Raw genomic sequence first — 51,861 nt, 5'->3', positions numbered from 1 at the left:
TATCTCAACCCGTGATATAACAAGGGCAAGGAGAAGCACAGGCTTTAAATAGTTGTTTCGCCATAATATCCAATATAAAGAGAGACAGACAACAATAAAAAGACAGACAGTTTTGACACAGAGCGCTGTGCTGAGGCACAAAATCTAACGCGAGTAACGCACCGGATGTGCTTATATCCTTTCCTGGTCATGACGTCACCCGCCTGTGGCGTTCATTCATTCCATTGACTAGTTGACATACGTGCTTCAGAGGTAATCACGCAAAGGCGTTCCCAAAGCATCATCGACGCATCGCGAGTTCCCTCGTAAGGGAACCGCCTTTCTGCGACGAGAGACGGAGTTCAGTCGTTGGGTGACTGCTAATAAGATTCTTAAGGTAAGTTCTACTTGAAGTCATTTTTACTTGTATTTATGTGCGAAAACTTCATTTTCTGCTGCTGATATATGTGTATACTAGGTTTAGTTTGGTTTCTAAGCGAACTGTTAAGGGCAAGGCACGGTCAGGTATTTGCAAAACTTCGCGGACAAAAATGTTAATTGGCAATAACGTTAACTGTCCATAGTCAATAGCGTTACACAAAGCACACATAATAAAAATGTTAGAATAAGTAGTTTTCTGAAGAATTTCTATTAAAATGTCTGGATTATTTTGCAAACAAAGTTAAACCATGCAAGATTAGGTTAACATGGGACCGCGCTTTTCGCCCTTATTTTCTCAATATTAGCTTTAGACGTCGCCAATGAAAAGTGAAATTGTACCAGTAATGACAAAATAAAACAGTGTAATTTTTGTTTACTTGGTATTGGTTAAGTGTAGCTATTTGCATTCGATATGAAAATAGACGTTAACGGCTATGTGGAAATGTGTTGCCGCCATTTTAGCTGCAGGCTGGTAACTTAGCCTAAATGTTAACTTAAATGTATTGCAAAATAATTCTACACAATTATAATGCCGCGAAAATTCAAATGATTGCTTGTGCTGGGGCTCACGGCCTCTCTCAACTGTCAGAACAGCTCCATGTAGCCTACGCCTGGCCCAAAATATAGCTTATATGGCCTTGATATTGTGTTAGAAAAAAAGAAAGGGAAAAAATGGATCCGAGAAAAGGTAGTTCAGATTTGTAAGGATGCTGGTGTATGAATGTGTTGCTGCAGGCTTATTAACTAACTTAAATTGTGATGAGAAATGAATTTAGCTATGGTATCAGCTAATTCTATGTGTAAATGTTGTAAAAATCAGTAAATAAAATATGTATTATACTGTATTATGTCTAAATGTATATATTATTTTTATTACACAGCAAATGGACCCATCTGAAGATGATCCTGGGCCAGTGACTCCTGGGTCTTTAGTCACTGGACAACGGACCAAAGCTGTACTTGTTTGTATCTATAAAGACAATACAGAAACATACAAAAAGATTTTTCACATCTGTGATGCTTCACAACTTTTGGAAAATTGTTATTCAGAATTCCCCCATCCTGTTCAGTTAGAACGGTTTCTGAAATTTAACAAAGATTTCAATGACTACATTGATTGTGACATCACCCCAACTGTGCAAGAATATGACAAATTTCAAGTTCATGTTGCCACTGTGGTCACCTTACAAGTCATCCCCATTCAGCCTCCGATTGAAAACATTCAGGTAAGCACTGCAGTAAAACTCTCACTAAATCATTTATTCCTACTAAATCAAAAACTCTTAACAACTTTTGATCTGTCAATTTGATTAGATGGAAGACTCTCCACCATTACAGTCCTTACTGACCAAGAAGGCATCTGATATAATGGCTGAATATCATCGCACAGGCATGCTATCTACAAGGGAAAGAAAAAAGATCATCACTATCAGTGATCTTGTTGCAAAAAGTGGATTGTAAGTTTATGTTTTAAGGACAGATTTTAATCATTACTATGTAAAGTGACATAAAGGTGGGGGGGATATTGATACATCATAGCATCACAATCTTTTGTTTAGCATTGCCAAGTAATGATTTTTTGGGGAGTGAATTTCGGTTCATGCTGATGTAAACGAAACAATGTTATTTAGCTGATTGACATATCTGATGCGTGCACAAATACGCCTCAGACAATGCACCATCCCAATATATACACATACACAGAATTACATTATTTCAAAATATCTATTTTGGCGAGTATTCATGCAAACATTATCTGTTATGTCTTAAGTGAATGTTAGGGAAAAAAATATTTGTAACATTATATTAAGTGATGACCCCTGGCCCCAGAGTCAGGATTGACTCAAGCACAGGAAACGACTCTCGGTGTCGAATGTTGCTGTGTCTGAAATCGCTCGCTTGTTTACTGATTCTCAAATCCAAACCCTATATAGTGCATGGCGGTTGAGTGCAGTAAAAGCATGGAGTGAACGAAGAGATGCAAGGAATTTGGAGACTGACGAATCCCATTGCAGAACTTTTTACATATACATTTATTACTTACTTTAGAAATAGATAACAGTCATAGTGACTTTAGTTTGTAATTATCCCATGCCCGCTTTAGTATTGATGGTAGCTTATATTAAAGGAGTAGTTCACTTTAAAATGAAAATTAGCCCATGATTTACTCTCCCTCAAGTCATTCTAGGTGTATATGACTTTTATATTAATAAGTTATTTTAATAAACACCCTGATGCTAAGTGACCTACTCCTTTAATGCAATAAATATAGATTTGATTTTCCATGGTTATCTTTGTGTTCATAATCATTAAACTAACCATAATAAAAAAAACTCACATCAAATAAGTGTGCATTATATATTTTTGTATGTATTGTATAATTGTGAGTATCTTGAACTCTCCTGTCCAAGCACTTTTAAGAGAACGATCATGTGCGTTTAGCACCATCACCCAACAATTATAATTAGATGAATTCATTAAAGAATCCTTTCTTTCTCGTTTACTTAATTCAGACATAAGATTTGACTATGGATGTTTTTCATGACTTAAAATAAATAATATGTAGTTTGTATAAAGTTATTCAGCTCTAAATTGATGCAAAAGTAGTAGGCTACACATTATTTAACTGCGTGTTATTAAATTGTAACTTTGTATAGTAATTTCTTGCATGTGTATCATGTTTTTGTCTCAAACAGTTACCCCTGTACTGCTGACAAGTTGAATTTAGCGAAATCTTTGATTGCAGTGTTCCCCTCTCTAAGTCTCAGCCTTGCTGGAGAGAATGAAGGATATTTAAGTATTAAAATTTAATCTAGCATAATTGAGCTCATAGTTCTGCTGAAATGTGTATTTTATTGGCAAAAGTGTGTTGTTTACAAACTTTCAATAAAATGTGTTAGTAGGAGCATCTATATGACCCTGTGTCCCATAAAGGATTCATCGAAATGAAGCTTCGAAATATGAGGCGGCATCTTGAAGAGGGACAGCGACGCTATCGGAGAAAACGTAAAGCTCCGAGCAGTGTGTCAGCGGGAGCCTCAGTAACATTATCTATCGATGAAGACATAAATGAATGGTTGACTGTCATCAAGAGAATGAAGCCATCATCTGAAAACATCGCCTCCATCAGAACTGCAATGGGAAAAGACATTCAATCATCGTAGGAACTGGATCAGTATGCAGTCACCAACAGTTGGCTGATCAGATCTACATCAATCCCAGATACAAAGTATTGACATGATATAATTGTTATCTGCCTTATCAATTTGTGAAACTGTCCTATGCTGGACATATTTTTTACTGCTTGAAACAGTATCATTATAGTCTGAGTTCTATGAATGTAATTGATATTTTTCATGACAATAAATGTTTTGAACTCATTAATGGTTGTCATTGGTCATTATTTTATATAACTGATATTAGGCCAAAAATGCCACTTTTTTTCTATAGGGTTTTACTGTAGGTGCATTTCCTGCAAATTTTGTGTAGCCACAGACAACACATACTGTGTTAAAATCTTTATGTTAACCTTTCCTGACACATTACTGTGTTAAAATCATTTACACAGTGAATGAGTTAAAATTAATACAAAACTAGTGGTCCTGGAGCTCACCCACGAATGTGTCAAAATTTAACACAGGTTGTGTCATTTTTGACACATTCTTTCTAAGAGTGTACTGTGCGAAAAGCAGTACTTGCAAATGTAATTTCATAGAAAAATCTCTAAATACAGACTTGTAGGCAACTAAAAGATTGTGATTTATTTATTTTTTTTATTCCAGTGTGAGGATAACATGAAGACATTATATACTGTTCATTACATTTATGCATTTTTCATCAGCTCACCCTATTTTCAAGTAGATTAGTCCGAGACAGTGGAAAATGCGAAATATCCAGCGCCGTGCTTTTCGGCTCATTATGGTCCTGGTTCGTTTTCACTAAATGGTAACGAGAAGTTCAGAAACTGAACTTGCACAGTGAGTAGCCAGTCTGTTAGTAACTAAAGTCAATCTGAAGCAAATTTTCAGCAAGTATAATTTTTCCCAGGACATGTGATCCCTCCGTCCACTCACTGTTCAGGGTGCATTGTGGCGCAGGTAGAAGAGATGTGCCGCTGTTAGTCTCGTCGGCCTGTTGCGCAGACTGTGTATATCTGGGCGTGTTCTGAGGAACTTTTGAGACCACCGCTGAATTTCATGTACATTACTGGATCTGTTTTTTTTTTCTTGATAAAATGGTTAGTTATAGGCTACAAGCTACAGTTAGAAAGAAAAAAAAAAAACTTTTGAAATCAATCCATTGTTACAAATGGTTTAATAATAAATGTAATTGAACAATAATAAACATAACATGCCATGTTACTTATGCCATTTTGTCATAAGAAACAGATCATTAGTTTTTAGGATGCAACATCTTCACTTCACTGTTACAGGAGAAACTGGTGTTTGGCATGTATTGATCATTGAAGTTGACAGTTAAGTCTGTTTCTCAAACTAGAGACTCTAATTTACTTACATTTACATTTATGCATTTGGCAGACGCTTTTATCCAAAGTGACTTACAGTGCACTTATTACAGGGATAATCCCCCCCGGAGCAACCTGGAGTTAAGTGCCTTGCTCAAGGGCCCAACAGTGGCATCTTGGTGGTGCTGGGGCTTGAACCCCTGACCTTCTGGTCAGTAACCCTGAGCCTCAACCACTGAGCCACCACTGCCCCTACCACTTGTCTTCTTGTTGTACTTCTGGGACATCTCTCTGCTGGTCCAGTGTGATTACTTAGTGCAGTAGTGCATGGAATTGCATTCATCTTAAAAAATTTTAAAAAAAACACAACAGATTGATGATTAATTTATTTAATTTATTTAAGATACTGTAGATACATTTTCTTCTTTTTGGTAATTTTTTAAGCCAAAATATGACTTGCACGAGTAAAGTGATTTGCTGGAAATGCAAGTGTACTCAATATTTCAGCAACTGGAACAATACAAAAATTGTGATGTCCATATAGCCTACTTCTTTAATTAGTCAAGTCATATTTATTTGTATAGCGCTTTTCACAACACACCATTTCAAAGCAGCTGTACAGAAAGACATGCTTTAACAGAAAATGAAACTGTATAATATCTAAAAATAATTCATTTGATCACTGTGCAGTTTGATAAAAATATAATTGTAAATTGTTTGTACAAATAAATAATAAGTGTATTTAGCACTCCAGTGAGCAAGCCAAAGGCAACTGTAGCAAGGAACACAAAACTCCATAATATGTTGGTTAATGGAGAAAAATAACCTTGGGAGAAACCAGGCTCACTGTGGGGGCCAGCTCCTTCTCTGGCTAAACAGAGCAAGTATTAAATGTCAATATTATTTATTTGTGTTCAGTGCGATTCATGGTTTAATTAAGTAAACTAAGTAAGTGTTAAGGGCCAGTGTTTAAACATTGATTTTGTATGAACTGTAAGATTGATGACTAATGTCTTTGAAGTCCATCCTATATTAACTGCAGCAGTTCACATAGATGCATTGTCCTATGTTAGTTGGCTGATGAAGGCTTTGTTGGCAATTAATTGATAGTCTATGTATTCCATTTTAAGAGTGCAGTCCATTATTAGACTAAGGTGATGCAGGCAGAGATCAATGAGGTGTATCGCAGTTCAACTGGCAGCTCATTTGGTTGAGGTTCTGTGGGGTTCATCCTAAATCCAAGGTTCAGGCAGTGGCATATGAATTATCCGATGTCTTACGAACTGTAAGTTGGCATCAGTTCATCCTCTGAAGTCCATCGTTATAGACTGAAGTGATATCTGTCTGGCACCGGCTGCAGTTAGGTGACACATAGCAGTGGAGTCCGACACCAAGCAGGAATGGAACTGGATCTGGCCGGCTCTGGTAACCTTGAGATATGAATCCCAACGTTGAGACAGGGAAAAAATGGAATAATATTAGCATAGATGTCATTCAATTTATTGCAGATTTATAGATTATGAGAAGTGTTTCCAGTTCAGTTAGACCCAACTAAAGCTACTTTATTATGAATTGATGGATAATTTAGGCGTATGTCTAGGTAAATAGATGAGTCTTTAGACTAGACTTAGGGCTTTCACACTTGGTTCGATTGCCTGTTCCGAACCCGAGTTCGATTGCTCCCCCCTGCCCCCGATGGACTGTGTTCACATTATATATTTGTATCCGAACCGCGGTACGCTTGCGTCATCAAGCTGCAGCTGGTGCATAATCGTGTTGCTTGATAACCGCGAAATGAAAAGGCGTCAAAATTCAATGAATAGACTTGCTCAGTTCACATTTGTTCTTCTTTTTTTTAACATTTGGTTTTGTTTTCAACATCAAGATACAGAAACACACTTGCGTCTGTCTGCCGCAAAAATACTGAAATCGCTCAAAAGACAGCGGGCTGTCCGCCGAAGACAATTTTTGCGAAGGCAAGCAGAAATCATCTCTGCTTGCAGTGCGTGTGCGTCAGTCCCGCTTTTCGTCAAGGTAAGTGTATACACACACACACACGCGCACACACGCACGAAAGTAAACCCTTTCCGCTCATTTTGAAAGTGACGCGTGTGAGACTGACGACCACATTATACGTCATCAATAGCGGTTCACTTCCACGGTTTGGTTCGATTGCGTTCATATCAGCAGCGAACCGTACTGGAGTTCACATGAACCGTACCCCAGACCACCTTTTTAAGCGGACTCGAGTAAGGTTCGCGGGTGCGCACCCGAGTTCGGAAGACAGCGTTCACATCATCCAAACGAACCCAACTCTGACGTCATTCGAACCGGGGTGCGCACCAAAAGTGCTAGTGTGAAAGCCCCCTTAAACTGTGTCTGAGTCCTGAACAGTGTTAGGAAGACTATTCCATAGCTTAGGAGCCAAAAAGAAAAAGGAACTACCTCCTTTTGTGGATTTTGATATTATAGGCCAGAATTTTGCGAGCATAATGAACATGATGGAATATAGCATAATAAAACGTCACTTAAGTACTTTGGGGCTAGATCATTCAAATCTTTGAACGTAATTAATAGAATTTTCAAATTAATATGAAATTTAACAGGTAGCCAATGAAACGATGATAAAATGGGGCTAATATGATCATATTTCTTGGTTCTAGTCAGCAGTCTGGCTGCTGCATTTTGAAACAATTGAAGTTTATTTATTGCAGGACATCCTCCAAGTAATGCATTTCAATGATCTAGTCTTGAGGTCATGAACACATTAATTAGTTTTTCGGCATCAGCAATAGAGGGCATTTTTCGTAACTTTATATATTTTTGAGGTGGAAGAATTCTGTTCCATAAACATTGGAAATGTCATTTTCAATGGACAGATTGGTATAAAAAACACCAAAAGTTTTCACTGTAGATTATGATGGAAAAGTACATATACCGAGAGTCAAATTATAGTTTAGCAGATTATTTTTAGACATTTTTGGTCCAATAATTAGTACCACTGTTTTGTCGGAATTGAGTAGGAGGACATTTCTGTCCATCTAATCTTTGATTTCATCGATGCACTATGCTAATTTGGAGAATTTTGAAGTTTTGTTGGGTTTCGAAGAAATATATAGTTAGGTATCATAGGCATAACAGTGGAAACTTATTTCATGATTCTTGATAATATCTCCCAGGGGAAGCATATATAAGGAGAAAAGCAGAGGCCCTAAAACTGATCCCTGTCACATTCCATACTTAACTTTTGTTTGATCTGACAATTCCTCATTTACAAAGACAAAATGGTAGCGGTCTGATAAATAGGACCTTAACCATGCCAATGTCCACAAATGCCAACATAATTCTCAAACCTATTCAAAAGCATGTAGAGATCTATGGTGTTGAACGCAACACTGAGATCTAAAAGCACAAGAAGAGAAATGCAGCCGCGATCAGATGATAAGTGCAAGTCATTTGTAACTCCGATAAGTGCAGTCTCTATACTGTGATTGGGCCTAAATCCTGACTGAAAAAGTTCATTTATACAATTTCTCTGCAGAAATTAATATAATTGGACACTAATTTTCTTGTATGTTTGACATAAACGGGAGATTTGAAATTGGTCTGTAATCAGCCAGTTCTCCAGGATCAAGCTGTGGCTTCTTATTAAGTGGTTTGATAAATGCCATTTTATAATTTCTTGGGAAATGTCCTAAGGATAGCGAGGAGTTAATAATATTAAGAGGAGGTTCTGAGATTACAGGGAACACCTTTAAGCTTTAATATCTTGTATTGTAGGAACTTTGACTCATTGATCGATATAATTTAATAGAAGTAAATGTTTTTCACTAACTTTGTACATCTTTGGATGCCGACATGTTTGTGTGGCGTCACACACCTGTATCTTGGCGAAAAAAATTGAAGTCACATTACAAATCCCTTAAGACGCACAATGGACAAAGCGGTGCCCAAAGGAATACATTTTCATGGTTTGTGATTATGGATGGTGTGATAGACATTGTCCTGCTGTTAGTAGAGAGACCACTCGTGACACTGTGGCAGTTGTGAGTTGTGAACATTAACTTATCTTGCTATCTAACTAACATTTACATACAATATAAACTTGATATTGTAAATAACTAGATAACATGCATATTTGGTTTAGCTTGAAAAATGGGCGGGGTGTGTGTCATTTGCACCAGGGCAGGGTATTAAGGGTGGGTTTTAGGGCAACACTGAGGGGCTGTTGGCCTGATGGTGGGAATGGTCTCGCGGATCGAGGTCCGTGGCTATTATGACCCTGGCTCGCACTGGCCCGATGGTGGAAAAGCGGCTAATGGTAGCTGGAGTTTTTATTTCCACATTCCTTACAATAGAATCCCCTAAAAAAAAAATATTTATCAAAATTATTCTTAGTGGGTGGAGAGAATCGATTGGAAACCCTAACAGAAATGGGAAAGTTGTGTCGCTTTGCTAAGCGAGTATGCCACTGAGACGTCACCAAAATGCCCTGCTGCGGGTGCTCTACAGCCAGGACCAAAGTGTGTGTGTGTTGCTCGCTGGACTACCTACATCCGAAACTGTATCTACCAGCTTCTCTTTCTCACTGACTTCCACTAGCGTATGGATGCGTGCCTCTAACTCATTCAACTTCTCCATCAGCATGAATAATTCCTTACATTTATCACATGTAAATCCCTCACTGCTGATGGATGAAGCGATCATAAACATGTGACATGTAGTGCAAGTAGTGATAATGTGTTGATGCCATACCAGTGGTGGACGAAGTACACATACCATGTACTTGAGTTAAAGTAAGAATACTCAAGGTAAAATATTACTCAAGTAAAAGTAGAAGTGCTGCCTTTAAACATTCACTTGAGTAAAAGTACAAAAGTATTTGCCTTCAAATGTACTTAAGTATCCAAGTACTATGATTTTTTATGGCCATAATGTCCTATTATAATTTGTCACAAGACTCTTGCTTAACTCAGTCTACATGAAGACTAATGTCACTCTTGGCACACCAATCTATTAATAAAATGACATGAATTAGTCAGATGTATATCTATATATATATTTGAAATGAATACATTTTTTGTGTGTTTAATTTTGGAGAGAAGGGGACTGTTCCCATAAGATATAATACATTTACTGTATTTACTGTATATATTTTTCTCGAGTGTCTATGGTCATAATTATTAACATCCTAATGTTATGATACATTCACATAAACCTGCACAACGCCATTAAACATATATATATACATACATACACACACACGCACACATATATATATATATACACACACACACACACATACATAGAATATATATATATATATATATATATATATATATATATATATATATATATATATATATATATATATATATATATGTATATATATATATATATATATATATATATATATATATATATATATATATATATATATATATATATATATATTCTATGTTATGGGAGCAGCCAATTTCCCTCCAAAATTAAACACAAAAACGTATTAATGCAGTGTTTCTGCTACTCCCCAGAAAAAAAATGCTGTTATATGCAAGTCATTTTAGTGTCAACATAATAAGCAATGTACATTATGCGTCAATATTTACTGATAATTGCTGCAATAATAGCTGCTGCTCTCTGTCCCGCTTAAAATAATTGACAACGCAATTTGTTTGGGAGAGCTACACAAATCACGTGACCGCGCGGCGGCGAGATCACTGTTGCAACCGTCTATGTTCGCAACTCTCATATTTAACGGCTCTGGGGTGCGTTTCCCGTACAACGACGTAACTTGCTGCTCCACTACCGTAGTACGATGCACTGTTGAAGAAATCAACTTGCTAGTCACGACTGTTTCCCCAAACCGTATTGTCGCAAATTGGTTGTTCAACCACGTTGGTTAATGATGTCACACATGTGGTGAAGTAAAAACTACTTTTAATGAATCTGTTTGCAATCGAATTAATACTAGATGTTTTGCTATAAATTACGGACATGTCATCTGAGGACTATCTCATATTTTTCTCAGTTATTTGCTTTATTTCCAGATTCAATCATAGGCTTGTTCTTACGCACTAGAGCATGTTCACAAATGCGCACTCTTCAAAAACGGTGCTTTAAATCTATTGACAAACTAAAAGATATAAAAGGACATTTGTATGTCTTCTAAATAAAAGATACTGATTGTACTGAATGTCATCTTGCTTCTTTGGCTCAAGATAATAATTTATTAAGCCCACATGTTATAATAACAAGAAACTCTGCTTCTAACCACAGGTCAAGAGCTGTCGTTCCAACCACACAACTCTGCGATGCTGTTTGCGAATGTTCGTTGGAACGATGGTTTCGGGAAACACCAACTCGTTGAACTATGATGATAACGACGGAACTTGTGACCATAGTTGGCTAACGATGCTTTTGGGAAACGCACCCCTGGTTCACGCTTATTAGATGCCGCCAAGACAAGTTCAAAATAAAGCACGCGTGCTGTACTGTGATTGGTGGCTCGTTTGACCAGTTACGTTTTTATCCACTCATAAATACAAAGGAACGACTGATTTTGAAAATGTAGTAGAGTAAAAAGTAAGATATTTGACTTTGAAATGTAGTGGAGTTAAAGTAAAAGTCTCCCCAAATTTAAATACTTCAGTAAAGTACAGATACATAAAAAGCTACTTAAGTACAGTAACGAATTACATTTACTTCGTTACTGTCCACCACTGTGCCATACCTTACTAAATTAATAAATTCTTTGCTGTTGTGGTGGTGGTTCCTGATCAGCAGAGATTTGAGATTGATGCAATAATCTGTGTAACACGGTGGAAAAAACGAATGCATGCAGTCGAATCATGAGATGTAGACAAGCGGAAAAAATAAAAAACAGATGCACGTGGTAAAATACATGCAATTGACAAAGTAGAAAAGTGGAAAAAACGAATTGCGCAAAGATTAAAGATCAAACGATGAGCTCAGAAGAATAAGCAATGCTAAGCAGGCTAGCAAGCTACAAACACAGACTTGAGCAGTGTGCCGTCAGCAACCAGAACATTTACAACTGCTGTACCTGTACAAATTTAGTACATTAGTATTAGAACAAATAATTACAGAGGGAAAAATTCCAAACTTTTTAAGGATAGTGTTTTTCAGTTAAAGCTTCTTGGTTTCAACCAGGCAGATGTCTGAATTATTTTGATGTTAGAAATGTAAGCTATTAAAACTGGAGGTTTGCAGTTGATTGCAAGTACTTCAGTAATGCTATTGATTTTTGAAAATGTATGAGTGTCAAATTCCTGCCCCTCCTCCCTTCAAAATGTCACATTATAACAACTTTTAATGAAGATAAAAATGTTTATGCTTTAATGAACAATATTTTAGTTCATTATCTTCATTAGGTGTAGCTTCATGTATTTAAATTTATTTTGCAATTACTCCCCCTACTGGCATCATCAGTTAAATGGAGACACTTACACCTGACACAAGTGCAAGAAGATTTCTAATGGACAAAGCGCATTGTTGAAAATTACCCTAACAACTTAACTGTGTATTAAAAGGAGTTTTTTTCTTTCTTTACCCCCTTTGTGCCAGATTTTCCCCACAATTAGACCCTTTTCAGCAATTTTCAGCATTTTGCTACACTTTCAAACAATATTACTTTTCACAGAGGAATAGCAAAGATGAAATGGTAATAAAAATAAAAATAAACTTATTTGGCCTGAAATGAATAGGAATATTCTGGGTTCAATACAAGTTAAGCTCATTCAACAGCAATTAATTACTGTACAGAAATTCATTTCGATTTGACCCTCTTTTTCTTAAAAAAATTAAAATAAATCCCATTTGACAACCTTTCCCAATCCTATTCCCACTCTTCTCCCTCTCATTTCCTGTCAACTCTCTACTTTCCTTAAAGAAAAAAGAAAAGGAGGGACGAGCCGCCGCCTCGGATAAAAACATTAGGTTTATGGTTCTAACTTTGCAGCACATGGGATTCGGAATGAATATAGTATGTATATTTTTAAAATGGCAAAAAAGACTAGTGTTTTCTATTTCACAACACAGGTCAGTGGGTTTGCATTGCTGTTGTGACTATGTTGCAATAAATGACTGAACAGCAATGTGGTATGAGAGAAAACTGCGGGGTTTAGTGAAGACACTTCTTGGAGTGGACAGTGGTTGTTGCTCTATACACACTGAGTTAATGTGTTCTTACCACCGATCTATATAGATCAATGGTTCTTACTCTTTTTTTTTTTTTTCTTTCTTTTTTTATTCGAGGCAGTGCGGCTGTAGGAGAAATATGTAATTTGATATCATGCTTGATGCTGAAATAAGTAAAGTGCTCCATTGATTTATTCAATGGTACTTGAGTGATACTATACAGGATCTTTCGCAGGATAGGCCTAATGACTTTCAAAAAAATCTTTGTTAAGATATTGTAACACACGAGGGCTGGTAAAATTAGTTTTCCGTGACATACTTCTGAAAAAAAATAAAATGACACGTTGGCAGAAGAATGGTTCCGATCCTTCGACCTCTGGGTTATGGGCTCAGCACGCTTCCGCTGCGCCACTCTGCTGACAGAACGATTCTAAAGCTTCCAATCTACTATGAAATAACATTGAATGAGTATTCATGATGCGAAGAAATCAACCTCAGAGCTTTATATGGCATATACGGGATAAATGCACTAGCACTCAGTTTTAATTTGAATGTCATTATTTTACTAGCACTATAAATGCCTAGGAGGCTTTATAATACTAGTCAAATAATGACATTCAAATTAAAACTGAGTTGAGAGTACTACAAGTTTCAATGGCTGCTGCAAGTATGATCAATGTATAATGGTGAATGGGATACAGTGTAAAGCGCTTTGGTAACCGCTAAGGTTAAAAAAGGCGCTATAAGTGCAAACCATTTACCATTTATAAAAATATAAAATAAACAACACACAAAGGGGTGGAAGATGTGTGGAAACATATGAATTGTGGGTGTCCCAAATCTGTGGAGTTTTCTGCAGAATTCTTCACACGCAAATTCCGAATGGGCCTGATACTATGTAAAGAAAGAAAGGCAAATGTACAATTAATTTACAGTTCAAATTTACATAAACAAATTACATGTGTAATAATGTTCTTTCAACTGTTTTGTTCAGGAATGTCACCATGCTGCAGAGACACAGTGGTTGTGGAGCAAAGCTGATATTATTAATCTTGTGTTTCAGACCAAATGTGTTGATGAAAGTCATATAAAGGGATCATGAAATTCTATTTTATATTTAAATAATTTTAGTATCTTCCCCACTGTTAATGTCAGTAAAGTTTTTTTGCACCAAAACTGTCAGTTTAATTATAAATGATAATTTTCCACCCTGTCTCTGGCCCTCTGTCTCAAACACTCAGGTTTGTCTTCAGCCTTTCTTTTATACTTCAATGTAAACGCTCACTGTTCTGATTGGCTAACATTGCGCAGCCCCTCAAATTGAGCCATATTTTAAACTCAATCGGAAGAGAATAATCAAGCTCCACAACATTCTAAAACAAAATTTCAGGGTTTACACACAATGCACATCCGCCACATCGCATAGGAATATATTCAACTGTTCATTTAAGCCAGTGTTTCCCAACCTTTTTTCTGCGTTGGCACACTTTTTACATTTAAACAAATCCCATGGCAGACCTCTATCTCACTGTCCCACATAATCATCCTTGATGGTTTTCCTTTTCAAGAGCTTCCATGTTGTCTGTCCATTTTAGTTGCGTTTACTCGTAATGTTTGAAATTCGGCTATGAAAAAAAGCAAGTCACGTTGGTACGTGCGGGGCTGGACTGGTAATCTGGCATACCGGGCATTTTCCCAGTGGGCCGACGCATTTTGTGGCCGATCAGGGGTGGACTGGCCATTGGGAGAACGGAGCGGGCCGCGAAATGGGTCGCAATATGCTAAAAAAGAGCCGCCGCATAATGCAAAACAGACCACAAAACAGCGCCGCGATATGCAGAACAGGACAGCGAATACCCCACTCTACATTTGGGCCAGTAGCTATGTAAAATCCCAGGCTGATTTCGCTTCCCAGTCCAGCCCTGGTACGGTGTATAATGAGATCACAGGTGGCAAGAGTGCTAATTGGGTAATGAATAAAACAACAAATTTGCATCTTTTTTTATTTTTAGATTTGTTCTAGCAAAATAATTCTTGCAATGCCACAGCAAATAATTTTTTATTTATCTACATGTCCAGACTAACATTTAGGAATCATAGCACCGGTGTTAAATTCCACAAATGGTTACACCAGCAATTGAGTTGTTTGCACCGGTCCAACTGAAAGAAAAGGTGTTTTCTTTCACAGTTTCTATCTTTTATCAGGATCTTGATGATTAAAATTCAGTCATCTGAAGACAAACAAAGCCTTTTTCTACAATCATAGGGCATTAGAAAAGATTTTACACAGAAGGAATGTTCCATTGTATCCATAGTTTAAACTGTGGCATGTGCAGTAAGATCATAGTAACCAAAGGTATAAGTAAAACCATGATTAGCAGTAGGCTAACCATAAAACAAAGTATGGAATTTTTCATAAGAAAAACACATCCAGAAATTAAATTGTATTCTCTCACTATTATATTGATATAAATTCATGGTATCTATATTTTTTAATCTGTGATGTGTGGATTGAAACCTTACGATTTCTGTCTTTTTATTGTGCAGATTTCTTCTTTATTTTTATTCAGTGCTGTTTAGAATGTTGGTGCTGTTTAATAAAATTTTAATCTGGTTTAACCATCAACACATATTGGGTTTTCATAGAGGTTTTAAACAAATAATCAATACCGAATTCGTGACTCAGCCCGTGCTTCTCGCAGTTCAGTTTATGATGATCTGCGCCGCTGAGGGTTCGAGACCGGTCCATGTGTAAATGCACGTCTCTGCGCTGATCTGTCCTTTGAGCAGCGCTGACAGATCTGGGTAAAGCTGTTTACTTTCGCTTTTGGAACATTTGCCGTTTGATATTTCTCATACGGAACAAAAAAGGACAGAGCACAATCAGAGAGTCAGCCAACTTTGTAGTCACACCAGTGCGACCTCTTGCAAAGTTTAATAATTTTCCACGGCACACCTGACAATCTTTCATGGCACACTAGTGTGCTGCAGCACAGTGGTTGTGAAACACTGATTTAAGTATCATAAACTATCAAACATTCATGACATTTGAAATATTCATGAATTAAACTGTTTACTCATGGTTTTGTTGTCAAATCCAAGTGTTTTTAACTACTCCATTCTTCAATGACAGTTTATTTGCAAAGCTTGAATCATATTATGAATGGTTTCCAAGCAGTCCATGCTGATATTTTTTTTACTTTCTATATATATATATATATATATATATATATATATATATATATATATACATATAAAGAAACGGAGCTAACAGGGGAGGGGCTATGAAGAACCCACCCCCAACACAGAATGAGCTACTGGTTACATCCAGCCGGTAGTAACGTACAAAAATATGGGGAGAAGCCCAGCTGGCAGCAGAACAGATGTCCTGCAATGAAACTCCCCTGAACAGAGCCCAAGAGGCGGCCATGCCCCTTGTGGAGTGGGCTCTGATGCCTTCTGAAGGCAGCACTCCCCTAGATTCATAAGCCAAAATTATAGCTTCCACAAGCCAATGTGAGAGGCGTTGCTTAGAAATGGGATTCCCCGAGTGAGGGGGGGTCCCAAGAGATAAAGAGCTGATTACTCTTCCGAAAAGCACTGGTCCTATCCAAGTAAGCCCGCAGGGCATGGACCGGACACAGACCATTCAGCCTCTGATCCTCCGCAGATGAAAAAGGACGAGGGTGAAAAGCGGAAAGCTCCATTACCTCACACGAGAATGCTGGGAAGCATTTTGGCATAAAGGCCGGGTTAGGCTTAAGGAAAACCTTACCTCCACTAAGAGAGAATTTAGTGCACGAGGAATGAACAGAGAGTGTATGCAGGTCACTGACACGTTTAGCTGATGCTAAGGCCAGGAGCAACACTGTCTTGAAAGACAGTTTTAGGGAAATGCTTCCCAGGGGCTCAAAAGGTGGCTGACATAAAGCATCCAGCATCATGGACAGGTCCCACTCAGGGACAGTTCTCCTAGTAACGGCCCTGCCGTTGAGCCGTCAAACCCAAAATGACAAGCGGAAATAGCCACCAGGTAGACGTTAATAGTGGAAAAAGACCTGCCTTTATCCATAAGGTTTTGTAAAAAACACAAAATATCAGAGACTGAACACTGATATGATGTGGAACCATGCCCATCACACCACCCTTCAAACACTTGCCACTTACAGTCATATAGGGACCTTGTGGAGGAGGCCCTAGTGTTCTGTATAGTGGCAACCACCTGTGGGGGAAGCCCCATCGAGCTTAAATTTGGCCAAGCCCAAAGAGCCACCCTGTCCGGGTGTGGGTGATATATCTCCCCGTTCACCTGAGACAACAGGTCTGTGTGTAGAGGGAGGGGCCACGGTTGGGCATGCAGAAGAGGAATTATCTCTGCCAGCCATGGTGCCTTGGGCCACCTGGGTGCTATCAAAATGAGGGACAGGCCCTGCTCTCTCACCCTGGCCAGGGTAGGTATTAACAGGCACAGTGCAGGAAATGCGTAGAACAGCACTTTGGGCCATGGGTGGGCTAGTGCGTCCATGCCGAGGGGCGCGTCCTCGTCCTTTAGCAAGAAGAATATAGGACAATGGGAGTTTTAGCATGAGGCGAAGAGATCTACGTTCGCCTATCCGAATCTTTCCCACAACATGCCCACTATCTGGAGGTGGAGTCGCCAGTCTCCGTAGAGCGGGTTCCCCCTCAACAGAAGATCCGCGCCCCTGTTCAAAATGCCTGGAACGTGGGTCGTGCGTAACGACAGGAAGTGCAGCCTGCTCCACACTAAAAGCCTGTGAGCTAGGGCATGAAGCTTGAGTGAGTGCATGCCACCCTGGCGATTGATGTGTGCCACTGCTGTGGTATTGTCGCAGCGCACAAGCACATGATGCCCCGAGAGGGGTCCCATGTGCGTAAATGTCTGCGCTCCTCCAGTGTCGCAAGGCTGCTGTGCATGAGCGCGTCACTGTGACAGAGCGGCAGAGGTCGCGTAATGGGCTGAAGTGGAGGGATAAAACGCACTTCATGAATGCCCTCATTCGCAGAAGGCCCAAAGGCAAAACCTGAATAGCTGATGCCATCTGAGACATGTGTGATATGGCACTTTCGTCCCTTCCTTGAATTGTAATAGACAATTCATTAGAGAGCGAACGCGTTCTTGTGAAAGGCGCGCGCGCATGGAGATTGAATTCAGCTCCAGACCCAGGAATATAACACTCTGGGCAGGTGTAAAATTGCTCTTGTTCACATTCACTCTGAACCCAAGTGATGTAATGTGCGTGAGCACACTGCGAGTGTCTTGCACCACTTTCTCCCTGGAATTGGCTATGATTAACCAATCGTCTATGTATGTTAGGATCCTTAGACCCATTATTCTCAGCAGCGCTAAGCCCGCCTCCGCACATAGACAGAACACCCTCGGACTCAGGGAGAGGCCGAAAGGGAGGACTGTGAATTCGTAGCATATGACCTGATTGGCAAAACGAAGGAATTTCCTGTGCGAGGGTTAGATACTGATATGGAAAAATGCATCTTTCAGATCGACTGATGTGAACCAGTCGTTCTGATGAATTGAGCAAGTGAGTGTGCCGTGTGTTAACATTCTGAAATTGTATTCCCTCAAATGTTTGTTTAACACTCTGAGATCCATAATAGGATGGAGAGAGCCGTCCTTCTTTGGAACTAGGAAATAACGGGAGTAAAACCCCTGATTGCATTGATTTAGGGGTACTACGTGAATCGGCCCTTTCGCGAGGAGGGAGGAGATTTCTTCTTTCAGAATGTGAGCAGCGCTCTTCTCTGTGTGAGAAAAGATAACGCCACCGAAAGGCGGGGGTTTCCTGGTAAACTGGAGTCTGTACCCTTTCATTATGGTTCGAATCACCCACTCGGGAGCCGACTTAGCCTGCCAAGCTGTTGTGTGGCTCGCAAGTGACGCCACCTGAGCCGGGGAAGCGCTTATTGCTGCGATTTGCTCATTTGAAATGCAATGGCGCCATCTAGTGGACAACCTAGGGGCGACATAAGGGGTTGCTGAGAGATGTTCTCTCTCTGTAATGGATTTATTAGATTTATTTGTGTTTTTGTGAAACACTGGGGCCGAAGCCTTTATTGAATGCGTGGGAGAGATGTAATAGGGGCTGTGTGGTGACACTGCTCTCATACTTTTTCCCACTGTAAACACTTCCAGCACGGGGAGGTTCCCCGACATGACCTGGACAGGGGAACACACATTGTTCTGAACTGAACACACAGGGTGGGCACCCACTGGTGGGGGGGGGGGGCTGACCCCACCGAGTAAAAACCTCCTTTTTTTGTCAACTAGGAGGGTAGAATAAGAGTCCGGGGGGCTGGTGGCCCGAGAACGTGGACTCAAAGCCCCCTGAGGCCATGCATCAGGCCGGCCACTTACGTTTAGAGTCGGAGGGGGTAGAGTTGGGGGGTTTCTTGGCCGCAGCCACGGTGAAAGACATTCTACCCCAGGGCTTAGCAGAGGATGGATTACTCTGCTAAGTAGGTGGCTTATTGCATGGCTTTGCCTTACCGGGGTGTTGGAAAGGACGCCCCGAGGCAGGGGGGTTGGGTGGGGCCAAAGAGAGCCTGGCCAGGCTCTACAGGGGCACCTGCAATGTGCTGCTTCTAACTGTCAGGGAGGCCCGACAGATTAAGCCAAAGCGCACGTTCCACTAAGAAAGCCATAGAGCGCCCGCAGGCTTGGACGGCCTGATGGGCATTATGGAGAACAAGGTCATTGACTGTGACAATCTCCTTCCACAGAGAGGGTGTGGGGGTCCCTTTCTCTAGTTGCTGCCCCATGTCGACCAGGAGTTCAGCCTGGTATGCAGAGAGAAGGGAGGAGACGTTGAGGGCCCTGACAGCCAAGGCAGAGGCTTTGAACGAGGCCTGGTGTATGGAGGCCAAAAATTGGTCCATTTTGTTGGGGAGAACAGGCTTGGGGGGCAAGTAGGCCACCTTGAGAGGGATTAAGGTGTCTGGCGATAGAGGGCTCGATGACGGGGGGGGGTCAACCATGCCAATGGCCATCATATCCTTCACTTCGAGGCCCGCAAGACCGTGTTTGAGGTCAAGCGGGTCCCACCAAAAATACCTCATATGCTTTGTGCATGCAGGGAGGATGGGGAGAAGTTGTTTTCTAGGGCCGGGAGGGGGTCCCAGGAGTTTCCCATCGTACACGTCCCTCTCTTGGTCAGTGGCACTTTGTAGGGCTGGCCATTCGATATTGAGGCAAGCGGCCGCTCGCTCACAAACCTCGATGAGGACGGACTGGGGGAGGGCCGCGGGGGAGTCATAGAAGACAGGATGGTATCCTCGTCCTCCAAACCCTCGAGAAGGCCCACATCGTCTTCGTCACCAGAACCAGCCGGCTCATTGGTGAGAGAATGACCTCAGGGAATGCCGGGTTATTTTGATCGGCCCAGCTAAGACAGGCTGCGCCCCAGGAGGGACCCAGGAGCGCGTCGTCATCACCGTTTCCCCCATTGGAGTCGGAGAGTTCAAGGTCGGTGCACTGGGTAGCGTTTTGGTGCACTGTGTAGTGTTTGAGACACATGCACACGACACAGAAAGGATGAGGGTCTCTGGCTGCGATGAGGGCACCGTATGCGGTTAGGCTGACCCCGGAGGAAGCCGTAGGTTTTGAAAATGCCATATTTAGGGCGAAACTCTGTAAAATCCTTTGGTGAGAGAGAAAGGCGGGCAGCCTGGAGGTAGTTTAAGCGAGCGTGGGTGGCTTGCAATAAACAAGAAACAGCTAACCTGGCTAAACAAGACAGTCACGACTGGCGGAGGCTGATCTGAGCGATGTGTCCTCCTGTAGACAAATTAGTAAAAGTCCAAATCCAACCGAGCTGAGAGAACAGAGGTCCCAAGAAGCGAATGTCAGCTGAGGAGCAGCAGCGCGTGCAGGTTGTTATATGCTCTTAGGTAAGGGGGTGGGTCCTTACCAAGCATAGGTCACACGCTTCTGTCTGTCTAGCCAGACCTGGTGCAATTGGATGCTTCTGCAGAAGTCAGGTACGGATGCCCTTCCCATAGGTGGATCTCGAACACGAGATGATGAAAGAGAACTTCAAATAGTCCAGATGGGTCCCCTTTAGTATTAAAGAATAGTTGGCAACACTAGGCCTGTCTCTCTCCCTCTCTGTTATGATGCAAACTGAACGCCAGTGGGCAGGTCTAATGGCAATGTCACGTGTTGTGGGGCATGTAAATACAACTGAGCAATTTCTCGTGACATCACAAACTCACTTTCAAAACCTGATGTTTGAAACAGGTGGAAGCTAAATGCTAATTTTAAACTGGGGAGGAAGTTCTCAAATTTACAGTATGTTTTTATAGTAGTTACCTCTTATAGATTATGTCTAAATATAAGGAAAATTTGATTACCATAACCCCTTTCATAACCCCTTTAAAAAGAATCCTTTTTGTAGGAGAAACTGTTTCTGCAACATTTCACAGTTCTTCTCAGACGCGAGAACAGATTATTACCTGCGCCTTTCCCACATGGAGATGAAAATGAAATCAGGCAGGTCATGTGCAGACTACAGCTGCAAGAGCCTGCGAGGTCAAAAAGGAAAGTGATCTTGTGGAAATCCACAGTAGCCTCAGCAAACACCTACAATGCCATTACAAATCACTGCACCATTAAGAACCATATTCTGCTTTGTTGATTTTGATGGCTGGTCCACCCAATAAATGCTGCCAAAACACACACACACACAAAATCTAAGGTAGAAACTGAAATCATAGCTCAAACACATTAGTTGCATCTTATTTGTTTTGTGTATACTGTTTGCTCTGTGCTCGCCCGAGAGTCACAAATGGTGTAGTCTAAATGTCTCATTGTCCAGCGGATAAGAATATTCATGGTCTGTGCTACACAATTTTGTTGCACTTTTAAGTGAACATAATAATGGAACATATATCGCAGTTGGACAGTAGATATGTTATGATCTACATATTTAATTATCTTTTTTCACAGGAAGAGTTGTTGGTTTTGCATATTTGGCTGGAAACGATGCCTGCAGAGATGTTTGCAAGAGCACACCAGTAGTCTGCAGTGCATCCACAGATGGCGCACTCAAAGCATGGGACATTCAGAAGGTATTACAGACAAGAATGTTCATGAATAATTAGAACTTTTGTATTGTTACAATATTTTTACCCTAAATTCTCATTACTGTACTGTGCAAAAATCCATCCTCATTAATGGTTTACGGCAGAGGTCAGCAACCTTTTTGAAATGGAGTGACATTTGATTATTTTTATTTTCTACAGTTAATATCACAAGTTTCCTTCTTTGATTAGTGATCATGAAATAGTGTGGAATCTTAAATATTTCTTATTTTATGTCATAAATGTTTAAAAATCATGCAGAGGGGTAATCACTAGCAACAGTTAGAGAGCAGGCTGTTTTATTTATATTAAGTCCCTTGCACCTGCATGCTGATCTTTATCTTGATGTAATCCTTCCTCATGATCACCCAGCATGTGTTCATGTGCTGAATGTGAAGCTAAACACTATTAAAGGGTGGGTATAGCTGCAGTATACCAAACAGAATGGCACAGCACTTTGCACACCAAGAGTCGACCAATTCAGGCAGTTCTTCACTTTAGATGAATTGCGTGGGTAAACATTCCCACAAAATCCAAAAACTTTATTTCCAGGTTTAATTTGCATTTTAAATTAGACTCAGATTTTTGAACAACACGATGTGTTTATGTTTACTCTTTTAATGTATTTCTGAGAGTGACGTGTCATTGTGGTGTAAGGGTGTATGTTGAAAATAGTGGTGAAAATAGCGGCGTCAGCTTGTTTTCATCATTTATTATTCTTAAAGCAAAAAGAAACAAATAAAACACAAAATGTAGGCTGTCATCTGCTCAAGTGTTTACTCGCGAGATTCACCAAAACTGAAGTGCTGCCTGAACTAGTCTGCGCGAATAGACCTTATTCACACTAATGCCAGCTTTGATTTTGAATGGGAATGATGAGGCTGTGAGGGAGAGACTTACAGTCTCTTCAATGGCATGAACAGTATAAAGCTGTTTAAAGCTCCTACATCACATCTGATTTTCCACAACCATTGTTGTCTTGAGATCTTTATTAACTGAAAGTTCTTGGACAGATATTTTATCAATGTTTTGTCCACGGAATGATCCAAAAACACTTTAAACTGTACAGCCAATTGAAGATACTGCAAGTCTATCTCACTGTCATTTCCATTAAAAATAAACAATGGCGCTTGTGTGAATAAGATGTACAGCTTGTGTGCGCTGTGCAATTTTGTTAGGTATGCTGCCGTCTCCTCACACTTTTTGGTTAGCTTCCCTTACAGCTCTAGAAAATGCAGGATGTTCATGAGAAAGGATTACATCAGGATGTAGATTGTAATGTAGATTGTAGGGACTTTATATAACTACTGCTCCTCTCTAGCTGTTACTTGCATACCAGGGATTACCTCTTCACGTGCATACGTTGGCATGAGTGCCGTACCTTACCGACTCAGATACAGTAATGGAAATCATCCTTTTCCGTTTGGATAAAAAAATTAATTCAGCATTTACCATAATGTTTATAGGGATGCACCAGTATTAACATTTGTGGCTGATACCAATTTTAACAAAATGTTTTAGGCTGATACCGATATTTTGCCACTTACTCACCATATTTGTAATCAAATCACTCTTCCCCTTCTGTCGCTCTCTCCACGTTGTGTCGGAGAAGCGACACTAGGGGTCTCTCTTGAGAGCCGATATCCACCTCTGATCTATGGAAAAAGGCCAATGAGAGTTGGCAGCCAGTATTTGCATGTCCCGCCCCCGGACTTACGGGTATTTAAGCGGCGCAAATACGGGAGTTCATTCAGAAAATTTCTTTGGAGCCGATGGTCTGTCTGCAGTTTGCTGCAAGTTACACACCACTACAAACGTTCCTGTTTCCTCTGACGATCTGCATGCTGTTGGATCTTGACGGCGCACAACAGCGGCTTTCTCCTTTACATTGCACGGTGTGCATTGTTGCCCCTGAGCGCTTCGACAGCGCAGACACACACACACATTGTGTATTTAAAAGAGCAAATTTCTATTAAAAGAGTAATTTCTCTAAAAGAGCAAAACACAGTGGCGTTGAACGTCCTTTTCAGGACGTGTCTTTTTGAAGATGCCCTTCCGCCCCTGTGTTGTTCCTGGATGCGGTAGAAGCCTCTCTGCTTCAGACGGCCACAGGCGCTGTCTCGTGTGTTTGGGCCGCGATCACACCGAGGCGGCGTTTGTGGACTTCACTGCGAGAACATGACCATGTTGCGGTCGCGGCTTGCTTTCAACAGAAAGCAAGCCACCCCAGCTGCACCCTGCATTGCTCCTTCTTCCCACGGGATTGAGGACGATGCGGTTGGCGCTGGGGGCGATTTGGGGGCAGCAGCGGGTGCAGTTTCGCCGGGTAGCCCCCCGCGAACCTCCCGTTCCCCGACACGCTCGCTGGTCCCCATCCATGCTCGCGGCGATAGCGGCTCGCCTTACGGCCTGGCTGTCTATCCTCCCGAGCCCGAAGCAGATGAGCTCGCCGCTGCATCGGAGAGTGTGATGTCTGATGCCGAGGACTCCCCTGGACTGCCGCCTTCGGGCCAGCAGGCCCAGGCTGAGGCTGACGCTTAGATGTCTGACATGCTTTCCCGGGCCGCCGTGAGCGTGGGGTTGGATTGGAACCCTCCATCCTCCCCACAGCCTTCACGGTTGGATGACTGGTTCCTGGGGGCAGCGCGCCGTTCCCGGCCTCGCATCCCCCGGTCCCGTTTTTCCCGGAGGTGCATGACGAGCTGACGTCTATGTGGAGAGCCCCGCTCTCCGCCCGTCTAGGTGCCACCCGCTCCACTCTCACCACCCTCGACGGCGGAGAGCGCCACGGATACGGGGCGATTCCCCAGGTCGATAGGGCAGTTGCGAACCATTTATGCCCCGGTAGCACTACCTCCAACATCCCGTGTCCCGAGGACAACATCCTCACTCAACGCGAAGGCCAACAGTGCGGCTGGATGCGCTGCCTCCGCCCTGCATGTGATGGCATCAGGCCAAAGCACTCAGAAACATGCACGGGGGTGCTGCAGGAACTGCGCTCAGCAACCGACCTCGCCCTGAGAGCGACGAAGGCCACAGCGCAGGCACTCGGACAGGCGATGGCCACCCTAGTGGTCCAGGAACGCCATCTCTGGCTCAATCTGTTCGAGATGCGTGAGGCCGACAAGAACCGTTTCCTGGACGCACCTGTCTCTCAGATTGGCCTTTTCGGCAACACCGTCGAGGACTTCGCCCAACAGTTCTCCGCGGTGAAAAAGCAGACGGAGGCCATCTCTCACATCATGCCCCGCCGCACACCTGCCGCTACGGGCCCTGCCCCGTCTGCTCGCCGAGGGCGTCCCCTTGCGGTGAAGAAACTAGCTTCTGCTCCGCCTCAACCCGGGCCCAGCTCTCAGCCCCAGCGTCGAGCACCCCGCAGGCGGCGCACGCCCCCTGTCTCACGAACCCCCTCTAGGACCCGGAAGGCTCCCAAGCATTCCTGAGACAGCCGACCCAGAGCCGAAGACGTTAGCTCCGGAGGTGGTAAGACCGCTCCGTCCCCCGGTTGAGGGCCGGAGGGAGAATCCTTTGTTTTTTCATTTGCCACACCCCCTGATGGGGGCTGTGGTACCCACATTCTCAATAAGAGCTATTTCCTTTGCCTCTGGGTCACCTGGCCCGCAAATGCCGTTCTCACAGCAATCTGCTTTCAGATTACGACAGTCCCGGTACACCGGACGCGGCGATCCAGCCTTCCGCCTGCCCACGACTGTCCCCCGGCCGGCCGGTTCAGACGAGTCCAGAGGACGCCAGCATCAGACCTCCTCCTCAGTCACTGAACCCGCCCCTGCCGGGTGCGCTGAGCAAGGTAAGTGCTTTGAGTCTATTCTCAGCACCTCAGCCTCAGGCCACAACGAAGCCGCCCGACGCTGCACTACCTGTTCCGCCTCGCTGCGAGGCCCCGCCGGTACGTCCAAAATACTCGTCCCTTTGGTGCCCCTAGCGCAGAGCTGGGAAGCGTGGCTTTCGCTTCCCAACGCATCACGCTGGCTGCACCGGACTATTCGACTCGGTTACGCTAATCCAGTTTGCCCGGCTCCCGCCCCTTCAGGGGCGCCCGCTTCCGCGAGTACACGGCGAGCATGCCAGTTCCCTGTGCACGGAAATCACGACCCTCTTAGCCAAGGGCGCGGTGGAGCCCGTCCCTCCAACCGAAATGAGGAAGGGTTTCTACAGCCCTTACTTCATTGTACCCAAGAAAGGCGGCGGCTTACGACCAATCCTGGACCTGCGAGTTTTCAATCGGGCCTTGTTAAAACTCCCGTTCAAAATGCTCACGCAGAGAAATATTCTGGCTGATGTGCAGCATCTAGATTGGTTCGCAGCGGTAGACCTGAAGGACGCGTACTTCCACGTCTCAATTCTGCCACGACACCGACCCTTCTTACGGTTCGCGTTCGACGGCCAGGCGTTTCAGTACAAAGTCCTCCCCTTCAGCCTGTCTCTGTCCCCTCACGTCTTCATGAAGGTCGCAGAGGCGGCCCTTGCCCCACTACAAGTAGCCGGCATCCGCATTCTCAACTACCTCGACGACTGGCTCATCCTAGCACACTCTCGAGAGTTACTATGTACACACAGAGACCAGGTGCTCCGGCACCTCAGCCGTTTGGGGCTTCAGGTCAACTGGGAAAAGAGCAAGCTCACTCCGGTTCAGAGCATCTCTTTTCTCGGGTTGGAGTTAGACTCAGTCTCAATGACAGCACGTCTCACGAGCGAGCGTGCTCAGTCGGTGCTGGACTGCCTCGCTTCCTTCAAGCCAGGCACAGTGGTCCCTCTAAAATTTTTCCAGAGGCTCCTGGGGCATATGGCGCCCTCGCGCCGCTGGGGTTGATGCATATGAGACCACTCCAGCACTGGCTCAGACTCGAGTCCCGAGACAAGCATGGCACCACGGCACGCATCGGGTAAGGATCACCCCCGCCTGCCTCAAAACACTCCGACCCTGGACAGACCTCTGCTTTTTACAGGCAGGAGTGCCCCTGCAGCAGGTGTCCCGACGCGTTTTGGTCACAACCGATGCCTCCCGGTCCAGGTGGGGTGCCGTGTGCAGTGGGCACGCAGCAGCGGGCCATTGGAAAGGGGCCCCGCTGCGTTGGCACATCAATTGCCTGGAGTTGCTGACTGTCCTTCTTGCTCTCAGGAAGTTCCTCCCGTTATTTCGGGACAAACATGTCCTCGTGAGATCGGACAGCACCACGGTGGTGGCGTACATAAATCGCCAAGGCGGCGTACGCTCCCGCCACATGTCACAACTCGCCCGCCGTCTCCTCCTATGGAGCCAGCAGCGACTCAACTCGGACTTGGTTCTCGAAACTCAGACTTCTCGCGACAGCTCCTCCCTGGCGAATTCCCCTGAGAAAGGACCTCCTCTCTCAGGGACGGGGCACGCTCTGGCACCCGCGCCCAGACCTCTGGTACCTCCACGTCTGGTCCCTGGACGGGATGCGGAAGAGCTAGCCGGCTTACCGGCGACCATTGTGAATACAATCAACCAAGCTAGAGCCCCCTCTACCAGGCACCTTTACGCCCTAAAGTGGCGCTTGTTCGCAGATTGGTGTTCTTCCCGAACCGAAGACCCGCAGAGATGCGCGATCAAGTCAGTGCTCCTGTTCCTACAGGAGAGGCTGGACAGGAGGCTGTCCCCGTCCACCCTCAATGTGTATGTTGCCGCCCACCACGATCCTGTAGACGGCAAGTCTTTGGGTAAGCACGACTTGATCCTCAGGTTCCTGAGAGGCGCCCGGAGGTTGAATCCCTCCCGGCCAGGCCTAGTTCCCTCCTGGGATCTCTCGGTAGTCTTGGCAGGACTCCAGAGACATTCCTTCGAGCCGCTTGAATCAACTGGACTCAGAGCCCTCTCTCTTAAGACGGCCCTGCTGATCGCGCTCGCCTCTATCAAGAGGGTTCTCTGTCAGCGACACTTGCCTGGAGTTCGGTCCGGCGGATACGTCTGTGATCCTAAGACCGCGACCGGGCTATGTGCCCAAGGTTCCTACCACACCCTTCCGAGATCAGGTAGTGAACCTGCAAGCGCTGCCCCGGGAGGAGGCAGACCCAGCCCTTTCGTTGCTATGTCCAGTGCGTACCCTGCACATTTACCTGGACCGCACACAGAGCACCAGACGCTCTGAGCAGCTCTTTGTCTGCTTTGGGGGACGGCAGAAAGGGAATGCCGTCTCCAAACAGAGGCTCGCCCACTGGGTTGTCGACACCATCACACTGGCTTATCACACCCAGGCCGTGCCCCTACCCTTGCAGGTCCGAGCTCACTCAACAAGGGGTGTTACGTCCTCGTGGGCACTGGCCAAGGGCACCTCCCTAGCAGACATCTGTAGAGCCACGGGTTGGGCAACACCCAACACCTTCGCGAGGTTTTACAACCTCCACGTTGAGTCGGTTGCTTCTTGTGTGTTGTCAGGTCCGAGCCCGTAGAACTCGGTAACACGTAGACCGACCGGCCGGGTGGATCGCTTGCGCCCAGCGCCTATTTCCTGTCATCAAGGTAAAGTAGTGCGCCTTCTTCCCAGGGCGCCCCACTCCGAGTCGGGACCCTGGTCGATTCCTCCCCAGCCCTCCGGGTCCGTGGTTCAGCGGAGGAACTCGCCGACCCAGGCCACTGCGGGTACCCTGATGGCTACCCTGTACTGGTATAGGTGCTCCACAGGTAAGGCCTCCTGCGCGGACTCCCCCTGTGTGTAATTCCACGGTTCTGTCCCCTTACGAGCGGACCCCCATGTCTCCCTTAGGCAGTTACAGCTGCCCCGGTCGCCGTGCTGTAGCAACTCCCCCCTTTCGAGGCTGGATCTACCACCGCACCATACTTTCCACACGAGCCCTAAGACGGCCGTGTGACGTGTCTACCACTTTTCCTCCCCAAGAAAAAGGGCAGGTGTGGTCTCCGCAGGGTCTGGGTAAGACCCCCTTCCCTATATGCCTGTAAGGGCCCCGGCCGTGATTGCTCTATGCGAGAAACATAGAGAGAAATGAGGCCCAGCCAGGCTGGCCCATTCCCATGTTGGCAAACATCACCTTGTTCCCCTCCCAGGGTAACTAGAAGGATTCCGATGTTCTTATGGGGCATTGGGGAAGGGTACGTGCAGCCAGGTACAGACGATGCGCGGCACTGGATGAAATCCCTGCCCGCCTCTGTATCGGCGGTTCACGTACACGGTTCAGCGCATGGCAAGATTGGAATGGGTCCCCTAGTGTCGCTTCTCCGACACAACGTGGAGAGAGCGACAGAAGGGGAACGTTTGGTTACGTATGTAACCTCCGTTCCCCGAGGGAGGGAACAACACGTTGTGTCTTTCCTCTGCCATGTCGCTGAACCGAGCCACTGTTGTGGCCGGACCATTTCCGGCTCCTCAGAAAAATCCTGAATGAACTCCCGTATTTGCGCCGCTTAAATTCCCGTATGTCCGGGGGCGGGACATGCAAATACCGGCTGCCAACTCTCATTGGCCTTTTTTCATAGATCAGAGGTGGATAACAAGAGAGACCCCAGTGTCGCTTCTCCGACACAACGTGTCGTTCCCTCCCTCGGGGAACGGAGGTTACATACGTAACCAAACGTTTTACTTATAGGAATTATGTTTTAAAATGTACGAAGAGGTACAAAAATTGTTTTACTGTTCTAACAATGAATCATTTCATTTCACAAAATTTTAAGATAAAAAAGAGATAAAAATATGATAACATGAAGATTGATGTGTGTGCGTTTCAGGTGGGGGTTAAAAAGTTTAACACATCACGTGTTTTGGCAGCTCTAAACAAAATAATTCACATTTTACATATTATGATTAAACATTACAAACTTGACATGTATTTGACATGTTATTCTTTTTTTGGAATGAATTTATTATTATAATTATAAAAAACTTTATGCAACACTGTAACATTTACGTAATCGGTTCATGCATATGTAATTGTTTTTTAATTTGGTTAATAACTGGCCGATAAATATTGCTGCCTGATACATTGGTGCATCCCTAATGATGTATACTTACAATTTTACTTTTATGAGATACAATTAATTCATTAAAAAACGTCTCTGTTACTGATGTAACCTCCGTTCCCTGATGGAAGGAACGAGAGGAGTTGTCAATGAGTTGACACTAGGGGTCGGTCCCGCGGAGCCCAGACATCTCTGATCTTGAGAAAAGGCCAATAGAAATTGGCGTGTGGAATTTCCATGCCACTCCCCCTGTAACAGGGCTGCCGTAGGCGGGGATCGAACTCGGGTCTGTGGTGCTAAAGTGTTTAGTGTTCTACGACTGAGCTAACTCCCCGATAGTTGGACCCAAGAGCAGAAGAGCAAAGAGCCTTGAAACTTGCGTTTCTTCCAAAAAATATAATCTTTTAATAGTAGAGATAATCAAAGTACAAATAAACAGGGTAAGCCGAGCTTCCACAAAAACTGAGAAACAAAAGAGACACAAGGGTCAATAAGTATATCAGGGAAAATACTTATCTGAGAACTGGTCACAGGAGGAACACGGAACAAAGGCTCAAGACTGAACACAAAAGGGAGAAACAAACAGACTTATATAGGGTAAAACACAGGTGAAGGGAATGAGGGTTAATGAGCGGATGGTTGAAGTGGGTTAGGGGCGTTGGTGCCATCTGCAGGAGTGGAGAGGAGCATTGCATGGGAGGGTGAGGGGGAACGCCTTCTGCTGGTCTGGAGGAGAACAGCACCCAGAAGAGGAGATACCTTACACCCCCCGGACATACGGGTATAAAAGGAGTGACGCTGCAACACACATCAGGTATCGCACTGAGGAGCCGAGCCAGAGACCCGGCCATTTCAGCGGTTGTTTCAGTGTTGTGGCTGTGTGCCTCGTAGCCAGCGCAGCAAGCCGTCGCATAACTACCCCCAACACACAGGCAGGCATGAAGCGGTCCCCTGCACGTAGGGGAACGGCTAACTGCTCCAAAGTATAAGGACTGGCTGGCCCGCCGTGGCCTTCTCTCCATTGTTCTCCCCAAAAAGGAACGAAATCGTTCGGCTGGGGACCAAATATATGGTACGAGCTGAGGGGTGTCCCTCCAAAGAGGAGAACCAAGGACAGAGGGCCCTCTGCCCAAGGAGGACACGGTTTACTGGCAGGGAAACCATTTTGTGGAATATACATCACACGGGGTTGCCTAGGGGGATAACCAGCACATGTGGAGCACTTACCTCAGTACGGGGGCCAGGTGACGCTCATACTGGGGCTAGGGAGGAAGGCTAGGGAGGAAGAACGTCCAGGGTTCACACTTCTTGCGAACGCAACTGGGGAAGAGTGCACTTATTCGCCTCAAGGGAGGGGAAAGGCACTATACACAAGCGATACACCGCGGGTGGTAGGCCACCTAAGTCTTCCGCGTCCCGTCCAAGGGCCAGAAATGGAGATTCCAGAGGTCCGGTTGCGGGTGCCAGATGTTGTCCCATCCCTTCGAATTCGCCAAGGGGGCTGTCGCAAGGAGCATGTGGTCCAAGAACCAAATCCGGGAGGGCCAATAAGGGGCCACTAAGAGGACCTGCTCCCCATCCTCCCTGACAACGTCTGTGCAAGTAGGCTCACTGGGGGAACTGCATACTTGCACAGCCTCAGGGGCCAGCTGTTTGCCAAGGCATCTGTGCCGAGGGGAGCCTCGGTCAGAGAGTACCATAGTGGGCAATGGGAGGATTCTGGGGAAGCGAACAGGTCTACCTGTGCTTGGCCGAATCGACTCCAGATCAGCTGGACCGCCTGAGGGGGGAGCCTCCACTCTACCCTGTATGTAACATGCCGTGACAGCGCGTCCGCTGTGCTGTTGAGGTGGCCCAGGATATGAGTGGCTCACAGCGACTTGAGCCAGTGCTGACTCCAAAGGAGGAGACGGCGGGCGAGTTGTGACATACGGTGAGAGAGAGCCCACCTTGGCGGTTGATAAACGCTACCATAGCTGTGTTGTCCATCTGGAGCAACACATGCTTGCCCCAGATCAACAGCAATAGCCTCCTCAGGGCAAGTAGTACTGCCAGCAACTCGAGGCAGTTGATGTGCCATCAACTGAGTGCCCGTTGCATACGGCGCCCCAGCCCCATTGGGAGGCATTCGTCGTAACCACGACGTGCCTGGGGTTACGACGAATGCCCTTAGGAACGTTAGGTCTGACCAGGGGCTAAAGAAGCGGCATCAAGCCTGCGTCACAAGGACGCAGTGTGTGCCGTGGCGCCATGCTCATCTCTCGACTTGGGTCTGTAGCCAGTGCTGAAGTGGTCTCATAAGCATCAACCCAAGTGGTGTGACCGTTGCTGAGGATGCCATATATTTATATATTTATATTTATGCATTTGGCAGACGCTTTTATCCAAAGCGACTTACAGAGCCCTTATTACAGGGACAATCCCCCCGGAGCAACCAGGAGTTAAGTGCCTTGCTCAAGGACACAGTGGTGGTGGCTGTGGGGCTCGAACCAGCATGGTTACCAGATTACCAGTTATGGTGCTTAGACCACTACACCACCACCACTCCAGATCAACGGCAATAGCCCCAGATCAATGCCCCCCCATATGCCCCAGGAGCCTCTGAAAGGATTTCAGTGGGACCGTGTTCTGTCTGAATGCATGCAGACAGCTCAGCACTGACTGTGCGCGCTCGTTGGTGAGGCGCGCCGTCATTGAGACTGAGTCCAACTCCATACTCAGAAAAGAGATGCTCTGAACCGGGAGGAGCTTGCTCTTTTCCCAGTTGACCCAAAGCCCCAAGCGGCTGAGGTTAGATCCCGCGAGTGAGCTAAGATTAGCCAGTTGTCGAGATAGTTGAGCCACTTCCCTTAGTGGGGCAAGGGCACGTGGGCGGGCCCTCGCGATGGGGCGGAGCCTGGGGTACTGAGTCTAGAGACATCGAAGCACTTACATGGCTCCATGTGACCACTCCCGGAACTGCCTGGGATGGGGGAGGAAGATTCTCGTCCTCGTGGCCCGTGGAGACCGTCAGCTCGGGTGCGGGCTTGTGCCACGGCGGGGCGCGTGGAAGCGGGAGGTCCGGTTCCAGGGTAAGTAAGTAAGTAAAATTTATTTATATAGCACTTTTCACAGATAAAAATCACAAAGTGCTTCACAGTAAAATGTAATACAAGAACAATTTAAATACATTCCCCAAAATACAAACAACAAACACTACAAACAACCATAAAAGAAACCCCTCAACTAACCAAAAGCCTGCTTGAAGAGCAAAGTCTTCAGTTGTTTTTTAAAAGAATCAACTGAGTTTGCGCAACGTAAAACAAGAGGCAAAGCATTCCACAGCCTGGGAGCGACTGCCTGGAAAGACTGGTCCCCTCTAGTTTTAAAATGAGTACGGGGAACAACTAATAACATCTGATCTAAAGACCTGAGACTCCGGGTAGGAGTGTGCAGCTGTATCAGGTCAGTGATGTATGTAGGGACTTGGCCATGCAAGGCTCTAAAAGTAAGAACCAGAATTTTAAAATGAATTCTATACTGGACTGGTAACCAGTGAATTGATGCTAAAACAGGTGTGATGTGTTCTCTTCTCTTAACGCGGGATAAAAGCCTTGCAGCAGAGTTCTGAACAACCTGGAGACGATGAAGCTCCTTCTTACTCAAACACGTAAAAAGACTGTTACAATAGTCTAAACGGGAGGAGATGAACGCATGAATAATCATCTCTAACTCACCTTTAGTCACAGATGATCTTAATTTTGAAATGTTCCTCAACTGAAAGAAGCAGTTTCTAACTAATTGTTTCGAATGAAGCTCCAAGGACATAGCTGACTCAAAGACAACACCTAAGCTCCTGAGGCTCGGTTGGACAGACGGTCCAATAATTCGCCAATATATTGTATTATCTTTGGGATTTTATTTTCAGGGGCAATGATTAGTGTTTCGGTTTTGTCAGAATTGAGAAGCAAAAAGTTCTCACATAACCACTTTTTAATACTAGACAGACAGTTAATTAAAGAGGACAATTTAAACAACTCAGTTTCCTTAAAGGAGCAATACAGTTGGATATCATCCGCATACAGGTGGTAAGATATGTCGCTAAACTGACTAATAACCTTACAGAGAGGAAATATATACAAGAGGAACAGAATAGGACCCAAGACAGAACCCTGCGGTACCCCACACGACAACTCTGCAGTTTCAGACATAATCTGATTCATATTAACACTAAAGCTTCTACCTGACAGGTAGGATGAAAACCATTTTAAAACTGATCCCGACATGCCGACCAGATCACGAAGTCTATTTATCATAACATTATGATCAATTGTGTCAAAAGCTGCTGAGAGGTCCAATAAGACCAACACTGTATATTTTTTTGAGTCAGCTGACATCATAATATCACTTGAAACTTTGAGTAACGCCGTTTCTGTGGAATGTTTTTTGCGAAAACCAGACTGGAATTTGTCAAATAACTCATGATTCTCTAGGAAAAGGGTGAGTTTTTCAGCTACAACTTTTTCTAGAATTTTTGACATGAAAGGAAGCTTCGAAATTGGTCTATAGTTTTCCGGTTGTAGCGGATCCAGATTAGTTTTTTTAAGTACAGGCTTAACAACGGCATGTTTTAAAAAAGCAGGAACAACACCATTTAAGAGTGAGGAGTTAAGCATCTCAACAATACAGGGGCCAATGTAGTCAAAAACTTGTACAAATAGCACAGTAGGAACAACATCCATAGGACAAAATGATAGTTTCATAGAATGTAACAGCGAGGTAATGTCAAGTAACGTCACAGGTGTAAAAGTGGACCAACAATGCGGGGGGGACGAGTCACAGGCAAAGCTCTGAGCCAATGATGGTTCAATGATAGCCCTAACGTCTCTGATCTTATTAACAAAAAAGTTGAGGAATTCATTACAGTCAGATCTAGATAATGCAGTTGTTTGAGAGCTAGTTGGAGAAACTATTGTATTAATGGTGTCGAATAAGATTTTAGGATTGTGATTATTCGAGGAAATAAGTTGAGAAAAAAAGCACATTCTCGCCTTTTTCAACATCTCATTCAAGGAGACCATTAGATCTTTAAGATGGAGCCTGTGAACCTCGAGTTTAGAAGATTTCCAAAGACGCTCTACTTTTCTACAATTTCTCCTAAAACTTAAGATAGCTTCATCAATCCTTGGACAGGGTTTTATTGTGGGAGACAGCGCTCATTTTAATTGGTGCTACTTTATCAAGAATCGATAAGCACTGACCATTAAAAGATAAAATAAATTCATCTACATCAGTACATCCTATCAGAGAACATGGGTCAAACAAGGCAGAGAACCTCTCTGCAGTGTCTTGATTAATAATCTGCCTTTGTGTCATAATTCTCTGGGGCGGAGGATCTTGAGAAAAGTTAATATTAAAAAACACACAGCTATGATCACTCACATGTACATCTTCCACATGTGTATTTACAATATCTAGACCAAGAGAAAAAACAAGGTCCAGGGTGTGACCCTTAATGTGCGTGGGTCCAGTAATGTGCTGAATGAAATTAAAAGAGTCTGTAATAGAAAGGAGATTAGCAGCTGTATTGCATGTAAAATCATCAATATGCAAGTTAAAGTCCCCACAAATTAAAACCCTCTCAAGTTTGATGATAGATGATAAAAAGTCAGTAAAATCAGTAAGAAAGACACCTGCCGGGCCAGGAGGGCGGTAAATTAACAAGCAAGAAGCATTAGATTAAAAAGCATTAGAAGAGCCTACTTTAAGCATTTGAGATTCAAAAGAGGCAAAATTTTCTGAGTTAATCACTCTACATATGAAACAGTCACGCTGCACAACAGCAAGTCCACCACCACGACGTGCCAATCGAGGCATTCCAGTAACAGAACAGCCAACAGGACAGAGCTCGGTAAACAAACTCATTTTCCCTTTGCCACGTTTCCGTAAGAAACATAAGATCAATGTTTTTGCTCATAAAAAGCTTGTTAAGAATAAACGATTTATTAGAGATGGAACGGGCGTTAAGCAAGGCAAAGTGGAGTAATGTAGCGTTCGACAGACCGGCATCAAGAACAGCTGATTGTGACGGAACTGACCGTAAACAGCTGACACAATCACGAGGACTCCAGTTGTGGCGAATTGCCAGTCGCTGGTCAGGCGGCACAGAGAACATCGGTAATGGCAAGTCCATCACCAAATTGCTGATACACGCGAGGTTCACATCCAACCAGAAAAAGCATCGCGGGGTGTTGGTGCTGAGGAGCATTTTCACCCGTATTTAGGGGGAAAACTAGTCGCAGCCACCGAAATCGTTCCCCGCGATATGGCCAGAGCACCCCCGTCCAGGATTGGCACCTTCTCTTCACTTGAACGCCAGCTCTGCAGTCCCTTCTCTTCGGTCTCTTCTCAGGATTCCCAGGACCCCTGGCTGTAAACAGGAGCCGGTACTCAGGTGATGAAGGAGGACGCACGAACGGGGGCAGAAAGGTTTGTCTGAAACTTTCCCAACTTTCAAAGAGTCTTTCCATAGACACTCTGATGTCCAACAATGAGCGTCGATCATAAGTCCGAGCAGCAAAGACACAATAGTCAGACGATAGGGCTGATATGGCAACATATAGGGTGAATACAAATGTAAAAAGTTTACGCAAGTGCGATGCAGCAGCGGCCAAGCCAAACACAGGCGCCATCTTGATTGGGTGCCGTACCTGCCAAAGAGAACCGGTGGCCGACGGTCAGCCCGTTGGGCGTGCGGCGAAATAAAATGTATTCGAAAATAAGGATTCTCCACCCGACTCCTCACCGTTGAGAACTGCCGGGCGAAGTCTCCAACGGTGACTTTGAATTTTAATTTATTTCATATAATTCACCCAAAATGTATGTAATATTTTAATGCAGGGTATTAATTTATGGTGAAGTCCTGCTCAAAGCTCCCTGCAGGACATTGTAGTTGATCCTGTTCAGTCCATTGGTGTTACTTCTGACATCACGTGAAAAATCAAAATCTGGAAGGTTTGACTGGAGAGGACTCTTTTGAGACAACACTACTGTCATTATTATTTATAGAAGTCTTTGTTGAATTTTTGACAACACAATAAATATGTGATTTGTAAGTGTATAAGTGCATGTAAAAAATTGTTTTACTTTAGGTAGGACATTTTCAAGGTTGTCTAGTTGCCTTGACTTGTCCCGCACTGTCTGAAGTCTCAAGGCATGTTGTGTGCTACAAATTCAGTCTAAATCTTCTCCTCTCATCCCCAGATAAAAAATGTATACTTTGTACTTCCAAAGAAAACTCTTATATATAAAAATGACGATTAGTGATTATAGATTATAGATATTATTTGAAAGGGATGAATTGAATGACAGCTGCTTCTGTGTTTCTGGCAGTTTCTACAGTGAAAGTGTGTGAAATGCTGTTGAAGACATGGACCGTTTGTGTCAGAGTCTACCTGTCACTGGCTGATGTGCCACTGTATTCCTCTCATCACAAGCTGCACTTTGTCATAGTGATCCATAAAGAATGTCTCTTCAACAACAAACTCTCAATATTTGACCTGAACAAATTTCACCTCAGAAATAAAAGACAAAATGCAGCACTATAACTGTTCTTGTTGTAGGTTGCAGGAGTGTATTTTTGTTTAAAGGCATAGTTGATCCTCTCCAAGCACTTTTCACCATCCTATCAACTCCTTATGAATAAAGTCTCAGTGTTCTATTTTTCTCATTGAATATTCAGTCAAAATAAAAATGAAAATTCTATTACGATTTACATACCTTTAAGCCATCCTAGATGTGTATGACTTTCTTTCATAAGCAGAACCGAAATTAAGATATTTACAAGCACATTTCAGCTCACTTTGTTCATACAATGCAAGTAAATGGGTGCCATCAGGCTGCTGGCTGTTTAATGGTCAAAAAGGCATATTTAGGCAGTATAAAAGGAATCCACATAACTCTATTGAAACTAACCCTTTAAGATAATTTGCATTGCAATATTAGTTTCATCACAATTAAACACAGTTCCCCCTGAATTACTGTAATACATCTGGATGTGTAACAATTGAGTTTGTACTGTAATTGTCATTACTCAATAATTGTTCTCATTCTCATGTAATGCAGTGATGACAGTCATCCAGCCAGAACACAAGGTCTTTTTTATTATTATTTAAATCAGCATAAATTAAGGGAAGTACAACAAATAATAAAACATTTTATCAATTTGATAATCAATCTTTTTTGCATTACAGTATGACAGATTTTGGGCAATGAAGGACATGCTTAATTGTCATGAAAATAATGTCACAATGCAGCAAAATCTTAATGGTAATTTTCTTTATTTAAAATATATTTTAATTTTTTTAAGTTTTTTTTCTTTTAATTTCAGGGTGAAAAATGATGCAGTAATTTTTTTCAAAGGCTTTTTGAGATTCACTCTTCTTTGTTTGTGAGTAAATGAAACTCTGCTGGTCTTGCAGGACAGTTTTCAGGTGGAGACAGTGTCTCGTGGTCTGTCTCTCAATTTTCAGAGAAAAAAAGTTTAAATATATTGACATTATTTGACATTATTAAGGGTTAATAATAAAGATTGTAATTCATTATTTTCCAGAATGATGCTTTGAAACAATTTATTTATTGTGAAAAGCACTACACAAATAAATACTTTGTCTTTGGGTTTCTACATTTAACATTTCACAAACAGAAGAACAATACACTGTCAACAGAACACGGTAAAAAGTAAATATATTTCAGATAATGTCAAAACATATTTAATTAGGCTTTAGTAAAATGACAATATAAAAGCCAATAATAAATGTTTCATGTAAGAAGTGTTTATAATATCATGTGTACTATTTTTCTCACACAGGGGGTCTCTCTGAGGGGATCATCATATTTGGGGGTCCTTGGCAAATGTTTGAAAACCCCTGCTGTAATCTATAAAAATAAAGACAGTTATCAGACTTAGTTCTGTACAATCTAATTATTTTATTACATATAGTTGAACAAACTTAGTACAAAAATTAGAGGTTGCAATGCTTTACAAGTATTAGCGTGATGGCACAAAACATACAGTATGCTTTTTGTCATCAAAACATAATTTACTGTACAACATGTATTTTTAAACTTTTATAAAGGGAAACTTTATAATTTTGTCTACCCTTTTTGGACTCCTTATTGGAATGCAGAACCCAAATAACAACCAAAGCCTTTAACATGAATCTTCCTTTAACTGCTCTTTTCAGTCCTGTACTAAACTTTATCAGTTACTGAAAAACTACCCATATAGATGCGGATGTAAAGTGCAGGGCTTGTCTTTGATCATGGCTAAAGATGTAAATGAACTTAAAGGAATATTCTGGGTTCAATACAAGTTAAGATCAATCGACAGCATTTGTGGCATAATATTGATTACAACAAAAATGTATTTAGAATCGTCCCTCCTTTCCTTTAAAAAACTAAAAGCACAAATCGAGGTTAAAGTAAGTCACTTACAATGGAAGTCAATGGGGCCAATATTTGTAGGGTTTAAACACAGGAATGTGATGTTTATAATTTTATAAAAGCAACCACATTAATTCTTCTGTTAAAATTAATGTATTATTTCAGCTGTAAAGTTGTTTAAATTGTAGTTTTGCAGTCGTTTTAGGGTTTTAGTGTTTGTTGACATTACAGGATCATGTTAACAAGTTTAGTAAGCAATTTTATCACACTAAAATCATGTTTACATGCATATTGTTTATGTCTTGTGGCTTTACTTTGAAAGAGTGTGTATTTTAACATTTATGTATTGGCCCCATTGACTTCCATTGTAAGTGCCTCACTGGAACAGATTTTTGCAAAGGAGGGATGAGTCAAAATAAATGTTTTTGGTAATCAATATGATGCCACAAAAACAGTCGATTAAGGTTAACTTGCAGTGAACCCAAAATATTCCTTTAATTCTCTTTGTATTGAAGGTATTGTTTAATTAGCTATTGTTATCTACATTAAACCTCAAACTTATTCATGGCAGCCGATCTCAAATGATGCAGAACAAGGTTCAAGACCTTTTTCATGATCTCGTGGACGCGCTTCCCACCATCTGTGTTTTTCACCTAAAAACAGTTTCATTAAAGTGAAAAAATGCATGCACGTTGTATTGATTTAAACATTTCTTAGAATAGCATACAGTACCTTTGTAAAAGCTTTGGTTGCTCGCTCTAGAAAAGCGCTCTCAACTTCCTCTTGTATTGTGAATAGATGAGCGAAACAGTCCAGAATGCACATCACTGTTTCTCTTGAAGCCTGATGGTGGCAATAAGAATGAATTCACATCTTCTAGCAAATTAAGTTGAAAATGATGAATGCTGTGTTCTCAAACTTAAATAAACTGATAATTTAGTGTAGGCGATCTTGGCCTTACTTAGTAATCTAAAATTAGATCACAGTTAAAGGTCAAGTGTGTAATTTTTGTGCCACCAAATGGTATTTCAAAAAGAATATTTTGATAGTGGCACAGAACTGCAGAATTTACACTTTTCAAAAGGTTTAACCATGGCTTACTTTCAATTGTCTATGCATATAAAAAAAAATTACTCACTTTACTTTTAAATCATAGTCTAAAGGCTCTATTTTTGCACCCATGTTAAGCACAATCATACACACAAGGCGTGGGTACTGGGTGTATCTGTGGGCGTACACATGCAAACAGTGGGTGTATTCACAAAAATATATGAGAGGTCCATGTAAATGAAGTGGCGCAAAGCCAGTTTGCTATTTTTGTGAGAAATAAGTAATTGTGCAAAAATGTCTGAGAACCACCTTATAATTTAGGAGCCTACATCCAATAAGTTCCAACGAACTTTTTTCATGCGTATATAAAGAGCATGTCATAGAGGTTAGGGCTGCATGATTATGACAAAAATAATATATACAAATATATACTGTATATTGTAACTGTTATTAATTTCGATTAATAGAATTGACATTAAAATACCTATTTTGGGTGGAACTGTTTGACACTGTTCTTGATTAGTTAATTGTGGCAGCTATAACTTTAATCTCAATTATTTATTTGTGCCGCCCTAATAAGGACTCTGTTACTGTAACAATAAAAGTGTATATTTCTATTGTTTACAAGCATCTTCTGAATGGGCTGTCTTTATATTGCTTGCGCTTTGCACGCATGATTTCACAAATCCACTTGCATATAGACTTAGTTCACACTTGCATGAATATACCAAAACTTCATAGCCATGCACACTGACTTTGTGCTAATGGCATATTGCACATCACTGCACACAACACATAATGTAGCAGTCTTAAACTAGAGCTTGAAATGTTATGTGACAACAGAACTAAATCTTACCCTATCTAAGCTATTTAGGACAGTTTTGCCATCTTGACTGGCCTTTTCCAGTGTGTGAACATCATGAGCTGAGATGACTGGTTCTTTGAGCTGCTCCAGCCATGACCAAATGATTCCAGAAAGAATAAACGGGTCTCTTTCCAAACACAGTCGCTCCCATGCACCCTCGTAATTAAGCTCGGTCTGTGGAGAGGAACAAATACATGTACCAATTCTGCAACCAAAAAACAAATGGAAAAAATATATATATTTATATTTATTTTTAGCTTGTTTGTTTAGAACGTACAGTATTTTAATAACCTAATGCTTAACCAGATTGGACCACAACTATGTGCATCTCTTCATCAAACAACAACCTCATCCAGCGATGCTTGTCTCTACCAATACTGCAAGAAAGGCTCAAAGAGAAGGCAGGCAAACTAGGACATGTTCATTCATGCTGAAGACATTGAAGGACTGCCATACAGATTATGAGTGAAGACCAGAGCCCCTAAGTCTCAGATCAATACCAGGTCTTTTAAGGCCCAGACCTAGATAAAGATCTGTTGGTCAAAGAACAAGTCTGTTCTTTTTAAAGGGGTCATGACATGGGTTTTTTATTGTATTATTATGTTCCCTTAGGTGCAATTATAGTATTAATATATATTTTTTTTAAGAAAAACTTTTAAAATCTAGTGATTTATGACCTTTTCCCACCCTGTTTCTCATCCTCTGATTCAAACAGTCTGTTTTGGGGGCGTTTTCCATTTAAGACTTCAGTGTTAACGCCCACTGTTATGATTGGCTAACGTCAGTGCCTATGTATCAATTATTGACGCTCCCAGCCAGAACAATATGCAAGTAAACTAAGTAAAAACACTGTGATTATTCATAATGAATGAAATTGCGCTTTAAAAAGTAGTTTAAAGTTTAAAATAGATTACTTACAGTTTGCGTCGTCGTTGTTCCCAGAATAGTCGGCACGGACTTATCTTTGAGCAACAGTTTTCTGGCAAAGCCAGCATCATATTGAGATTTGTTCTCAAAACAGTCATCCTTAAAATGTACAGAACAAACGCTTAAGTTAACACTGCCGTGACTGGGACGTCCGCAAAAAATAAACTGCATCCATTTTTCCCTGACGCCTGGATCTTTCGGCAGCTTATTCAGAGGTTTTGTTTGACCACAGCCAGGAACAGCACATCTATGTGGCATCGTAATTTTCCTGTGCACAAGTAGTCTCTGTCAGAGCTCGCTGTCCATCGACTGAACACTTGTGAGGCGCACGGCGATACTGAAATGAGCGTAGTTGTCTTGCGCTTAAAGCGTAGTTATCTTGTGCTGGAGGCGGTCATATGCAAACGCTGGTACGTCACTTCTAACCGACACGTCACTTCTAACCATGAATCCAGAACGAGCTGTATTTTGAGCTTGATTAAATAAATGATTCGTTTAGAATGGGGAGGACGTCTTAAAATATTAAACTTGCAGGACGTTTTAATGATACAAAGACCTCTTATATACCAAAAGATCAAGGCAAATTTGGTTTCTCATGTCATGACCCCTTTAATGAACTGAAATAGAAAATGCTGAATTGATTGCTACCTTTATTTCAAACTGTGAGCCACTTTGTACAGGGGCTAAATGGACGTTCAGCCTTATGATTTCTCTGTAATAGGAAAGATACCTCGCTGACCTGTGGTTTAGGTAGTTATCACCTGTAGTTGTAGTTGAGGGGTGACCGTGCTTTTGCAGTAGCTGCCCCTAAACCGTGGAACAGTTTACCTATTTATATTAAATCAGCATCAACAATACATGATTTTAAAACTAAGCTGAAAACATATTTTTTCACCTTTGCTTTTAGTCAGTCCTAGAGGTTGTATTTCTTTATTAGTTGTGTGTTCTATTTGTATTATCTATTTTTACCCTTTTGAATTGTACAGCACTTTGGTCAACATCTGTTGTTTTAATTTGTGCGTTATAAATACATTTGAATTGAATTGAATGTTGGAAATAGACTGTGATCTTGTCTGAAACCATAAGCCAAGACCCAGACCAATGACAAAAGACTCGTGAGTGAAGACCCTTGTGGTCTCAAGAGGTCTCAAGACCAGAACATCAAGAATCCAACTCTGCTGGGATACTGCAGTTCCCTTTAAAATAGTTTAAAGATTCCCAACAACATAGCCATTGTTCACTTCCTGCTACACAGGAAGAAGAGGGCCCTCGTGTCTGGACACAGGGAAAATCTGAAGCTTCTTAAGATAATACTGCTCCTTGTCCCCAGCCTTCCTATACTGTAATACCTCTTAGTACATGCACCTACCTGCCAAGTGGACACCTTCTGAATATGTTCCTTCTCTCCATCCTGCTCAAGGTCTACCACAAGTGACTGAGCAATCAAGAGGCGACGAGAGTCCAGAGACAACTCAGACTGGACAGTGATGAAGGGCACCTCCGAAAGTTCTTTCTCCTCATTTTTAGCCCAATCATGTTCAGTGCTTAACTTGGGGTTTTTCTTCCAGAATGAAAGTATTTTGCTGATGCGTGTGTTGTTTTTCTGATCTGAAACACCTACAGACTGGCTTCGCTGCAAGACAGATTGCCTCCTTTTTTTGAGCAATGGAGATCCTACCTGCTGGTCCATCAGAGTTTTCAGCTCCCATATATTGTTGGTTGAACTGTAGATGGGACTATCCTTACAAGTGCCTACAGTAAGTGCACCACAGTTTGCAGAAACACTGTTGAAAGCTTCTAATTGACTGTTGATGTTAGAGTAGTGGATGGTGGCTAAAACTCCTAGAGGGTTATCAGAGAGGTTTAAAGATGTAGCTAACCTCCGTAGGTCTGACTCACTGTAGCTAAGGCTCTTACGAACATAGTAAAGAGGTTGTGAGTTGTCTCTATTGACTTGGGGTAAACCTGGAAGACGGGGCCTGATCATAGTGATCCCATTTCCCATAATCTCTCTGTTGAACGGATACATTGCATTTTCATTCAAAGTATTATCCACTACAGTTGTGATGTCAGGAATTTCAACAATGTCCTCCTCAATAACCTGACGATTCTCTGCAATGTCCAATAGAAGTCTGCAAATGAAGGGGACCAGCTTTGGCACATATCTTAACTGTCGAGCCTCATATCCATGTAGAATATGTTTTTGTCGGATCAAGTATTGTGAAAGAGTAACAGGGGGGGCTCTTGGCTCAGCGTAAGCAAACACATTCCTTAGTGGGACAAGGAACTGAGCGAATTGCCTGACACACTGTAGCTGTCCTCTCGTCTGGATAGAGTTTGGTCGTTTTTCTCTAACTTTTAAAATGGCTTGATCTGCTGTCATCCGTGAGGTAAACACCAAAAAGCAGGCTAGCAACACACCTTAAACAAAAAGTGTATAAAAGAAAGTAGTCATTTAGTGGATTAAGTTGCCCTTTGGCAAACAATTTTATCCAAAGTGACTAACAGAAGCACTATTACAGGAACAATCCTTCTGGAACAACATGAGATAAAGTGTCTTGCTCAAAGGGACAATGATAATGGTTCATGGCTTGAGCAAACTTACTGTTCCAACCCTGAGCTTAAATCAGTACACTGTAAGAAAACAATGTGAAAGAATTGTATCTTTAAGGGGTTCAACAGCTTTTCACTGGGGCAGTACCTTCAAAGGTGCACCCACTGTACCCTCTTTACACAGTAAGGTAATAATACTTGCCTGATATGTACCTTTGTACCTAAAGGGTACATATTAATACCTTAAAGTGTAAAGAGTGCACAATGTACCACTGGCACTCTCACTGGCCTCAGTGACAAGCTGTGGTACCCCTTAAGGTACAACTTTTGCTATTTTTTTCTAGCAGTGTATTCTACACCAAAGAAAATATGCCACCAGTGCTCTCCTAAATTATTGTTGACATTAAATTATTTTAATGTCATTATAAACATTTTAAAAACAAAACCACACTGTACCTGTTCTTCCAAGCCCCGCATGGCAGTGAATTGCAATTTTACCCTCTTGGATGGCAAAAGACATGACTTTCACCATATCCAAGATGGTCATGAGAGAGGCCACACCATAGTCATTCCATCTAAAGTTGTAAAAATAAACTTAAACAGAATAAAAAAAAAAAGTGTTACTTAATAACTTGAAGACATAAGCACAATCACAGCTTAAAATTACACCTACTATGCTGTTTATTCGTGTGTCAAAAATATTTCTTTATCTTCTGTTATATTACACAGGCACTAAAGGCTGGATTACATGATACGACTTTAACCCAACATTCCACGACTACAGAGGAAACCTTGTAGTGTATGATGCTTCATGACTTAAATCTGAAGTCATACAGTGATCAGCCAGTGGTAATCAAGCATGCAAGGCCACAAAGCACAAGAAATGGAGATAACAAACAAGCACTCAAGTGGAGTTTGACTTTTAATTTCACTCACCTGCAACTCGCATTACAGTGTCTAAAGACCATACTTGTTGTGTATTCCCACCCTAGACCGCAAACCAAAGGTGCTTGGTCTGTGTAGCAACAACAACAACAGTCCATACCAATGTTTTTTTTTTTACATCTTTCATACGTCTAATAGCATTTGGGGCATTTTTTGTGCATTTGCAATTTGATCATAATGACTAGACAGTCGGGTAGTGTGTAATCCCCAGTGATCTTCTGTGTGATACCCAGTTTTTGTCTGGAGCGATTTTCAAAGTCGGAATGTGTGAGATTCATTGGGGGGACCCTAGCTGAGGAGTCAGGGTACATTTGAAGAACAGGTTAGAGAAAACCGCAGGATATTTTGGATGGCTACCTCTCAGTTTAGTGCTCCAAGACTTCAAGACTCCAACTCTGCTGGGATACTGCAGTTCCCTTTAAAATAGTTTAAAGATTCCCAACAACATAGCCATTGTTCACTTCCTGCTACACAGGAAGAAGAGGGCCCTCGTGTCTAGACACAGGGAAAATCTGAAGCTCCTTAAAATAATACTGCTCCTTATCCAGGTTAGAGAAAACCGCAGGATATTTTGGATGGCTACCTCTCAGTTTAGTGCTCCAAGACTTCAAGACTAGAGGTCGACCGATTAATCGGCCGGCCGATTTTTTGCATTTTTTACATAATCGGCATCGGCCAATATCCACGCATATCAAGCCGATTATTAGGCAGGCGCATCTGTGGGCAGCCTAGTGTTGTTGTGGAACACGTGTTCGACGCACACTGCCCCTAGAGTCATTTTCCAGCAGAGTGAACAGACCTCATCCAGTGCCTAAGGAAGGAGCTAAGTTCCTTGGAGAAAACAGTAAGGGTTAAATTTGTATAACTTCTTTAGATTTAATTAAAAACTTTTGATATGTTACTGCCAACTTCAAGAAAACGTGACAAGCGATAGTTGACATGACGTCGCTACTTGGATATTGATAGCGTAGTTGAAGTTGCATTATCACAGCAGAAGGGTTGCTATCATGTCACAATAAGTACAGACAGTGAATCTGAGACTTTTATTTGTTCTGTTTGTGTGTCTTATATTTGAGAGGGTTGTCACTCAATGCAGATAAATAAGTAATAAAAATATACCAACGCAGTATAGCTATTGAAGGACTGGCTTTGGTAAGCTCGGACGTTATCGGTTCTGCTGTCGGTACTGGAGAAATTAAGAAAATACATTCTTTATTGCTATAAAGAGAAAGTTATTTTATATCGCCAGCCATTTCTATGTATAATAATATGAAACCATTTGTCTGTGATGCAATTTAGCTATTCAGAATCAGAGAGAGAGAGAGAGAACTCGCTCACGCGGTGCCACAGCGAGCACAAAACGAGCCCAACACGAGCCCAGCATAATGAGTGACAGAACTAAACATTCAAACATAGCCTGGTTTAGATATGTGATTATTAGTCTGATTTTATTTTAGATTTCGCCTTCCAAAGATTATAAAAAGAATATTTATACATAAGCCGCATTCTGTCTAGCACAACTTCCTTCCCTTCACAGCGGTGCACTGACATTTCTCCCTAAAACTCAAACTTAACGCCAGAATCAGCACGATCGGTGATTGTTGTAAAATGCAGTCTAGCTACTGTTGCTAAATTGCGGACGCGTTTAATAATAAAAAGAGCGCAAGAGATACCGTTCCCAAGGCGGCAAGACTCAAACACACCGCAAAGAGACAAGCAAAGTATAGGCTACTTTGGGTTTCATGCGTCTAAACGATCAACTATACACAAAAATATGTCAAAACGACCGGCTTGGAGATTCACTTAAACACAGTTTATGTCTTAAATGAACGTAGTTATGGAAATAGTTGGGGAGAAAATATGCTGCATCAGGAGCCTATTAGATCTGAACTCAGTCTTAAAGGGGAAGCAGTCTATTAAACGTGTGACGATTGAGCCACTGCGAATCAAACAACAAAAGGCAGAAAAGAGAAAGATCACTTACAGCTCTTGAATGAATAACTTCTGCATTAATAAGGATTAATCTATCTATGATAAACTATGCAGTGTTATTTTACAATTGATTACTTTATTAGATTTCTTTTTAGACCACACCTGAACAGTAATGTTAGTAGACCTTCCTGAAATAAAATTATATATATATATATATATATATATATATATATATATATATATATATATATATATATATAACAAAAAGAACCGTTAAGAATACCGTTAAAGTACCGGATCGATAAGCAGTATCGGTAAGATTAGTAATACCATTAAAACCTTAACGATACCCATCCCTAGTTATGCCTGTGCTTCTCTTGGATGCTCTGAATATTGGATTACGTGTCTGGATTGCCCCTTAATTAAAGCTGCATTTGGATCTCAACCTTCGTGTCTCGGAGCAGTTCAGTAACACCTGCTTTGTTTATTTAATATATTTGTTATACATTATTTATACAATATGTTTTTACATTATACATTTTTAATTTAAGTGTACAAGTGCAGATTGGTCAAGTGTTCAATAAATTTATTTGTTGAGAAATGTTGTCTATCTTAAGTAATTATGTGTGTTACATTTTATCTTTCAAATAAAAGGTTCAAATAAGAGGTTAAAAACAAGCACATATCGGCCAAAATAAATCGGCTGCATTAATCGGCCATCGGCCGACCCGGATTTCAAAAGATCAGCATCGGCATCGGCCTGAAAAACCCAATATCGGTCGACCTCTATTCAAGACTCCAACTCTGCTGGGATACTGCAGTTCCCTTTAAAATAGTTTAAAGATTTAAAGCTGAGGAGTCAGGGTGCATTTGAAGAACAGGTTAGAGAAAACCGCAGGATATTTTGGATGGCTACCTCTCAGTTTAGTGCTCTGAAAATCAGGAATCATTAAACACACGTAGAGGTGGATCCTGTTGGAGGGGATTTTCCCTTAAAAATGTTACCTGATGGAACAGGGACTAATCTCCCTGTGAATTTGGCAACTGTAGGTTGCAAGTTCCTAAAATAAAATTTATCTGTGCTTACTGAAATTATAACTACTGCCCCCAGTGGCCGAAGAGAGGGTCCACAGAGGGGTTGTTTTTAGTTGTCGATGATGTAATACAGTGAAGAGGAATTAATATTTTTATATCTCAGCCCCAAACCTAGCAGTCAGTGGAGTAAAAATGTAATCTTAGATGGAAAATGGAAACTGGAAACACCAATGGGGCTTGTCATTGATTATGTTTCAACAGAGTACATGAACCCAGGTCTATGATGCTGCTGACCAAACACAAATTCAGTTGCACCACAGGAGATGGTAAATGTACTTGAACTGATGCAAAAACATCAGAAGGGAGATGGTGCTTTTCAGTAATTCAGCAGAATGGTTATGATGTCAGAGTACTATAAAATTTGGTAGCAACATGTTGACTTCCCATGTGATCATGTTGGTTTGAAATGGAACTGCATCTCAACTCTAAATTCTCCCTCCCCCCGCAACAGCCAACATGCAGAAATTTCAGATGCAGAAATCTGAAACTTTGCAAGAATCAGTAATGTAGACACGGAGATAATGCACAAAATGAAAGTTTCACTCACTGCCAACCTCCATGAATGTCTCTGGTCGGTAAGTGAAGCCACTCTCGGCTTCAAGCGGGTTTCCACAGCTGGCATGCTCACCAGGGCATTGGAGGTTAATAAGTGTCTTCAAGCCACATCTTAACATGAAGAGACACTTATTTAGTAGAGGGTGTCAAGCACAATACACAAACGTTTTGGAGTTTTCACTTCAAAACCTGTTTGTTAGAGGCTTTTTCCATTATGAACATCAGATTTACCTCAGAAATTGGTCTATTATGTTGTATTTTTCAATAATTTCAGTGGATGGACGTGCCATAGCGAGCAAGTCATCAGTAATCCTTGAAAGACACAAAGAGGAACAATGAATTGACAACTATAATTACATACTATGACTGCGTAAAATCTCGGATTTATTGGGGTAAAATCTAAAACTTTGGGAAGGCCATTTAGAAAACTTCATAAATAAATAAAGAGTTGTAAACCTAATTATGTCAAGGTGCAGGATACTCTTATGGCTACACATACAGAAGCTTTTAGTTCACAGTCAAATAAGCCAATGGCCTAATTTTGAAATCCTAAAAAAAAAGTGCATGCATGCTGTGTACCAGGAAGAATAGATTCCATTGATGGCCTGATCGTCTTCACTCCAATGCAAGGGATCCTCATACTTGCACGCCTGGCCACCACATCCCATGGAGCACTGCATATGGCAGGGGATAACATAACGCAGCACCTCTCCAACCATTGTGTATTTTGCTCTGGGAATCCTGGAACCCTTCACTTTAAAAGGGCAATTACAATTGGCTTAGAAGCAAGAGAGAGCCTAATCACCTTATCAAAGAAACACTGTCTGACATTTTGTCCAGATAAACAATAACATCAGTTTATTGTACAGAATTTGGCTCAGTTCTGAATTAATCTAAAAAAATAATTTCTTGCAGAAACAGACTTGAGAAACAGATAGTTTAGAGTTGTTTCAATATTGATACAAATGATTTACACTGAGGCTGTAACTTTGTCTTTTGCCATTCCTTACCAAAGTCCATGATACACCCACCTCCATGTCAAACTCTGTTCGGCACAGGAAAAATGAATAAGAGCACTACAGATGAAGAGTTTTTGTATCTTGGCAAATAAATCAGTTCTAAACAAGCATTTTCGACAAATCTCAGATTACTTTGAGTTTAGTTTATATGACATTTGTTTGTCTTTTGTGTAGTTTAACACTTGGCACTATGGACCCTTAGAGATCCAACAATCCAAGGCTTCTTAAATCAAGATTAAAACATGTTTTCATACAGAATTATAAATGTTTTAATAAATTCAAGTGACTACATGTCCACATTTAATTAGCTGTTGAAAAGACTTTACAGACATCCAATTAACATTAACCAACATGGTCTTAAAAGATTTCATTATTCTACCCTCTATTCTAAAGAAATTAGATGTGATTACTCACCCAAACACAACTAAAGAAAATGTATTGTAATTTCTCTTCCATCCACTGAATCCACAGCTGATTTAATAACTTGTCTCTCCATCATTATGTTGGTACATGACGATATCATTTGTCCTGGCTTCTGGCAAGAGGCATAACCAGTTTCACAGTGCAAAGCTTATAGATGCATAGTACATCCTGGTTATTTTCAAATAGCTGGAGTTTGAGAGAAGGTAGGTTTAATACTGCTGTTCTTTTCCCCAAGTGAACGTTTCACATCAAGCTTGAGGCTGAGTAAGGCTGCTATTTCAAACTCCCACAAGATTTACCAACTAATCCACTTACTCCTGAAATAGCAAAAGAAACAACCCCTGGCCTTAAAGACAGTGAATAGTATTATTAGATAGAGTTGTTCAACCATTATTTAATTGTTTTTATAACAGAAAGAAAGGCATCATCACATAATTATAATAAATGAAACCATAATAGCATTTACATCATGCTATAGAAACATTCCTATTTTTTTGTACACATTCCTATATTTTGTACCGCATTCAACAATCCCAACATTAAAGAATGTAAACACACATTTTGCCTTCTTTATGATGATAGCCATGAATTTAACCAATTAAAAGTTAATATAACTCATACCATACCAGTAACAGAAAGTGACAATTAGGTGAAGTCCTCAGAGCTTTTACAAACTGACGACTCACAGCAAATCTGATTAAAGGAGTTTCTTAAGAAGGAAGTTAAACAACTGACGTAGTATACCAGTATTACTGCATCAACCTCAAATACACTGAGTGAAATTGATGCTTGAGACGGCAACATCATTTACAAGTTACTAGGGTGTGATTATAAGATAAATGCAGATAATACTGCCCTAAAAAATTTACAATTCAGTAACAAAACATTTTGTCAAAAGCTTTTTTTTTTTAAGGTTTCACTTAAAAGATCCGTTTTCTGTTCCCTAATAGTTTTCTAACAT

General features: G+C 42.1%; 1 protein-coding gene and 2 pseudogenes across 2 annotated transcripts; 1 reads left to right on the top strand and 2 right to left on the bottom strand.

The window, feature by feature from the left end:
* Window positions 1–15,748: 15,748 nt before the first annotated feature.
* LOC127629289 (uncharacterized) lies at window positions 15,749–19,497 on the bottom strand (annotated as a pseudogene).
* A 1,115-nt stretch (window positions 19,498–20,612) lies between these two features.
* On the top strand, window positions 20,613–37,657 carry LOC127629288 (F-box/WD repeat-containing protein 12-like; annotated as a pseudogene).
* A 1,055-nt stretch (window positions 37,658–38,712) lies between these two features.
* LOC127628439 (protein tyrosine phosphatase domain-containing protein 1-like) lies at window positions 38,713–51,350 on the bottom strand. Of its 2 annotated transcripts, XM_052105180.1 has the most exons (11): window positions 50,892–51,350; window positions 50,469–50,503; window positions 50,038–50,212; window positions 49,690–49,770; window positions 49,451–49,569; window positions 45,388–45,525; window positions 43,748–44,799; window positions 41,443–41,625; window positions 40,269–40,379; window positions 40,142–40,189; window positions 38,713–39,029 (listed from the first exon to the last, which is right to left on the bottom strand). In XM_052105180.1, exons 2-11 carry the CDS (start codon window positions 50,476–50,478, stop codon window positions 38,928–38,930), a joined length of 2,019 nt encoding a protein of 672 aa, XP_051961140.1. In that variant the 5' UTR covers window positions 50,479–50,503; window positions 50,892–51,350; the 3' UTR covers window positions 38,713–38,927. The 2 variants fall into 2 exon arrangements, with proteins under 2 accessions (XP_051961140.1, XP_051961141.1); XM_052105181.1 differs by lacking the exon at window positions 40,142–40,189.
* Between the last annotated feature and the right edge of the window lie 511 nt (window positions 51,351–51,861).

The sequence above is a fragment of the Xyrauchen texanus genome, chromosome 35 (assembly GCF_025860055.1).
Source record: "Xyrauchen texanus isolate HMW12.3.18 chromosome 35, RBS_HiC_50CHRs, whole genome shotgun sequence".
In the NCBI taxonomy this organism is placed as follows: domain Eukaryota; kingdom Metazoa; phylum Chordata; class Actinopteri; order Cypriniformes; family Catostomidae; genus Xyrauchen; species Xyrauchen texanus.
This window is presented reverse-complemented; position numbering and strand designations above follow the sequence as displayed.

Excerpts from the sequence above, each read along its gene's own strand:
- LOC127628439 (XM_052105180.1), bottom strand. Across the intron at positions 40,380-41,442 it reads TCCTAAATAGCTTAGATAGG|GCTTCAAGAGAAACAGTGAT; the intron begins GTAAGATTTAGT and ends TGCCACCATCAG. Across the intron at positions 39,030-40,141 it reads TCCACGAGATCATGAAAAAG|ATTACAGCAGGGGTTTTCAA; the intron begins GTCTTGAACCTT and ends TTATTTTTATAG.